The sequence below is a fragment of the Rattus rattus genome, chromosome 5, assembly GCF_011064425.1.
Source record: "Rattus rattus isolate New Zealand chromosome 5, Rrattus_CSIRO_v1, whole genome shotgun sequence".
NCBI classification, from domain to species: Eukaryota; Metazoa; Chordata; class Mammalia; order Rodentia; family Muridae; genus Rattus; species Rattus rattus.
This window is the reverse complement of record NC_046158.1, coordinates 27,757,901-27,829,989: the sequence shown is the minus strand read 5'-3', so window position 1 is coordinate 27,829,989 and position 72,089 is coordinate 27,757,901. Positions and strand designations below refer to the sequence as shown.

The 72,089-nt window shown below is 42.8% G+C and overlaps 1 protein-coding gene across 3 annotated transcripts; it reads right to left on the bottom strand.

Moving 5' to 3' along the window:
- Positions 1 to 23,904: 23,904 nt before the first annotated feature.
- Positions 23,905 to 70,733, bottom strand: Lypd6b (LY6/PLAUR domain containing 6B). 3 transcript variants are annotated; one of them, XR_004387987.1, is made up of 6 exons: positions 70,660 to 70,733; positions 49,663 to 49,846; positions 42,629 to 42,688; positions 35,274 to 35,370; positions 31,776 to 31,927; positions 30,750 to 30,848 (listed from the first exon to the last, which is right to left on the bottom strand). XR_004387987.1 is itself a non-coding variant. In XM_032903268.1 (4 exons), exons 1-4 carry the CDS (start codon positions 31,888 to 31,890, stop codon positions 24,155 to 24,157), a joined length of 519 nt encoding a protein of 172 aa, XP_032759159.1. In that variant the 5' UTR covers positions 31,891 to 31,927; the 3' UTR covers positions 23,905 to 24,154. The 3 variants fall into 3 exon arrangements, 1 of the variants encoding a protein (XP_032759159.1); XR_004387988.1 differs by lacking the exon at positions 49,663 to 49,846; XM_032903268.1 differs by lacking the exons at positions 35,274 to 35,370; positions 42,629 to 42,688; positions 49,663 to 49,846; positions 70,660 to 70,733 and adding exons at positions 23,905 to 24,328; positions 25,872 to 26,002.
- Between the last annotated feature and the right edge of the window lie 1,356 nt (positions 70,734 to 72,089).

Here is a 72,089-nt window from a genome sequence, read left to right as displayed (position 1 = left end):
ACAAAAAGCCTTTCCTGAATCCTAGGGAACTGGGAAGGAGATTCCTGTCCCTGGACACATTGCTTCCTATGAAGGCTTCTGTGAACAAAGAAGTGAGTGAGATGGCGTTTGACTGCTCCCATTATTCCAGCCTCAAGTCCAGTCTGTGCCCTGCTGGCCTCAGAAATTGAAGATGTCTGAGAGAATCCACTATAGCAGAAGGACATATGACTACGAGATGGTGGTGGCCATGCGACCTCCAAATGAAAGTCATACCTGTCCCATCATCAGAGTCCAAACTGGGACTCTCCCCTTTGAGTTAGGATTCTCCGAGTGTGTAGAGCAGAACCCATGAGCAGAGAGAGCTCCAGCAGGCTGTGCAGTCAGGCATACGTTATGTCAGCTGAATTCCCTGGTGAAAAGTGTTTACCTTCTCAAAGCTGGTCCCTCCAGAGCAACGATAAAGACTTCCTGCTAGGTTCATTTTCCAGCTCACGCCAGTGAAGCAGTGCTTTGTACCATCTAAGGGTCTCGTTTTTTACACAGTGGAAAAACACCAAAGTCCTGAGAGGCTACTGCAGGCGGTTGGCAAGCAGTCAGACAGAGGTGCATGAAATAATTTAGATATCATACTCATTTCTGGATAACATCTGAACAGTGTGAGAGCCCGAATTCAACATCTTGTTCCAAGACGTGTTTCCTTTTGCTGGCAACACATGTGCAGTGCACCTTAACCCTGGCTACCGCACAGTGCTAGAGGCTCGCCTCACTTGTGGGAGGCCCTAACCTCCTTCTCCAGCATTCCAGGAAGGGAAAGGAAAAGAAACCACCCTGAATTAATGGGGGCATTCAATCAGTGCGAGTCTGATAAGGTCTTCACCAAAAGGGAAAACGTCAGCATCAATTCTCCCATTTTCTTCACGTCAAGGAAGATCTAAAAACTTGGACTTTAGCACCCAGCCTGAAAAACTATTGTTAGGTCCCTACTATATTTCTATTATTAAATCTTTGCTTCTAAAGGAAATAATTGACAATAGGGGGTAGGAATACACATTTTTGCATGTGTGTGAAGCCTGACATAGCAGGGAAGACAGCATCACAGAGTCCAGTCAGAGCTCCTGACAGACGGCTATGGAGAGAACACGGGAGTAGTGGGAGCCTACACTGGAGGGGGTGGCATGGGTCACTCAAGAAGCACAGTCCCTCACCAGGCCTGTAGGAGCCTCATTTCTAAAATTGTTTAAGAAGGGAAATACCCGACATGCCATAAACTTCTCAGCTTGAGAAACGCTGAAAACACCTTGTGTGGAAGACGGTTGGAATCCAGAAAGATGATCAGTTTTAACATAATTACATTAATTATAATTATTATATTAATTAACACTCTAACTCTGATGACTTCTACTCATTTTCAGTGTCTGTTGGAGAGACATTTTCCCCCCCAGAAACTATGTGCCCAGAAAACAGATCAAACTACACCATAGACTTCAGTGCCTATGGCCATTTTTACTAAGCAAGACTGGTGTGCTTGGAGCCGCTGCCCAACAATAGGCCATTCTCTTCTAAGCAAACTGGCATTGGGATTTCAGTCATGCTGTGTCTACCAGTAACAACTGAAAATGAATTCAAACGCTTTTTCCTTTAAATCTTAGGACTGTCTCTGAGATGATCTCCTACATGTCTCTCCCCCTCTTCCTTCCTCCCCCTTCCCCTTCTCCTTCCTGCCCCCTTCCCCTTCCTTTTTCCCTTCCCCCTCCCCCTCTTTCCCCTTCCCCCTCCTTCTCTATCCCCTTTTCCCTCCTGCTCCCTCCCTCCCTATCCTCCAATGTAAAAACAAAGAAATGGTGTTACCAGGGAGAAACTCCCTTTCTGGGAGAAACAATTTTCCTGACATAAATCATCAATAAGTTATCAAAATAGAACAATAAAAAAGCCAATTCTGTACCAGGCACACAAAAGGCTCTCCCTTCACACACTTCAGGGTGAGTTTCGCAGGCTCCCGGTACAGTCTCTAATCCAACCCCAGTGTTACCACATAAAGCCCACCTTCAGTCTTGTGATTTCTTCGGAGGCCCTCACACAAAGATCTCTCATCAAATGTGTCACCCTAAAAAAAACCCCACAAAGGTACTGTACAGTCTCTGGATCTCATCCAAGTGTCTTAGAGGACTAACCATCAGGGAGATGCGGGCAAATGCTTTCTGCTCAATCGTGGTCTCAAAAAGACGCCACACGTTTGTTTACCCTTACCACACCCGACTTACCTCAAAACCACGCGTATTGTTTGAAAAATGGGTGTGTGGCTTCAGATGCAGACAAATTTCATCAGCAGTGGATGATCCGCCCCAGCCTTCCAAAGCACGGAAGTTCAATAGCGGTTCTCATGAAGGCCCATGTAAGACTGAAAGCCACACAGGAAAAGAATTACAGGACTCAAAGGCCCCAGCCACACCTATTTCATTCCCGGACTGCTCGAAAAAATCTCATTTTTTTAAATCTAAATAAATAAAGCTGTTCTTAATGAACCAATCCATTGTCTTCTTTTCTGGAAATAAGTGCCCTTCCCCAGAAGTAAAGGCCAAACACAGGTAAGACGCCCACAGCTAACAATGCTGACCCTGAATTTTTAACTTCTGGCTCATGGCTATTGAAATAATGCCTTTCTGCTTCCTGGTAACTCTTCTGTTCTGAAAGTGGAATCCACTTCACCTCAGCAGTGCAATGTGACATGAAAGATATTAGAATTGGACATTAAGTGAGGAGATTTAGAGAATCAGCTGCTTGCCACACAGGCCGTGAAGACCCGAGTTCAGAGCTGAGGGCAGTGTGTACTCACAATCCCAGTGCTGAAGACACAGACAGAAGACAATGCTGGGACTTGCTGGCCGGCCAAGTCAGCAAGCTTCCAGGTCAGTCAGGGAGCCCGTCTCAAAGAATAAAGTGGGAAGTGACACGGAAAAATGGCATACATAAACCTCTGGTCTTCACGCATATAAACATACACACACACACACACACACACACACACACACACACACACACACACACAAAGGTTCAGAGGAATAATATTATACAATGATAGTAACTATGTGAAAGTATGAGTAGATCTAATATTTCTATTTTTAAATATTTCTATCGTCCTTCCATAGCCATCTGCACTATTCACAAAAGGAAAACACATAGAAAAAAAAGTCACATTAATTGTTGCTGTATTTTTTTATGGAAAAAAAATAGAAAAAAATCATGTTAATTATATTGTTGCTGTATATTTGTTGTATTTTTTTTTTTCTGAAAAAAAGTACTGGAGTTTTTGCAAGTGCAGATCTGATGCAGTTGTTGTTAGCAAGTTATTTCCAACTTGATGTCTTTCTTCATTCTTGTCCCTATTTCATTGGAATTTCCAGATTTCTTTTTGTTTTTGGTTTTCAGGGCTCTCTCCTTCTTGGACCTCTTTAATGGAACTTGGAGATATTAGTGGAACATAAATAGGTCGTATCTAACGGGCTGTGGCACACCTTCCATGAGTCTGTATATAGATCCTTTGCAGAGAAAAGCCTTAACATAGCAAGACTATGTACCCATGGATGTGCACAGCTGTAACTGCGAGATCTTAAGTCCAAAACATATACATCTTCTATTCTCTTACCTGGAAGAACGTTTTATGCGTTCCAATGCTCCAAAACCTAATCAGCTGAAGCCCTGGAGTTCTACATGCCAGAGATGTCCTTAACACGGAGACATTCTGAAGGTGGGCTTATCAGAGTCCTGCCTCCCGCCAGAATATACTATTCTTCAAGAGACTCCTTAATCTTGGCAGAAGACTGTATAGCAATGGGCTTGATGGGGTAGCAAGCTACAAAATATACTTCCGGGTAAATGACTGAAACACCCCCTCTGGTACACCATGAGCCTGATATGATATAGTGTCCATATTGAGATGAAATTTTGCACAAACACACCTCTACAGTGCTGAACGTGGATCTCCCAGGGGGCAGGGTACTTTCTCTTCCCACCCACTGCCTATGTGAGTGTTCATCGAATAGTTAATGTGTATTAGATATGTGTCTGGTGACTCACTTGACTACAGGGATTGTTTAAACCAATGATAAGCAAAGCCATCACAGAGAGGGGGAAAATATTTTGTTGTTGTTTTGTTCTTTAGGTGGTTTTGTTTTGTTTTTAAAATCTGTGTTATAGACATGGATTAGCCAATATAAAACACCTCTATATCTTCTCCCTGACCCACTTCACCTACTTCCTTTCAGGAGCATTTCTCTGTCATTAACACCCAACACCTCTAAGTCTGTTTCAGCATCTCTTCTGAGTGGACCCAACTCATGACTGCTGGGAACAAAAATAAAGTCAAGGCGAAGCAGATTTCAAAGGAAACCAACTTAATAGTCTCTGATCAAATGTTACATTTTCCAGGAGGTTGAAAATGCAGCCAGCTTCTCTCAAGACGCATCCCTTTCGTCATTCACACACCTGTGTGGTTCTGTACTTCCCCTTCCGCGGCTCTATTTTCCTTCCTAGCCCAGGTGTCTGCATGCTCACTGGCTCCCTGGATTAGAAAACAAACTCCCCAAAGCATAGGCTCTGGCTGTGATTTACTCTGAGGCCCAACACTGGCAAGCACTGTCTAGAATATGGAAAGCATTCAATACATATTCATTGAATGAATAAATCATTATTACCAGATACATTATCTTGGGCACATGGAGGGAACACACAGAAGCCAGGTTCTGTTTATATTGAATGCTAAGAAAAAAAAAACTTAGATGCACCAAATAGTCTCAGATATTAACTGATATTAATGATTCAGTGACTATCATGATGAGCTTTTGTGCAATCATAGAAATAATTACTAACTCATAAACCCAAGCGAATAAAAATTTGAAGCAAACCTAAGGGTCACCTCTTGCCTCTTGCCCCTACTGCATTTTGGTTAGGTTTCCATATAGGTGTTCTTTGTTTGACTTTGGGTTGTTTTTATTTTTAGAGAAGACCTCAAAGTTTGTTTTGAGGGAGATCTCTTTTTCTCTGACACCAGAGAGAGAAGATTTGCATTCGGGACAAGAAAGAGGTGACAGCGGGGCAGCAGGCCCAGCCTGCTCGTTAGAGCATTTCCAAATGTACCAAGACAGAGGGGACTTTGAAACATTGGGAACATCACACCATTGAAGGGCATTTAGAACAGGCCCTTTGCACCCCAGTGCTCATTAGCACTTAGACGCCATCACTTCCCAGTGCACCTCTGGCACCTCAGGCTTCTTCTCCTTTCTCTTTGACGCTTCCAGTCTGGCAGTCACAAAGTGAAACTTTCCAACATGGGATTCTACTGGCCTGCCCGTCCAGCCCGTGCACCCTGTGATCTTAACTTCCACATTCATACACATTGTGCACCACACCTTAAAATGTGACCACCGTTGATTTTAAACAGCCAGATGCCTTTCCAGAACATTTGAAAGAAAAAGTTCCTATATTCCTTGTATATTTACACACCTCCCATGTCCTGTGTAATTCCACTTTCATTTCTCACAGCTTGAAGATTTTATAGTTTTCTTTTTTTTCCTCCCCTTTGGGTGCAGTTTTTCAATTGTCACACATTACACATACATATCTATAAAGTAGTTAGTTATAATATCTTGGGGTTGCTCTATTCATCACCTCAAACACTCATCTCTTTATTCTGTCTGGAATATCCAAAGTCCCTTCCCTTGTAGCAAGCCCCCAGATCTTAACACAAATGATGCTGGTTTTAAAACTCAGCATGTAGGTCCCAACAGCTGCCAAAGTGGAAATAAAAGCCTGACCCATTAAAGCCCATCCATGGGTCCAGGAGAGTCCCTAAATGTACTGGCCTTACATGCTGGCTTCTGTAGTTCTGCTTCTTGCTAACTGAACCATGACAGTTCGAATGTGGGTTTCATGCATAAATGGCAAACGGCTGTAAGGCTCAGGGTTGCATGATTTGGACAAGCTCCCCATGCAGCCACGGGCTGGCAAGAAAGACTTTCTTTTCAGCTCACGAGCATCTGTGTGGTGATCTCTGGTGGGTTTACCTCACAACGTCCCAGTAATTTTAAAATCTGCAATGAAGTTAATTGTGGCCAGCTGTTGTTAGCTTGCTGGACCTTAGGACATTTGAAGTTATTATTCCTTCCCAACTGCAAACCTGGACCCTTTGTTTATCTTCTGTTCCTCTTAATCTTCCAAGTCCTTAGCAACCAACCCACTACTTCATTCTTGATGATATAACCATTTGTAGAATAACTATCCCCAAGTACTGTTGCATTGAAGGCTTGATCTTAGCTAGTGGTGCTAGTCTAATCTGATCAAAGGGTTAACCTGTCTAGTTATTACAGAGTAGACCATCAGGGGAAGGGTCCTACCTAGAGAAAGTAGGTCACCAGGACAGTGCATCTATAGGATTTATTTTATTTCCAATCTCTTCCCCATACTTCTCTCTACCACAGGTAAACTGCTATGCTCATCATATGTTTCCTGCCATAATGTCTGCCTCACTGTGGACCAGAAAAAGCAGAGCTTAGTTATCTGACACCTCTGAAACTGTAAGCCAGAATAAGTCTTTCTTCCTTTAAGTTATTTTGCTTGTGTATTTTATCACAGAGACAAAAAGTTGAAGAACATAACTTCATTTAATTTGTCTTGTGGTACAATTTTGCTATCTACAAGTTTCTCCATCTATAATTTATCAGAAAACATCTATATTCAATATAGTTTTACTTTTATATATTTATTTTAGATAATTACACAGTAGCATTGAAACAATAACTCCTGCTTCATAAACTGCTTTTTTTCTCAGGTTATATAACAACACACAATATGACTACCCTGTATGCAACGCACTGAATATGAAATATTTTGTATGGGCTCAGGTGTTTGAACATTTGACTTGAAGCTAGTGATGTAGTTTTGGGAGCTTATGGACCCTTTGGGACATGGGCCTACAGGGAAGAAGTAGTCTACCAGGAACTAGCTTTTGGAAGTGCAACCTGCCCAGATTCCAGTCCACTCTTCTGTTTCTTGGTCCACCTGGAATTGAACAAACCTTATTGCAAGATTCTGATTCTGTGTCCTGAGCCACCTTGACCTCCATCACATCTTCATCAAGGATGAAATGACACTGAACGTGAGCCAAGACGAGCCTCTGTGCTGCAAGTTCCTCTGTGTTTTCCAGGCAAAGACAGACAGACAGACAGACAGAGACAGAGACAAAGACAGAGAGACAGGCAGAAATAGAGAGACAGGCAGAGATAGATAGAGATAGATAGAGAGAGAGAGAGAGAGAGAGAGAGAGAGAGAGACAGAGAGAGAGAGAGAGAGGTCCTCATGTCACTTCATTGTTTTGGGGTTGTACTTTTTATTGTCATTGTTGGAGTACACTGTCATTACTCTCTGTGCAGTGTGACACTTTTCTCCAGCTACTTTCAAGCTTTTCTCCTCGAGAGCTACATACACAGTCAGGTCAGTGGCTGCTGAGAGAGGGCTCCAGGGATGACCTCCTAATAGAACACATAGTACACGGATGCATACAAGTGATACAAAATGGACTCAGAAGGTTGTATGTTCACATGTGCATATACATGTATATACAGATAACAATAACTAAAAGAGAGATTATGGATTTTGGAGGGGACACAGAAGGAGTTTGATGGGGAGGGAAGAGGTGATGGTGCTCATCCTTGAATTTATCAATAAAAATATTATTTTTTAAAAAGATTTGACTCTCAGGACATGGATGATGACATGCCAAAGTATGGTTTTCTGCTTCGGAAATCACTGCGTTTGCTCAGTGTTTAAACCTTTTCATCAACTTTGAGAATTTTAGCATTACTTCCCCTACTTTATTTTTCTGCTACCTTTGTCCTCAGCTGTTAAATTAGATGACTTGAAATATCCCTTTGGTTGTTTTTCATAAATGATTGTTATTTGAGCTTTACAGATAATATTCTTTATATTTACCTGCCTTCTGTCCCACTGAGCCCTATTCTGTTATTTCCAATCTACTATTAAGTGAACTTTTCACTTCAGTTAATACACTTTTCAGTTAAAGAGTTTGAAATTTTTGTGGTGCTGAAAGAGAGACAGAAAATCCAACAGACTGCTAAGCTGTATCTGGTAAAAACCCCAGAGATTCAGGTTGAATAAATCTGTAACGAAAGGGGAGGATATGAGATGGCAAATACAGATGAAGGCCCACCTTTAGATCCTACATTAGGGACATTTTAGTGTTCTGCTCCATAACATTTGACTCTTCTGTTGAACATGAAGCATGTTCTCAACTGAGACCATATACGGAAACAGAGGTGGTAATGAATTTTAATTTTCAAAGCTGGAAATTTCTGTATTAGGGAAATTATCAGGAGTTGTTTGGTACCCTTCTATCTATTTCATGACTTTCTCATTGTGTTGCGTGACATGAATGGAAGCTTGGTTAGGCTAATTAGAGTAGCAAAGCACATGAGTGGATCTGATACTCACTAAGGGATGCAAAACAGATGAGGGGGAAACAGAAGGCACAAAGGAACCCACCAATGAGAGAGTGTTGAGTCCAGCAAGAGATTGTTGTTTCCATGGAGAGAATGTTGTGTCAACTGAGAGAGTGTTGCACCCAGTGAGAAAAGGCAATGATGAGTTTGTTGCCTTGTAGCAGTGAAAGTGGCCACATCATAGAGCCTGGTGTAGCGTTGGGAGCCATGAAATGGTATGAAGTTAAAAACCAAGACGGTGATGGGATGACTCAGTACTTGCTGCTCTAGGGGAAGACAGCATTCAGTTCCCAGTACCCACATTAAGTGGTTCCCAATTCTTCAGGGGCTCCAACATTCTCTTCTGGACTCCCCAGATACCCATATTCACTGTGCTTTCGCATATACACACATGTCCTTAAAACTTTTTCACAAACTAAGAGTTTCAACTTGGCAAATTGTCAAAGGAAGAACACATTAGGCTAGAAATATAATCAGTATTTGTAGTTGAGCTCATATGACAAAGTAGAATAGGGCCATCAGATAGAGATTACAGGCTTCAAGGAGAGCCTAATGCCCTTGGGCCAACAGACAAATTGGATTCAGAGAAAGGGCTTTAGAAAAAAAGATGATTGTATTAGTTGGGGTTTTGCTGCTGTGAACAGACACCATGACCAAGGCAACTCTTATAAGAACATTTAATTGGGGCTGGTTTACAAGCTCAAAGGTTCAATCCATTATAATCAAGGAGGGAGCATGGCAGCATCCAGGAAGGCACAGTACAGGAGGAGCTGAGAGTTCTACATTCTCATCTGAAGGCTGCTAGGAGAAGACTGGCTTCCAGACAGCTAGGAGGAGGGTCTTCAAGTCCACACTGGCAGTAACACACTTCTCCCAAGGCCACACTTCCTCTGACAGGGTCGTACTGCCTAATAGTTCTACTTGTTGGACCAAGCATATTCAATCCACACCAAAGATGAAACTAAACAAGTTAAAACTTCCAAGAAGTCGACAGCAGAAAGGTAGGTGATTCTGGGTACCTGGAAAGAGAGTGAGAGTTTGGAAAAAATTCTGCAATAAGTAGGAGTAAAATATGGTAGAACAAATCCTGAAGGCCTTTCAGAAGGCGGAGATGGAGCACTAGAGTTATGGTCCTGAATATTTAGTTCCTACCACCTCAAAGCTCTTTTGGCAGAAAAATGATTTGTGAAAACTCTCTGCAATTTTTCTGAAGGATTCTGACACAGACATGGGTAGGTGGATGACAAACTCCACCTCAATGGCAATATCGAATCTGCTGAAATATTTTTGTGCAATTCATATCATATATCTATCCACCTTAGAATTTCACCAATAAACCCTAAACCTGGCTAACACAATACCTTTTAAAATACATAGGTGGGGATATTTGTTCCAACTAAAAATAGGAATTAGTCTTAGACCCTCTTCTTGCCAGTTATGATGAACTGAGTTTGCTCATGAACAAAACAGGAATATATAGACAGAGGCTCCTCTGGGTGGGACTATTGCATGCAAATGAAGCTTACACATAGAGTGGGCAGACTGTATGCTTCACGATTGTACCATGTGGAGTGATCTAGAAAAGGGATGTGATGCTGGACTTGAACTCAATTCACCAACACATCTCAAGAAAGATCCTAAGTCTCCTGCGTGCCTGAAAACTACACAAGAGAAATTATAACATTCCTTGAGAAGAATAAACTCATCCCTTTATTATGAAAATGTGTCATAAGACGGCCAATCCAGACACATTCACCCCAAATGACCATCTGAAGTAGAAGGCAGTCACACTGTAATGGTAGATGCCCGTCATGTGGACCTTTTAACAAGTATGTGTTTTGATGCCTGCATTTGTTTTGGATATGAAGGCCACTGAAACCTTGTTTTGTGCTCTCAATAACAGGTACTCAAAGGGTTTGTATTGAGCGAATTGATGTGGGTAACAAAGGACGGTAGGCAGTCACTGAAGTCTGGCAAGGAAGCTGACACTGTAACTCTTTGGATCTGAGATCCATGACAGAATTATTGTCCATATTTTCCATTCAGTTTCTCATAAAAAGAAGAGTTAATAAAATGCCACAAATAATAAAATGGTTAGGCTCACTCTTAAACTGAGCTTGGAAGAGGACTGTCCTGAAAAAGAGTCAAAAGCTTGCAGGACAGAGAAAATGAAGAGAATCAGTGATTCATCATCATGTGCCAGGGACTCAACTAGATCAGAGAGCTATTCAAGGTTTAGACACTGGGGCATTGCCTGGTGGCCTCTGTGACACCAATCTGAGCATACCATACCCTTGCTTGACACAGACACTCTCTACCGCACCAAGGAAGAAACTCTGCACTTGGCACCAGCCATGCCATTTTGAATGGCTGTAAAAATTCTAGCAGCTTTCCCAGGCACATAAATAGAAAACAATGAAAAAAAAAAAAAAGCAACAGTTCAAGGAGAATGGGGAATTGGTATATAAACATACACTTTTTTAAAACGGTGCATTGTAATATATTCCATTTGCAGAAATCGTTGCAGCAGAAATCTTAAAAGGAAAATATACATACTGTTTTGCTTCTTAAAATGATAGGCTGATGTGCTCGAATACTAGCAGCAGTAGAGTCCTCCCCGTGCCCCATCATACCCTGGTGATCCTCACCTTCCTGAAGTGACTCTGTGCAGTTATAGTAAGTCATAGATTTCCTTTGTGATTGGTGAGATTTTTTTCACATATATGGGTCCTATTTTTCTCATCTTACTAAAAAAAGTACAAAGGATGTGTTTGCTCTCTTTGCTTCCTCTCTCTCTCTCTCTCTCTCTCTCTCTCTCTCTCTCTCTCTCTCTCTCTCTCTCTCGTCATTCCCCCTTCTTCTGTCAGCCTCTCTAGCTTTCTTTGTGATTTCCCTTTGTAATTCTCTCAAGGGCACATCTCCCTTCTTATTTATAACACATTGTCATGCTCACCCTGAGTTCCCTGGCTCTCTCCTAGTCTTAGATCTTTACTCATGAAAGGAGCAAGCATCCCACACAGGTGGAGGAATAAGAATGGTCCTGGAAGTGAGAGGAGCTGACTTCAGCAAACTGCTTTTGCCATCACGTCACTCTGAGAGGCAGAACTCTATAAGGAGAGGTTTGACTTGGAACGATGCCATTTAACCAGAGAAGGAAAGGAATGCCAGACTTGGGGACGGCAAGAGTCAGGGTCACCTCTTCTTTTCAGGGCTGGCACAGAGTGAGGAAAAGAATCTATTCCCCTTAGAATATGAAGCCAAGACTAGAAATTCCTCAGAGTCACAGATCTTCCCCAGCACACAGGGAGGCCTGGAAAATGTATGTGTTTAAAATCTAAAAGTCATGATAAATTCTGGAGTGCAACAGTAGGAACCGTTGGAATAACTTCAAATAAGCATAAGCAAAACAATCAACGATTAAAAGCTTTATGGCTTAAAGGCCCTAGGTTGGTCCCCAGCCCGAAAAAAAAAAAAAAAAAAAAAAAAGCTTATGGCTTGGACTAGTAAGATTGGTTAAAAAAAAAAAAAAAAAAGGGTAAAACAGAGAGAGGTAAAACAGAGAGAGAGAGAAGAGAGAGAAAGGATGCATTCTACACACATCTACCACCTGCTGGCCTGAGTTTGATTTCTAGGAGTCACATGATAGAAAGGGGGACTGACTCCCCTCTGACCTCCCCATGTAGTCTTTCTCTCTGTCTCTGTCTCTCTGTCTCTGTCTCTGTCTCTCTCTCTCTGTCCCTGTGTGTGTGTGTGTGTGTGTTAAACACACATACACCCCACAAGTGAAATAGCCACTATTCTGTTATTTCTAGCCCCAAGCCACTGAAGTGGTCAGTTGAGTGGTCCCGAGTCATCTTTTCCTTATGGGTATGTGAGCCCCCTGCAGGGCTCCCGGGATTCAGTGCTGTGCACCTCCTACCACACTGCGAGCTTCCATCCCGAGCTGACATGGCCTCTACTGGTTGACATCATCCTTTTGACGGCAGCTACCCAAGTTCTGTGACAATAGGTGGACCGAGCCCAGGTTCCTGGATTTCTGTCAATTGAAAATGATCAAGGTAAGCCTGGATCCCAGAATGGAGCAGATATAAGCAGAGTTCTTAGCAAACCTCCAGGAAGAAAACCATCAAGGAAGGAAGAAGGTCTCAATTGGTGGCAGGCTGGGACTGCACGGCATTTAATGTGACCAGTAAAATAATGGCTAGAGAAACCAATGAGGTGGACTGGCAAGAGGGCTCAGCAGGTAAGAGTACTTTCCACGCAAGCTTGGCAGTCCGCGTTTGATCCTGGAATCCACATAAAGATGGAAGGAAAGAACCAACCTCCGAAAGTTGCCACTTGACCTCTACATATGCTGTGTTGTGCATGTCTATACATCACATATGTATGCATGCTCGTGTGTGTGCGCACACACACACACACACACACACACACACACACACACACACACACACACACAAAGACGGTTAAAACATTTTATCTTAATGAGGAGAGGGGAAGATGGAAAGTAAAAAGCCATAGGGAACCAGTTCCCACAGAACCAGCCCTTCAAGAGATGACTGGCAAGTATCTAGGCTCATTGATCCTTGGTGTCCAGAACCTGTCCCTCCAGGAGTATTTCACGGCCATCCTTAGTCTTTACAGTGGAAGCCTGCTCAACAGTACTCAGGCACCATAGTCCCTCCAAGAAGTCACCCCTGTAATGGACTGTCCATAAGTGACTCCCTCTCCTGAGTGCCCAGTGCAAATATTGCCCAGATTCCTCTCATCTGTGATCTACTTATTAGAAAGGAGCAAATATCATGCATTGGTTACAGTTCTGACTTATTGCAGTGATCAAGGTTAATAAATCATGCATCTTAACTAGCACGATGGGTTATTTTAGTCGTTGTAGCTCAGGGGTAGGTTTTAAGGAATTTTAAACTCTTAAAGATGTGTATTATTTTTAGTTCTGTGTATATCTGCATCCTGCTGTGGGTATGTGCATGCATGTGCCAGGACCTGTGGCGGCCAGAAGAAAGCATGAGATTCCATGAAGCTGGAGTTAAGGGTGGTTATGAGCTGCCCAATGTAGGTTCTAGGAGCCAAAATCTGGTCCTCTGCAAGAACAGCATATGCTCCTAACTGCTGAGCCGTCTCTCCAGCCCTGGGTTTGAGTTTTGAAATTCTCCTCAGCCTTGACACATGGAAACCCAACTCTTTTCCAAATTCTTTTCTGCTGATGAAGAAGCAGCACATTGGACAGCCGCATTTGTCCCATAATGTAAACCTGTTCGGCTTAGTCAAAGAGTCACGCTCTGTGCCTTTCTCGGTTTGTTTTTCGAGGGCCCCTGTCTCTACATTAGCCAAAGGAAAGCCTACACTGAGATCACTGAAATATACTGGAAATGACCAATGGAATGCTGTCCTCAAAGGACTCCTGTATACGCCTCGTCTAAATACCTTGGCCTTCAGGGACTAGGAGAGGAAGCCCTGTCATCAGCCCTTGGCCTAATTCAGCTGAGTCCCAGAGCTGACGTTATTTATGGAAACATAAGCAGTTGGTTGGATGAATGCCCAAGGGCCTTGGCATTGTAGGTACTTAAATAAATCAAATGATGCAGAAAACTGGTATGATGTGAGACCTCCATTTGAACTGCCACCTCCCCTAGTCCCACTGGAAAATGTAAAGGACAGGGAGGACCTTCTAAGGGAGAGCAGAGCCCGGGTAGGAAGGTGTCCAGATAGGCAAGCCGTGTGGCCAGTGACATGGGGTTCTTGTAATGTCACGGCACGGGGCAGAAAGAAGCTATCACATCCACAGGATCTGAGGACTGCTGCTTGGGTAATTTGTGGTAAAAAGTGGATAGATAGGTTTCTCAAGTCAAGGCTGCCTCCCAGGACTTTACTCTGAAGATTTCCTAAAGCATACTTGCATTTTTAATCAGATTCTGTTTTTTGCTATTTCTATCATTTTACCAAACAGCTTTACCCCTGTGGCTTTGTTTTAAAAATCTAGCCATCTCGCAGTCTCAGGCATTTCTCAGAAATTTACCCCCCGGGGAAGATAAATCTTACATGCGTGTTAAAAAATGCAACTCCGCCACCTAAAAAAGTCAGGATAAAGGGAAAAAAAAGATATAATTGAATATTGACCAAATAAAAACCGTCCTGTTCATTCCTTATTTTAATATTCTTTCTTCAAGCAAATTCAAGAGGCCTAGCAGTCTAGCCTCTGCTGATGGTTCAGCAAGATCAGCAGGAAATTAGAATTGCAACATTAGGATATTTGGAACATAATTTTTGAAACCAGATTCACATCTGTCTGCTGGTTCAGTGAGAATGCTTGGAGAGACCAATCAATGAATGGTACATCAATTATCACAGCAGCTAAAAGATGCTGGGAGTTACAGCTCAAAGTCACTCAGGGTGGACTTCACTTGCCAGTGACTTAATCAGATGTTATACACATTGAAAAATACCACACATTCTAATCTCTATCCCAACCATGGTAACCTGGGTCTGGAGCCTCCTGCTTTGTTCTGTCTGTAGGTGTGGATTTGAAAACTAAGAACAGTTCATGAAAAGGTTAACCTCTAAAGAAATGCAGATATATGAGATGTCCCCTCTCTCATCTTCCTTATGTCTCTATGGAGTTTCTTCTTTTATAGACAGAATTCTACCATCTAGAACAATGGAACAAAGAGTATCTCCCACCAAACCTTCCCTTCAAGGTTTCAAGACATCATTGATAACTGGCAAGCTATGGTCATACTTATTGAAGTTCAAAAGCTATTGAAAAACTGGTACTGGGGAGCGTTGGGTTTTGGAAGTGAGGGAAGATCACAAGAGCAAGGTATCCTGTTATTGCTACCTTTAACTTTAAAAAGATCTGCAAAGGGATGTTCTCACATACTGTTTAGGGCGCCAACTATTGCAGTAGTCAGCCCACTTATCCATCTGTGGTCACTGCTAAGGCAAATGCCCTGCTTCAAGCACAGGCAAGGGAGAAATATATGTATGGTGGGTTGAATAGGAATGCCCCTCATAGACTCATGTGTTTGAATGCTTGGCCCATAGGGAGTGGCACTATTAGGATGTGTGGCCTTGTTGGAGTACATGTGGCCTACCACTGTGGGGGTGGGCATTGAGGTCTCCAGTCTGTCTCTCCGAGCTGCCTCCACATCAAGGTGTAGAAATCTCAGTTCCTTCTCCAGCACCATGTCTGCCTACACTCTGTCATGTTTCCTGTCATGACAATAATGCACTAAACCTCTGAAACTGGAAGCCAGCTCTAATTATATGTTGGTGGTGGTTTTAATAAGAGTTGCGGTGTTCACGGTGTCTCTTTATAGCAATAAACCCCTAACTAACCCATGTTCACATGCCCGAGAGCCATGCTGCTCTGCTCTATGTGACCAGAATTCCTTGGACCCAAGGAAGCAGCATGGGGACCTGTGTGGAGCTCAAACCTGCAGAAGCTCAAACATCAGAAAGTACTGAGCAAATTGTGCAATCTTCACAAGCACAGAAAGATCGTAAGAGAACGACTTGACTGTCTTCTGAGAGCAACAGTCACCACTGGGTATCCAAAAGCACAGACAACGTCAGGAAGCCAATTCCTAAGAGGGAGAAAATGAGAAGACATCAAAAGAGGTGTAATTGGAGAGTCAAAAATGAAGGTATTTCAGGAGGCTAAGCCCCAAGCTCCCTGCTTTGGAAAGGCCCAGAGTCCCTGTGAGCTGTTAGGTCATCTCCCCAAGACCTAGTTAGACTCACTTCTTCAGAACTGGTACCTATTGGCTGATATTCTTTTTTTTTAAACCATGACCTTAGTTTTCTGTTACTGTGGTAAAACACCTGCCAAAAGTAACTGGGGAATAAAAGGGTATATTTTACCTTAAAGCTCGCGGTTTATCATGAAAAGGAAATTGGGGCAAGAACTCAGGGCAGGAACCTAGAGGCAGGAACTGAAGCAGAAACCATGAAAGAACACCTCATACTGGCTTGCTCTCCAGGCTCACATTCAGCTATCTTTCTTTACCTCCCAGAACCATCTTCCTAGGAGTGACACCACCTACCACAATCTGGGTCCTCCCACATCAATCATCCATCAAGAAAATGATCCCACCAACGTACCGACAGGCAATCTTAGAGACGTATCTTCTCAGTTGAATTTCCATCTCCCTAGATGACTCTAGCTTGTGTCAAATTAACCAAAACCAACCAAGCACATCCATCTATAAATCTAAGATGCTAATAAGCTTGGGCGATGTTTTCTGATAGGTATGTTACAGTCTCACTGTGTGACAAAAACCAACAACAATGTAAGAACACTTGAATACACTTTTAATCGTCAAGTGTGACAGGATTGGTACCCATCAGCATCTCGACATGCAGGCAAAAGGAGGCTAATTAAACGGAGTTGTTCCAATAAGCATCATTGCAAAGGTTACAAAACACTGCAGTGTTGCCAAAGTTGGTGAAATCAATTTCCATTTTTGCTGCAGTGTGTGTCATGCAGAGACTGCTGAAACCAACAAAATGAAAAGCATTAATAATTGGTATTAATAGCGTCTATAAATTAATTTGCTTATTTGCCTAAAAAAATCAGCCAAACAATTCATCAAATGGAAGCTATGTACAGCAGATAATAAAAAGGAGGTACTTTCTATTGCTTTTAAAAAATGAGGCATGGGAAAATGAAGAAATCTAAGCAGATACAAACGAAATGAAAGCCCCTTTGCTAGGAAAAACAAAACCAATTTAGTGGTACGCAGAAGGAGCCTTTTGTGACTGTAGGCGTTTTGTGGTGGATATTAAACAAGGTACAGAAAACTAACGACTTAAAATTGAGGTGATACAAGTTCCTATTTGTTTAGTGTACTTCCTATCACATAATTGAAAACATCAATGATTGATCCTCCTGCAATGCCATAGAAACGGATGAGAAGTAAGCAATGACCGCTGGTAAGAAATCAAGTGGCAGTGGGGCTAAGCACTCTGTGGAGAGAATTTCATGGACTCAACTCGATGGGTATTTATCAAAAAGCCATGGTTCACTGTCCTGTTATGGAGGACAGTCACCACTGTCTTGTGATGTGACAGGAAGTGAGAGGGGCAGAGCATTAAAGAGCATCTCCTTTTTTGTGTATAATTATAGCTTGTGTTTGCCCAAACTGTGCTTAGTTCCTAAAGACCAACTGTAAGACCTGAAGACTGTTAGCATCTCAGTCTCTTCCTCTACTCTTCCTCCATTCTGCCTGGTCATTTTCTGTGTTTCTGCTGAAAGCTGGTATTTCTTTTCCTGTTGTTATGATAAAATGCTTATGAAAACAACCAAGAAGAAACGGGGTTATTTTAGCTCACAGCTCAATAACTGTGAGGTACATCACAGTTCAAGGTCATGGCATCATGACAGGGAAGTCAAGGCAGCAGGAGCTTACAACACCTGGCCATATCACAGTCACAAACAGGGAGCAGAGAACAATAAATGCTGCTGAGTTTGTTCCCTTTCTCTGTTTATATAGTACAGGACCCCGGATAGGGAATGGCGCCACCCTTAGTGGGAGAATCCTCCCACATCTATTAAAATAATCAATACAATCTTGCACAGCTATGCCCAGAGGCCCATCTCCTAGGTGACTTTAGCTTCATTTTCTTCTGGCTAAGATTACAAAGGACATCCTTGAGAGCATGTCCAGACAGCTGACAAAAATGCATTCCTAGTTCATTACAGAAGCCTGGTCTGAATTCGTTAGTTAAATTAAGGTTACATGCGCAACATTCAGAACCTACTCTCTGACTCAGTATTGATTTCATACTAGACTTAGAAATAGTATAAATTATCTTCTTGGCAACACTACCCATCACAGCTAGTTTTTAGCTGCTCCAGATAAAGTTTGAATACACAAAAGGCAATAATTACTCAGTCTTAAAGATTTATCATAATAACACAGGAATTGTGGCTGTGTGGGGACGAAATGGAGGGGGAGTGGAACTTGTTGCTCAACTGGGATGGCACATGAAGCCACTTCCAGGGTCATTTTGTAAGTTATTTCCATTGACTGCACTACACAGAAGCATCCCCTCATCTTCCACTCAAGAGAACTGCAAGTAATAACCAACTGGGACGCTCACTCTGGGCCAGGCGTGTACGATGGCAGGGCAAAGCCATTCAAAGCTCGGCTGCTTGTAAATGCTCGGAACAATGCTGCAACATCTAAAGTTCCTCATTATGTCAGCCTTGTGCCTTATATTTAGAGATTTCCAGACAGCAGACATCAGGGTGCCCTTTGCCTGTGCTGTTTCCCTATTCAGCCATGCCAGTCTCGTTTACCACTTCCCCCCTCAAGGCAAGGCAGCTTTCTCTTAGCTGGAGAAGCAAATGCTTATTAGGATTCTGTACGTGTGTCCTGGGAACTGCATCCCGCATGTGCCCGAACTGTCCTTGCGTTGTTAGCACAAACACTTACCCACAGCTGACAAGAGACATCAAACTACCATAGGTAATTGGATTTCCAGAGCAGTAGATAATGAAACTGGAAAAGACTTGGCCTTGGCCCTTGCCTCACTCAGAAAGCAGATTAGTAGAATTGAGCTTTCCCTCCCCAATAATGAGACAAGAAAGTTTGGTCTTAAACTATCTGACTCTTCCCCCACCCCACCCCACCCCAACCGTGAACTCTTACATTTTAAAACACGCTCCTTTACTTCATGATCTTATTTAAGCTTGAATTATATTTCCACGTAATTAAACTCACTGTTCATTTTGAAATTTTGCATTAAAAAGAACATACAGATTGCCATGTAGAATGATCCCACTGATCTATTACACCAGTCAAACAACTGCAGGCTGCCCCCAGGTGAAGGAGGGACACTTGCAATTATGATCGAGATATTTCTTGACTTTCTTCAAATGGAGTTCTAAAAGTACAGGCTCTAAAACAGCTAAGAAAACATCTTCTCAAAGCAGTGGTGGACATTTAGACTTACATTGAATTGCAAGAAAAGACCCACTGAACCAATATGGATTTACCTAACTTAAGCAAAATCCTGTATTGTTCCTATAATGTACCCCTCCACTTAGCTACAGCTTAATTTCTGTCTGCCGCCTAAGGTCGAAAAGGACATCCTTGGGGGCATGTGTAGACAGCGGACAAAGATGTGTCCCCAGTCCATTAAGAAATCCTGGTCTGAACTCATTAGTTAAACCAAGGTCGCATACATTCAGGACTCACTCTAGGGCTAAGTACTGATTTCAGACTAGATTCGCTTGGAAATCACTGGTTGAAAATCAGCACCTGCTAGTCAACCAAAACGGGAAGAAAAAGAACATATTCGAGGCTTCTGCTTTTAAAAGGTAGCACCCACATTTCACCTTTGCCTCAGCATGACGGATGGGGTCCCTGGTGTTGGAGTCCTCCTGGATGTTTCTGAGTCATTCACTCAGCACACACTCAGTAAGAACTCAGGACAGACTGTATATTCGAGGAATGTTTTCTGCACCTCTGTGCTTTTGCGGGTTTCCCAGTTAGTTGTACTGCTTGGCACATGTGAGACAGTGCGGTCTCCGAAAAGTGTGTGATCCAGACTACTGGGGGAGGGACGGTCCTCTCATGGGATGATTTGGGAAGCGCTGCACACAGTCATTCCCCTTGCAAATTAACAGTGCACACCGATCAGACAGTGCTGAAACTGCAGTCTGCGGGCACAGCCTCTGCTCTCCCTTTGGCTGTGTGCTTAGGCAAGTCTGAACAGTTTGGGTGGGCTCTGCTGTCCATCTCTAGCTTGCCAGCATTGCCTGAGCCATCTTGACAATTGCCTCTGTACACAACAACTTCTGCACATGGGGACCAGCAGATGTTTATGGCTCCCCACTCAGATCTACTGCTTCCTGTTCCCTCTATGGTTTCCTGATTGGTTCAGGTGTCTTTCCTCTACCATGCACAACATATTCTTGAAGGACCGCTAACTGCCTGTTGGCTATACTAACCTAAGGGTCACTAGTTCTTTCCTGCTTGTGTTTCACTAGGACATCAGTGTAAATTTTCATCTTCCCAAAGTGTTTTCGGCAGTTTGCCAGATACTAAGTGGACAGTATGACCTATGTGAGGTATCTACTTACCAAAAGACTTGAAGGACATGATCGATCAAAGGAATTGGACCTACTGGATCAAGGCCATCTTGAAACCCAGTTTTCTCCTGGACTTCCTGATATGTGAAGCAAGAAATTCATTTGTGCCAATTTGAGGTTCTCTTAACCCATCATTGAAGTCATCCAACGGACGCAGCCACTTAAATGCAAAGACCCTAGGCCTGCCTCTGAAACCTTATGGGAATCTGTCTCCAGGAAGTGCTTGCCTCATTTTGCCCAGCCTCCGTGAAAGACATTTGCACTGTATCTGTTTTTTGATCTTCCTTCAGCTTCTGTGCATGAGCTCGCCTTCCCACTTGATTCACAACTTTGTCTCTCCACCTCCATACTACCAGGATCCACAGCTGATGGCTAGAGTCACTGTCATTTACTTGCCTGAAGGTGCAGCACGCTGCCTCTTTAGCGTTATCCCAGCTCTCAGGCCTCTCAGGACCACTTTGAACATGTTAGTCCTGCCCTGTCAGTGTCTGGCAGGTTCTTCCAAGCCTCTTAGCTAGAACTGAATTTCATGAACTAAAAAGGTCCTTTGCAGGGGTCTAAGCAGGATGTGATGTCTTTGTCCTGGAATTCCACAGCCTGTGCAGAGGTCCTGTTTCTCTCAACTTAAACCATGCTTACCTCATACCTGTGTCCTCCTCAAGTCAGTTCAGCTTCCAGCCTTAGCATCTCAAGCCTGACAATGAGGAAGAAGGCTGGAGAGGAGAATCATGGAGATGCAGGGTGAATGGGAAGTGTGCTAATGACAATGAGCTGTTTCATGGACAGTCACAGGACTGAACCTAGGCATCCTCAAATTACAGCAGCCATTTGTTTCCTAGCTTCTTTAACCCTGCACATCATGGTTCCTCCTCTTCTGCCATGGTGTATACTCTGATGTTCAGAACAGTCAACAACAAGTAAGGCAGAAAATGTCCAAGGCCCAAAGATCATAATACATTTCTGCTGGCCGAGAGTCTACCAGTAACAACGTTTGGCTTAAGCATGAACTCATTTCTTACATGTGCCATACATCTCTCCATGATGTACTTACCTCCCAAGGCTAAGTTCCTCAGCAGTTCTCAGTTTATGCTTCGCGCTGTGAGCACTTTCTTTCCTCCCCTTTCTTATGAACTCTGTTTTACCCAGGGAATGAATGCTGGAATGCAGACGTCTTGAACCATAGTCCCTGGAATTTCTGATTTCGAATTTCACTCAGATTTGAATTTAAAGAGAATTTACACAATACTGGGAGTGGAGGGTGATTGCCAAACACCCACCTGTTATTCTTAAGATAAGCAGTTGTATGCAAAGAAAAAAACAATAAGAAATTAGATATCCTGACGGCAAAGGTTAAACTTGCCCCATGGAACTAGACACCCCTAGCCAGCAGGAAGTAGTCTAAAGTTAACATTGCCCCCTTTCCCCTCTATCCCTTTTTCTCTCCTATCTAGTGTAACAGGGTTGAAAGAGTGGAAAAACTGTAGAGAATGGTAGAAGAAAAAAGAACTCACAAAATAGCAAATCACTGGCTACAATGGACCCTGCAAAAACCACAACTTTCTCTTTACTCAGTCTTAACTTCTTATAGGTTAGGGGCCAGAAAGCTTTTCCTGTACAAGATTCTTTATAGACGAAGCCATCTCTTCTGCCCCTAGCTATCCAGGATTGAAGGCAGATAAGTCTATGCAGAAACAAATAGGGGTGACTGTGTTCTAATAAAATTTTATTAACAAAACTAGGTGGTTGAAGGGATTGGATTTATAAGCCATAGTTAGCCAACCTATGTCACAGATGAGCCCAAGCAAGGACACCATCACCAGTGGGTTCTAACAAAGTAGCCATCTTTCCAATGACCCATGCTGGGGACGGAGAGACATTCCTTTTCAACACATAAAAGAGCAGAAGTGGGAGGGAAAGAAATCGAGATTCAAGAAATAGCAGAGATGTTCACTTGACATTCTCAAACTGTGCTATAAATGGGAGAAGACAGCAATTCCAAACATTTCATTGCATATTTAGAGTTCTTCTGGACTTGACATCCAGAGAAGAGTAGGCGATTGGACTGGAGAAAAGAACTCGTTGATTTCTTGTGAGTCTTGGTAGGCTGCTGCTGGGGGTAGACGAGGTACAGTGACATCTAACCCCCTTGGTCAGGGAAGTTTCCTGACTTTCTCAATGCATTCGTTGTATTTAGCCTCCCTGAAGTATCTCTTCCCCCACCTCCACCCCTGCTAAAAGGAAAAACCAAACAAAAACTAAATCACATCAGCATAAAATTTTATTCTTTTAGACAGCATGTATCACCCATGGTTCCTGGAAACACAAATTTAATGACATTGGTAAATGTACTTCATTAGAGGCCTCCACATTGTCAAGAAACACGCAGCATGCATTACACTATATAATTCAAAGGTTTGCACCCCACCCCCAACCATCTCGTAATTGGCAAAGGGAATCATAGAATTTTAACTGGAAATTTCCCTCCTACAGCTTTTTCATCGACTAGGTGGTTAGTGTGTACTATTGTTTGGATCTTGACTGTTACAGGGTTGAAGTTTTGGTCCTCAGCCTACTGACGCCATTAAGGAGGTGGTTGAACCTTTAGGAAATGGGGTCTAGTTGGAGGATTTAGGATGTTGGGAACATGACCTTGAAGGGTATTGGAGAATCTTATGTGCATGCTCTCTTTCCCACCTCTGCTTCTTTCTTTTTTTTCTTCCTTTCCCTTTATTATAAAGAATTATGTATATGGGTGTTTTACCTGCATATATGTTTGCACCCCCTGTCTGCAGTACTCAGAGGCCAGAAGAGAGCATTGGATCTCCTGGCATTGGAATTATCAATTGTGAGCTCCTATGTGAGTGCTGAGAATCAAACTTGGGTCTTCCAGGAGATCAGTCACTGCCCTTAACTGATGAAGCATCTCTCCAGCCCATCCTCTCCCCCTTTTGAGTTTCCATTATGAGTGGCTACTTGCTCTCCAACACAGGCCCCAAACCAGTATATACTGCAATCTCCAAAACCGTGAGCCCAAACAAACCATTTATCTTTATAAACGGATCATCTCAGGTACTTGTTAACAGGAAAAGAACATTAACACAGTAAAGACTGCTTTCCCGTGGGCAGAAGGGTTACATTTCAGAGATGCTCTGAGCTAGTCACAGAAACCCGAGAGTCTGACCCAGCAGCCTCTGAGGGAGTCCATGAGGTCAAAAAGTCCTTCCAGGTGAAGGCCTGGTCAGGCCAGGGCTTACCAAGCTACTGTTGCCGTCAACAATACTGGTAGAATCTCCTGTAGAGCTGACAGAATGCAGCATCCGTAGACCAGGACACTGGAAGTTATGTAGTCCTCTTGGCTCCAAGTCCTCATGCCCAGTGCTGTGACCCCATGCAGGAGCATTTCAGCAAAGCAAACCTTTGCCTTCTACTTTGCAGTCCAAAGTATCTTCTTTATCAAGTGCAAGACGGATCTTGGCTCCAGAGTCCGCTGGTCCACTGTTTCTGTGCTTTACATTGATGGTCTCTGCTTCTCTTGGGGACAGCAATATCACAGCAAGGGAAGCATGAAGAGCCAGGCCAGCACTGGGAGATAGGGTCTGGGGACATTGGAGACACTGCTGCCAGATGTCCTCTGCGCGTGCATCACCGCAAAGACTGCATTTGTATGGTTGGTGGGCAACTCTACATTGCAGATCATTCCTTCACAGCAAGACCTACACTCCTGTGTACAAGGAGGGAAGAGGAATAGGTTTGAAGAGCAGGGAGGAGGAAGAAACAAAAACCAAAAACAAAGACAGGTGCCGGAGTTGGTGGTCCAGACTGTGCGTTGCCCTGTCTTTGGGTACTCTTCCCTGCTGAGCAAAGGCTACTCTGAGAGTCCTCATCCTAACTCTTGAAGCATCTGTGTCAAACCCAAGCAAACACAGGGCAAAGGAGGGAAACTGAGTTAGACTGCCCCACTGCCAGATCTTGACAGATTTATTAGAAAACAATGAAACCAAAGCGAAAGTCAGGAACCTTCTGGTCTTGTTGGGTCTCTTTCTTAGTATCACTTGTTAGCTGATAACGGTGACTTGCCACTGTCTGTGCCCTCACCTGAGTTCCGATATGATTGCAGTGATAATTTGCTAAAATAAAAATAAAAATAAAAGCCCCTTTCTTAAGAGTGCTTTCAAGGGAAGAAACCTGGGACCACACTAGTGATACAAGCCTAGCCAGAAGCCATGATTTCATGAACTGGCCACTCATACAATTTTCCAGGCCAATGAGGCAGCAGAAAGGCAGTAACCCCACGCATAGCAATGAACAGCTGTCCAGCCAGCTGCCCATCAGATTTACCCAGGGGAAAGTTTTTATTCTCCTTTTCAAATCTTGCTATGTAGCCCAAGCTGGCTTCATACTCACAATCCTCCTGCCTCAGCCTCCAGAGTACTGGGATTACAGAAGTGAGTCACTGTGCTCACCCTAGGTACTTTCTAGTGATCTTAATTCCCTAGACCTCTCTATGAAGTTCCATCTCAGTCAGTCTAGGATGCTCCCTTCCAGCCTTGTCAGCTCACCTCACCATTGCTGCCCACATGGCCCTTGCATGACCAGAGCCAACAGCCACTAAGTCAGAGTCAGTGACTTACATGCCACATTGGATTCTAAAACCTCATGAAGTGTATTTTCAAACCGCTTCCCCTCAAACTTTAGAATTTCCGCATGTAAGAGTACATTTTTTGTTTAGGATGATAGAATGAAAATATTAAAGAGACGAATTGATCTAATACATAGCTAAATTTATCTTATTCTCTTAGACTCTTTCTCCTCTAAACAGAGACGCAGAGAGAGACAGTTTCAATTGCAAAAGCTATTCCTGATTTCCCGTTTTTCTACATTCTAGTTACTCCAGGATGAGGTTGTGGTGATTTTTGGCCATGAACAGAGCACACATCCAGATTCCAGTGCTACCTCCTCTCTGAAGGATGGGTTATTCTTGAACTTCCAGCATGGACTTCACACTATTTGTGCGAGTTCTGAAGCCCGGAGTTTAGCTCTAGAGCCTGGAAATTAATATTCATCCTTTAGTCCCATTATTTCTTCTTGAAGACAGAATATCTTCAAATGTCTGCTCTCCTCTTTGGCACTATAGTACAGTCTTTTTGTCAGAGTACACACAAACCTAGCATATTGCTTCTCCTCCTTAGTTTTCCCATGATGCATAGCTTACCACCATCACCATGAAACCTGGGAAAGTAACTCCATGCACACATAATCTTTACCGTGTGTTCCGAATCTCGGCTATGTCGGCAGCCAACAAAATGACATTCATTTTTTGAGGCACACTTTTTAGTGATGGACGTACTTCTTCCATGGCTGGTGAAGTGATGAACTGTCAAACAATACTGTGTGTCTAGAGAAATTCAACAAGAATAAGAACAATTTTATTTTCCATATTGCAAAAAAAGACCCCTTGACCATAATGCCAGAAGAGAGTAAAATCAGAATAATCTTAAGGCTCATCCGTGAGAAACTTAACAGCAGTGAATGCTAGAGTTTGTGAGTGGTATTTCTGCCAAGACATCAGCTTCCAAAGTACACATGTGTTTTGAAAATGAATATAAATGGGTATCCAGTTCCTTTGGCATTAGCTGAAGCTGAGAAAAATGTGCAGAGTTTTCATCAATCCTTGGGTTTGGTAATTGAATATGCAAGTATTTATGTTCCTACCCTGCCCTTTCTTCTTCTGAAGCATGTGTTTGGGAACTCTAAATTAAGACAAAACCTGTGAGCACAGAGATACAACATGGAAACATGGTGTCTCAGTCATCATTTGCTTCTTACAGACTATGTGCAAATGGGTCTCCAGCTACATCCCAGGTCACCCTTCTACCTCATCTTGCTTATTTAGATTCAAAACCTTCTAGCATGTCTGACTATTCCTCAGCAATGCACTCCACTTTTCCTGGCCTCTCCACTTCCTGTCTTCCTGTTTCCCTGCCCTGTATAGTTAGCTCATTTCTACATAGTTATCTGCACTGCTTTAACCATCCATTTTATGACTTAGCATTCTTGTCAGAAAGTGGTCCCTATAGCATCATAGTATGTTCCATTTTAGTCCTCTGTCTCCTTGTTGTTACCAAAGACCATGGAAATGCTTGTTAAGTTTTTCACCATGGATTCCAAATAGCAACTGACTGGCAGAAAATGGACCAAGATTGATAAGACAGAGTTCCTGTCACAAGTAAGTCTTGTTCGATCTTTTAAGAACATTGGGATTTTTTAAATGAAATGTTAATACATGCAGTGGCATTTTGATAACTTTAGTATTATTTACAATGGCAAATACATACAAATTCAAATTTGATATAATATTGTATGTATTGTAGTACTCCATATCTTCTGTGTTCATTCATTCAATCCTCACCATGAACCTTTAGAAGGCCATAGACCATATTAACATTCTTTGTTGTTGTTGTTGTTTTGTTGTTGTTGTTGTTGTTGTTGTTGCTTTATACAACATCTCATTATGTAGTCCTGGCTGTCTGAAGCTCTCCCCATAGACCAGGCTGACCTAGAACTCACACAAAGATCCTCCCTGCCCTGCCTCCCACGTGCCAGGGTCGAAGGTGTGTGCCACCATTTTGCCCACTGTCATACAGGTAGGAAGGTCACATAGGTGTAAGGTAGAACTCTAACCAAGGAAAGGGAGCCATGACATGCTTTGGAGAAGGCATTTAAATGTATACTCCAAATCAGAATAAATGGAAACCAACCGGTGGCTGCTGGTGTTTATCCAAAACACTGTACACACCCCACACATGAAAGTAGCCTCTACCCAGTCAACACAAACGCTGCTGTGAATGAAACCCGAAATATCCAGGTTGTCATGTCGTGCTCCACAGACGGCCTTTTAACAACACTGGCAGACCACAGGTGAGGCTTTATGGAGAAAGGGAAACCTGAGATGACTAAGATCACAGCTCCAGGCTTACTTTCTGAAGATGAACGGTTGACTATCATGTTCCTAAATAACAGCGAAGGGAAAAATAAGAAATGACACCTCAGTTATAATTCCAGATGGTTAATGTCTTCAGAGACTTCACTAATGGGTGAGCAAAAAAGTGAGCTCTCATGCTGTGATGGAGGGTGTGGGGGGGAGCGGGGGCTGCCATTCCACACTGGTTCCTGTTAGGAGTCTGCTTCTCAGGTGGGCTTGGCAGAGTCAGCTAAGCTGCCTTTGCTGTTGCTGATACTGTTTGGGAGTGGGAAGCTACCCTCTCCTCTTTTTGCTTGTCTATGGTTCAAAAGAGATGCTAATTGGGCTGGAAGGATAGCTCAGAGCTTCTTGCTCTTCTAAGGGAGCTGGGTTTAATTCCAAGCACCCACATGGAAGTTAACGAGCATCTATTAACGCCAGTTCCAGGGGACCCATGTGTTCTTTAGTCTCCTGGGACTAGACATGCATGTGGGGCACAGACATACAAAGAAGCAAAAATACACATAAAATACATTAATCTTTAAAATATTTTTAAGTAAACAAAAGAGATGATATTTTAAAAGCCAGAAGCAGATAAAAGGCTTGGGTTAATAAACCACAAATTAGAGCATTATACACAAACATAGTAAGCAGACTTTGAGAGGCCATTCAAAGAATCACATGACCCATAAAGGGAAGGCCAATGAACAGGTAACCTTTAAAGCTCTTCTAACCAGTCTACTTGGTTTTCAGCAGAAACTTAAAGCAAATAGTTAAAGAATTATATTGACCATCTGAAATAAATTAAGAGAGACAGTTATCAACCAACCTTAAAGCTTGAAAACAATTGTAACCACTTTCTTCCTGAGTAGATTTAAGGTCGACACCACAAGATGGAACCCATGCCTGGTTACTATTAACTGAGCTAAAACCCAGTGGCTAGCAAGGTCCTAGGCCCTAGGAGAGAACCTTCTGCTATTTTCTGCTAAATGGACATAGTAATGAATTACCCCTAAGTTCTTACCTTTATATTCATAGATACATCTCTGAACCCTCGTCAAAGAATCTTACTTCTACAGAACAGAGCAATTCCTAGAGAGCCACAGCTGGTCAGTGTGCAGAAGATAAGAATGTGGAACGCTCAGTGCTAAAGGGGACAACTGTATCACAGCTCCTACTCCCAAGGCTCAGGGATCATCATGGAGAAGAAAGGGACAGAAAGATTTTAAGAGCCAAGAGGAGTCGGTATCTGCAGTAAAACAGTATTTGCCGGCCATGACAGGCCCATTTGTACTCATGAACTCACAGATGCTGTCAACTGCACACAGAAGCCGCACAAGCTCAAACCAAACAAAATCCTAGGACAGGCAAGGAAAGGACTCGTGAAACCATACTCCTAGCTGAGGAACTAGCAGCAACCGATGGCTCTTCAGGTTTCTTCAGAATGCGGCCCCTGAGAGGACATCTAGGATCCAACAGATTGTCCTTCATCCCTCCCCACTAACTGGACTCAGTGGGTTTAAAAAACCCGAAACCTTAAAGTTGAGGGAAAACAGAAGTGTGTGTAGGAGAGAGAGATAAGGGAGAAACTGGAGGAGAATGGAAAGGAGAGGATTTTGTTTAAATGACTTATATGCATGTATAAAGTTCTAAATAAAAAAAATCCTTTCAAACGCTAAGAAAAATATTGTGGACACATGAAGGAAGAGGCACATAATCACAATGTACAAGCATGTAACAATGTAAGAGCACTACTCTACTGAAGTGTAAAAGGACCTTAAGGAAAAATGATTCTGTTAATTCCTTCCTCTAGAAAAAAAGATAAAAAAACATTGACCATATGGATGCTATAGGCATGAACATTTTAGCAGTTATTCTCAGTAATACATCCAGTAGGATTTTTTTAGAGGCTTGGGAGAATTCCGTGGGTTTCCTATATCTACAAAAAAAAAAAAAAATCAGGCCATTCTACTACTACAAATACTGCAAAAGAAACTCCCACAGATTCATGCTAATAGACCCAAACCAGCAATTTCTAATTCTGGAAGTCTGTTCTGCTATTTGTTTCCCTTATTCCATCTGACAACCTAAAATCAGATCAGCCCCAGTCTCATTACAGTTCCCTCAGTTCCAAAGTCCTGGCAGCATATTCTCTGTCTCACTTCCAACTTTGTATGAAAACATTCCATTCCTTTCACAACTCTATTTCTACCACCTGCAGGGAGCTGCCATCTTCAAACCAAAAGCTATGACAGTCCCCACTTGATGTATTCTTTGACTCTTGTGTCCAGCTGTCCAGCAGCAACGCTTCAGACCACAGTCCCCGCACTGTGCATTCTGACTTCCATACTCTATCAGAAAAAGAAGTCTCTTCACATCTTTCTTTGCACCTGGGCCTCTCTCGGTTTGTTCCTCAATCTCCCACTATGCCCCGGTGGCCAGTCTCTTTGTGTGCACTGAAAAGTCCACTCACCTATTGCCTCTGGAAGCGTCTACATTTGAGATTTCTTTTTCCTGGCACACTTTTCCCTCAGGCTTCCGTCTCTTGCCCATTCAGGTCTTTGTTTTAATGTCTATGAGAAAAGATTCCCCGTGGTCACCTAGCCAAAGGCATCTATCTATTCATCTTTCACCAAGTATTCACTGAGTACACATTAGGAGCTAGGCACTGGATTTGGGCACTGGAGATGCATCAGTAAACTACCACGGATAATCAGATGTTTGTTAGGGGAGTGAATGAACTTCCTAAGCACCAATGAAACTCTAGAGTAGAGTACTACCCTTTGTTTGCTTTAAGCCAGTAAGTATGACTTTCCTAGGGTATCATCAAGCATCGAGCATTTCTGGAATTGTTTGAATGCCTTAGTCAACACTGTGGTTTCTGTCTTCTTGATAAACACCTTTTAAGAAATCTTTCTTTATGATGCATACAACTGCATGCTGAGTGTGTGTGTGTGTGTGTGTGTGTGTGTGTGTGTGTGTTACCCATCCCCAGGTTCTCTCAGGATACTCTGGCATTTAGACAGTCTTTCACAAGAAATCCGGGACCCCATTAGGATCCAATTGGCTTGTGTTGGCATACTGATCTATAATCTAAGACCTCTCCTTCAGCTAAGGGAAGGATTTAAATAAATAAAGTCACAAAAGAATCTAGAAGAGTCTTCCAAGCTCAGATACTCACCCTGCGGACACCACTTATCTTCTGCCCATCGATTGCAGTTATAATTATCCCCTGCATTTTCACAAGTAAAACACTTGAAACTGTTTGGGAATGGCGTGGCTTTAAAAAAAAATGAAGTAAAGTCACAAGAGGACAAAAATTTCCCAACATCGAAAGCACAAAATTCGCAACTTTATTAGGTGAAACAAAACTCGTAAGACATCCTCCTCTTTGGAATGGTTGTGTCCCAAAATAAAATGGCTCCGCAAGCTAATTTGAAAGATTCGTGGTATGGTTCTATTAGTATTTTATCTTCTGAAGTAAGAGGGGTTGAGACAGTAGGCAAGGGTGGGAGTGGTGTTTGAGATTATACAGCAAATACAGACACATAGACATATATACATAGACATGTGGAGGAGCTAGACAAACACAGATACTTTGGAACATCCTGAAGAATACCGAAAATAAAAAGTGAAGAACAGCAATGACGTACACCTCGAGTGGGGCTAGAATGAAGACAGCCCCCATCCTGGTTGTGCATCGCCAGCACCAGTAAAGCAAGAGGAGAGGAGAAAGGCAAAGAAGAACATGGCCCTCCTCTCATCCTCTGGGTTACTATTTGACTACTACGTTAGTGACAAAACGTGGATGCAGCATTAATTGTGCATAACAGTAAAGAAGACCCAGGTCACACTCTTCCCAATTTCAAACACTCTGATGAGTTTTCAGAGAGTGTTGATGTCCCTTTGGAAGAATGACTCTATCATTTATTCAGGAAATTCCCATAGCCAATCATCTCTGATGAAGAAATCGACAAAAATCCCTGAGCTTCCTCTGCCTTGCCATGATCTGAGACCGTGCTGATAGAAGGCTTGATTGCATTTGTGTTCTTAAAGGAGAAGCCTTGTGAGACGGTAGCAGTAGGCCAATCCATTCCAAAGAAGAGAGAGCCTTTCCATCATAGCACACTCATCCCTGCAGAAAGGGGTGGTAGATGGAAAGGGGACACCAAGGGAATATAGAATGAGGATCGCAGCCCCTACTTACGGTCGAGAGGGGGCCTCACATTGTAGAAGTTGATGTTCTTAGCAAACACCCAGTTTTCTGAGATGACCAAGATCTGAAGGATGGTCACGGCTAGAATGTGGTAGAGGAGCAGCATTCTGAACTCCCTGACTGGGCAGGTCAAAGTCGTGTGTCTGCCATGAGAACACGGACTGGATCAGCTCATTTGGTTTTAGACGTCAATGAGAGGTATGTCCTGCTTCTGCACGGAAAGGTCAGTTATTCCACCTGTCAAAAGGATCAGTACCACACATATCATTCAGATCGAAGTTAGGTTATTACTGCCTTCAACTGGCCTGATAAAATTTCAACAGGACATTCAGTGTTCCTCTCTGTCCAGGAACACAAGCTATACCAGGTTCCTACTGACCTAGCTATAGCAGGTTCCTCCTTTGTCTGGGGATAATATCGAGTCAGTGCTCTCCTAAATGATAGGATTTTCTTCTTCTTCAATCAACCCCGGTTCCTGGTTTATTTGCCTGGAGTCCCTAAACCACTTCTTTCTGAAATCCTTTCTCCGAGTAAACAGAGGTATCTGATCAATCTTGCAACTCCATCAAATCCTGAGAGAAACCATGAAAGTAAAGCTAGGGGAGCAAATACTGACTAAGGCACAAGAAGTCTGGACTAAAGTCTCTGCTGATCCTAGAGTTTATAGATGCAGAGTAGAGAAGGGAACAGCACTTGAGGCGACAGCGCCCCCGCCCCCCATACACACACATGTCACATTGGGTGCAAGGATAAATCACCAGGATGCTTCAGAGGAAGCAATAAACGTGGAGTACTAGAAACAATATAATGATACTCCTGGTCCACAAACATGATTGACTGTCTTCGTAAGGGATTGAAACTCAAAGGAATGACACACGTGCACACCATGCTGAGTAAAGGGCATGACCTTTTGGGACCCCATAGAACCCACAGGCTCTACCCTTTGAAGTCAGCCTCATGGGAGTAGCTAAATCTGCAGACTCATCACCGAAAGCTTGTCTGGACAGAGAAAGGTGAATGTGGGCTGCAGAAAACAACGTACAAACTTGGAGTCCAAAGGTTCAGGTGCTGGGTCTGCTCTTTATTAGCTTCCTGACCTTGGGCAAGCTCTTTAAACTCTATTAACCTCAATTTCCTCATCTGTAAAATGGCTTAATAATACCCACAACCCACACTACCCACACATTTGGATAATTGTGATCATCAAATACAGTTTCAGATAGGATCACATAGCCTTGCGTGAATAAAATACACATAATAAGAGTTCTGCAGAAACGCTAGAGTTCAATAGATTCGGCCAGACTCATTTTCTTCTTGCTGAATCAACTATTTCAGTGGCTTAGGGAAATTTTCAAAGAAAACTGCTTTAATATCCACATACACATACCTCATGGTTCCTCACATTAACTTTTTGAAGCCAAGGTACCAGTGTGTGGATTCCAGAATTCTGCTTCTTCTCTTGTGGTTTTTGCATGTAAGTGACATGTAAACAAGGGTACCATACGGAGAACCAGACAAAACACAGTAGCAACAACCTTCCTTCCCCACAGAGTACCTTTGTCAAGACCAGACGGAGCCACTAAGGATGTAGTCAGTGAAAGAAAACACACTGGTAAAGAATTTCTAAGAACACCATAAGGCTAAACTTTTTCAATTTTGATTTATTTACATCAGCACATAGACCCAGAAATACTAAATAAATTGTTTTGCTAGTTCATTTTAATAGTCAAAATGAAAATTTTAGAAGTTATTCTTACGTAAATATTTCATTATCTGAAGAAATAGCCAACTCCATTATCAAATCAAGTGGTTATATTGGAAAATAATTCTGCCTTTTCTATTCACACATCTAAAGTGGTCCATCCCCCAGCTACAATGAATCAATAGCCAAAGGTTGGAACCCAGTATCCCAAGAGAGACTCTTTATAATGGGGAGATGAGTTCTTTCCCCCTCAAACCTCAGAATGGCTGTGCTCTAACAGAGATCCACAGTGTCTGCGTAGTATGGGAAGCCTCCTAAGATCATGGATTTCAGATGCCCCTGGTCTATACTTAGATTCTCTCTCATCACTGAAGCTGCAGGACCTTAGATGAGTTTCTGAATCTTCCCAAGCTCAACTTCCTTCTCTGTAGTATAGTCATAACACATAGCAGTTCTGAAGTGGGGTATCCAGGACTTTGTGCCTATGAAGACAGAAGCGGAGTGCTGAGCCGAAGTTGAAGCTATGCTCATTGAATGGGTTTCTGTTGGGTGGTAAACAGCATTGGCTCAAATACCTGTTCTAGACCCAACCGTTGTGATGCCTGATTCAAGTTTATTAACCTCTCAGTAACACAGATTTTGAGCTATGAAATGGGAGTAGTAATGTTTCCTTGTAGACGTAGGAATAAAATTGGCTAAAGCACATATGACATTTGAATTATTTAGTTGGTTATGTGCCTGGACTTTTGCTAATTCTTGTAAGCACTTACAGTTTAAAATTTACAGCTCAAAATCCCTGGTTTCCCTAAAGTATTTTCCCTTTGAAACTGAAGCGTATTCATTCATTCTACATGTCATTATTGACATCCTCTGTGGGTCACACATTGTTATTCTTGACTTCTGAGTAATGCCCTTTCTTTCATGAAAACTGCATGTTAGAGGGAAAGAGCAACGCAAGGGCGTGTGTAATTTCAAATTACACAGTTATAAATGCCATGAAGTCAAAGCAATAAGGTGATACCTTAGTAGGAGGGGAGGGGTTGATTATATATGACAGTCTGCACATACCTCTCTGAGTAAGCGACATTTGAGCAGATGGATTAAATGACGGGTAGACAGAAACCAAACCCAAAATATAAAGAAAAGCATCCTAGATCCTATGGAAGTCCGGAAAACAGGTCCGGACACATAGCTCAGTGGGTAAGAGTAACTACTTGCTGCACATGAGGGCATGAGTTCAAATCCATATGAAAAGTCAGGTACCACACATGTGCCAGCTATACCCCTACATGCATGCCTGAAATATGGTGTTGTGTAAATGGAGATAGAAAGACTGACCAGGGTTGCTGACTGTTGGTCTAGCTCCTGGTCTCTTGTGGACAGGAAGTGAAGAGTGGTATAGTAGGACCCCAATTCCCTTATCTGGCTTCTGCATCACATGCAGGCATGAACACCCATGCACACACGGGCATGAACACCCATACTCACACAGGCATGAGCATCCATGCACACACAGGTGTGAACACCCATGGACACACAGGCTCGAACACCCACACACACACAGGCATGAACACCCATGCATACACAGGCATGAACACCCATGCATACACAGGCATGAACATCCGTGCACACAACTTATACACATCCATGTACACACACACACACACACACACACACACACACACACACACTAAAATGGGTAGTAGCAGGTGTGTTTCAAGCACTCAGTGTATTGGTTTGGGAAAATAGACAGCTAGTGGATGAAACCATATTACATAAGCACTTACCATAAAGATCCGGATCCAGGAAAATCAAGTTGAACAAAACCGCAAATGTTTTGTGTCTGTTGAGACATTCCCAAATCCCTCGTCTTGTTTGTTGTTCCTGGAATAAAAGGGATGAAGCAATGGTGAAGGCAGAGGAAAGTGGAGTTCAGATCCACCAAAGGGTTCTCTGAAGGGCTCAAACTACTGAATGGAGCTCAAATGGCCTGGTCGGCAAAGCGCTTGATGAGCATGATCTCTAGCACCCGTGTGAAAAGCCAAGCAGGGCAGAGTGTGCGCATGTGTGCATGTGTGCCTCAGTGTGTGTGCGTGTGTGTGTGTTTACAATTTCATCTTGGGAAGGGGGATCCCTGGAGCTAACTAGTCAGTCACCCTAGCCAATCAGTAACATCCAGGTTCAATGAAAAAGCCTATTATCAGTAAGGCAGAAATGACTGAGAAACTTGCTGTCTGGCCCTCATAAACACAAGCATACTTGTACACATGTATGTACCCCCCCACACACACACACAAATACAAAAGCAAACTAACAGAAACCTAAATGAACAGTCTAAGCCTAAGACTTGCTTTTTGGATTCTCCATGCTCTAAAGCAGGACCGTAGAAACTGGATTATTACCATTGTGCAACTGGGGAAACTGAGGCTCTGAGGCAGGAGACTGCCACTGATCTAGTAAGTTGCCCTTCAAACTTTTCCAGACGGTGCCTTTTGACTATTGGTGATACACAAGACAAAGAGGGTTTGCATTCCAGAGAGCTTCATCTACACGGCCTAAATGTATTTTCATGTTTACTTCAAGAAGAAACAGCAAAGCCTTATTCTAGTCATATTCTCCAGAAACTGAGAAGATTTGCCTGACAAATGAGGAACAAACTAAATAAAAGTGTCTTCTATTTCCTGAGCAGGTTTTACAATGTATTACCACACACTGTCTCCTGAAAAAGCGTCTATATCTTTTTCTGTATACAGACTTCTGTTACCACGACTGTTTTATTTTTCATAAGCAGATGACAGTAGGGTAATGAAGAAGTAAACGGTTAAATAGAGTGCCCTGGAGTTACTGTGCATTGAGAATTGTTGCACAGAGCCTCTAATACGAGATATATCTGTGCAGACACCGCTGGGCAGGTACTCACTGCAGTCCCTGTCACAGGCAAGGTTACAGGGGAGCTTGTACTTTGTTCCCTGAGGGAGTGGCGGCCTATAATGTGTGTTAGAGTAAACCAGGCTATTTTCTCCATGGCCGTTGCACAGACTAATGTTGCTTCTTCATGTAGGATGAGGGGTAACCTGCGAGGTGCCCAAAGTAATTGGTAAAACTGTGTGTGTAGATATATCTTGCTGGGCGGAGGAGCTCAAACTGTTCTGAGACCCACATAATGGTGAAAAATGCAGCGTAGTGCTTCAGAATATAGCTGTAATGATTTTGCTTCCTGCGAGAGTGTCCTTTTACTCTGACACTAAGACAAAAGCTCCACTGTGCACCACAGGATATATGTCTACAAGCCTCACACTCGGTGGACGCTCTAAACGTCTTTCTCCAAGAGAGCTAATACTGTTCTCATCCATGTTTCCCGGAGACAGGCTTGGGCAGAACCCCACGTGTGCGTGCGGGGCCTTCCCTGTGTTTTCAGTCCCTTCTTTAGATGATACACTAACTCGCTCCAGAATGCAAACAGTTTCTCTGCCAGGGGAGGGGAGAGATTTCTTCGAGGCACATTTGTAAAGATACAGGAAGCAACTCTCAAACATTCCAGAGAATGGCAGGTAGCCAGATTTGTAAGCTAAGGAACCCCCTCCTGAGACTGGCCTATACCTGCCCAGAATAAAAGACTTGATTCATAGGAGGGCATGCGGTTCAGAAGCAGGACAACTTCCCAGGCTCTTAATCATGCCGTCTTCTTCTGAAAAGCTGGTGGGGACCTCAAGAAGCAGCATATAGCCGACAGCTTTTGAGGCAGTAAAAAGGCCCATATTAAAAAAATATTCCCTTGATGTATGCTCAGCACACACACTCGGTAAATATGTTTTGGAACAGAACCAACATCATTATCTCTGACCTGGACAGAGCGTCTTTCGTAGTGAGTCAAACAGAGGCATCTGCACTAAGGAGCTGGCCAGGCATCCAAGGCTGTTAAATGACGGACTCCCAAGAGAAACCCATAGACCAAAGTGCAGCGCACTGCATTTTTTATGGGATTCCTAAAACGTAAATCAGCAAGCACAGGAGTACCTTCAGCTGCTAATGAAATAAACGAACAGATAATTGAAGGGAAGCAGCCCATCTAAGTCCAACATCCCAGTCCACACTCACATCCACACCTCCCTGCAAGCACCACTCACACTTAATAAGCCTGGCTTCCCTTGGAAAAAGGACTGAAGGCCAAGTGGAAATTCAAAATGGGTGCTGAAATTTTATTGAGGAGGGTATGGGCTGCTTCTGGCTGGGAAACCAAGGTGATGAAAAGAGACGTTCATGGCCCTATTAAATTTTGGAAGAATGGGGGTTGGGGATTTAGCTCAGTGGTAGAGCGCTTGCCTAGCTAGCGCAAGGCCCTGGGTTCGGTCCCCAGCTCCGAAAAAAAAAAAAAGAAAAAAAAATTTTTGGAAGAATGTCATGGGATGTGCCCTCTACCCACTTCCCCACAGAGGAGCTGAAGGCTGGCTGCCGAGCCTCGACAGGGCTTGGGAGCTAGTTTCCAGGCCTTCAGTTTCTAGCTTCTTGGACCGTTTGCTCTCTATGTGACATAAGATTTGTGGAGGGTTTCTGCTTCTCCACATCTTGAAAGTTCGTAATTTGAAGTCACATCCTTACAGCATGCTGAGTGCTGAGTTTAAAACAGTAAACAAGAGCAAATCCCCAAGTTCCCACATATTCCTAGTAGGAAAAGACAATATGAGCCACTGAAGATGTGGCTGACAACCTTCGAGGGAAAGAAAAACAACAGCCTGAGCTTCAGAAAGACCCAGAATAAAGTTCCGGGTCTATATTTATTAATCAGGCAATCACAGGGCTAAGAAGTATTGTCCCCATTAGTAATAAGGAAAGTAGCCTGAAATTGTGCTGGTAACTTAGGTTGTGGTACAAATTGAGAGTAACTATTAGTATATAAACTACTTTTATTTAACCTTAAGAATCTTAAGCACCAAATAATAATTCTTCTTCTTCTTCTTCTTCTTCTTCTTCTTCTTCTTCTTCTTCTTCTTCTTCTTCTTCTTCTTCTTCTTCTTCTTCTTCTTCTTCTTCTTTTTTCTTCTTCTCCTCCTCCTCCTCCTCCTCCTCTCTCTCTCTCTCTCTCTCTCTCTCTCTCTCTCTCTCTCTCTCTCTCTCTTCCATTCCTGTACATGCCATTACCAGCAGATTAAAGATCAGATCAAGAGATACAGTTGTGCAGACTTACTTGGTATTTGTCTCAAGTGGGACAATGTTGAGGTCCAGGAACTAACATCTTAAGAGGACTCAGAAATCCCTCCTATTACAACCAAGTGAACCATGCCCTCCGCTTCTAATAAAGTATGATACTGACGGAGGTAGATTAATGGTGAATTCCAGTTATGCATTAAGACTCAGAAATGTAGTATGGTATTCATATAGTATTCTAGATTCCCATTACACTGCTTTAAAAATAAATATAACCGAAAAGATTTTCACCAAACTCAGGATCAAAACCTCACAGCAGTGACCTTTCTAAGCATAAAGCTGGAAATTTGGTGAAGCCAAAGATGTAATTCTTGATCTGTGGTATGTAACCAGATTCCTAAAATAGCACTAATGATAGATAAAGTAATTGCATTATGCAAATCAGTTTAAATCTAATTGTGAGTCAATATATGACCAGTAAGTTTGAAACTCAGATACTTTCTAATTTTAAAGTGTGATATCCCAAAGAGACAGAGAGAGAGACAGAGACAGAGACAGAGAGACAGAGAGACAGAGAGACAGAGAGAGAGAGTCAATGTCTACGTGCATTTTATGGGGTCACTTGATTCCCTAAACCAGGCTGTAAACGCATACCTACAACTCTGTTTAAGAGAATGGATTACCAATTAGCCTAGTTTACTTTTCTGCTGCTATGATAAATACCATGAACATAAACAACTTGGGGAGGAAAGGGTTTATTACATCTTAAACTTCCAGGGGACAGCGCATCACTGAGGGAAACCAAGGCAGGAGCTGAAGCAGAGGAATGATACTGACTTGGCCCTCATGGCTTGTTCAGCCTGCTTTTTTATATGACCCAGGACCACCTGCCCAGAGGTGGCACCCACTCGCAGTGGGTTGGGGTCTCCCACATCAATTAATAATCCAGAAAATGTTCCACAGGATTAGCCTACAGGCTAATCTAATGGGGGCATTTTTTTTCCCAGTTGAACCTGGCTTGTGTCAAATTGACAAATGAAGCAACCAGTGCACCAACTGTTTACAGCACCTACAGTTGTTGGTGGGGAGAAGAGTAGGAGGCCAGGAGTACTACACACTGTCCTGGGGCTTTATGTCACTAGCCATTGTTTACAAAGCCCCTATGAGCTCAATTTCATTCTCTAGTCTCCACCTGAAAATATACCATACAAGCAAGGGTCGAGTCTGTAGATCTTCTGAAACGGGAGGACACTTAAAAACCAACAGTAAACTGCATGCTCTGGCAAAAGAATATTGTGCTGACTTTTGCATAGTCACAAAATCCAGAACAGATTATTCAAAGAACTCTCTGGAAGCTGACAAGCTTATAAAAGCCGTCCTAAGGAAAAAAAAAAAAACTCTGTATCTTGCATATATAGCAAAGTTACGGTGTGTCACTTGCACTATAAATCGTCACTATTACTACTCGGAGCAGAAGGGAATGTACATATATAAAGATATATATGAGCATAATTTTGTATTCCCAGAGGAAACTGAAAAATTATGTACATTAAATAGCGTTTTAATTGCAACATGAAAAACGATATTTAATGGCTGGTAACGTGGTTCTCAGTCCCACAAGGGTAAAGTCAAGTGAAGCTGCTGCCTGGTATAATGGGGGAAAATTGGCCTTTGGAGGCACCAGGCCTAGGCAGAAATTCTGACTGTCACCTCTATTGCCTCTCATTCAATTGCTTTGGGTTCTCAGTTTCCTATCAGTAAAATAGAGAGATCACATATGCATTTTTGCAAAGTTTAGGGAATTAAAGAAAAATTAAAATGTTGCCACCCTGTCCATTTTCCAAGTCAATTAGAAGGCTAAATGTGGAGAACTATTGTTCTGTACTGAGTTATCCAACTGGCCAATACCAGTCTTGTTGCTCAGAAGCTGACGAGATAGGACTCGAACTCAATATATATTTTTCAATTTTCAAATTCTATGCTTATCTGAGCATATATGAAAACAGGATTTAAAACCTCTGAAAACTAGACTATGTGGGACAACAATTTCCAGGCATCCTTGGACTGAAACATTCTATCTACTGGGGAAGCTCCTTAAGACAGGAAGTAAACAACTCAAAATAGATTTTCAGAAGTCCCTGAAACTGATCAGATTCACTAGGCCCCTCCCTCCCAAGAGTGAAAAATAAGAACTGCTTGAGAATTACTATCAAACTAGCCAAGCTGTCTTGAAGAAGCAGGACCAGGTGAGGAATCTGAAAGAGGCTTAGGCCATCTGAGTTTTCTAGAAAGGACACTCTCCACATGACAAGCTGCCTTTGCTATGTGTAGTATGTTCCAGGTTCCATGGCACCCTATGCTGCAAAGGCAAGCATGCCTTCCCAATGGTTCAGGTTTGGTTTGACCAACAGCAAGTGCTCATAGATAGCAAGGTGGTGGGAAAGTCAGGCTGGGCATCGGTTTCTGTGACTACCTCCATCACGTCCTGAAGTGCCTATCAGAGGCATGCCACACCTAGCACATCTTAGATGCTGGTAACCATTTTTCCCTTGTCCTTTGGGTCTGAGTTAAGATGGAAAGGACTCTTCTCTGCTGCTAACTCTGGAGTCTGGTATTCTGCTAATGGCTTCCTGGCCCTTGTAAACTGAACCTTGTTAACTTTCTGAAATAATACCAATTGAGTATGCCACCTGGCTCCTTCCAGAACTCCAACTGAATCTTGAACATCAGAAAAGACCCACTCTGGAGTCACTGCTCTTTGGTGTAGCAGAGTGATCATAGGAAAGCTCTAATACATGAAGTCTCATTACCAGCTAAGAGGAGAACTAGTTACATTCTCTGAGTTATGAGGACCCAACAACTGGATAATGCAGCAAATCAATCAGTGAGAAAATGAAAACACCACTGAGTTCTGTACCAGAAGATAAATGTAAATGAATATTTTATAAGCTCATCCAAATATTGCAACATCAACAAAACCTAGTGACTCCTTATCCTACCATCACGAAGTGTATCATGAAAAGGCGGAGAGAGGTGAGCAATGTCAGACAAAAGACCTTAGAAAATGAACATGGGCTGTTACTAATATAGCAGTGAAGCTCATGAAGCTCCATACATTCAAAGATGTTCCCTCTCACTGAACTACAATATACAGATACGTGTATGTAGTTATGCATATCAGCACGAAAACAAGTCTATCTGAATGCAACCAATCCCTGGACTACTGAAACCTCTATTAATTGGACTATGCTCTGCTGTGTAGTTTCTATCCTAAGACATTCTATTTTATAAAAAAAAAAATAACATTGGATTTTCACTTGACATTGAGTTTCTCTCTTAAACGAAGAACTTCTCTCTTTAAATTAATAACCTATCTGTTATTGTTCAGATCCTAAATGTCCACCAAAGGCTCATGTGATGAGGGCCCCCAATATAAGAATGTTCAGTGGTCAGACTTTGAGGAAATAACAGATCCTCAACGACTGGCTTAGTGCACTGATGGACTCATGCCTGGATGGACAGATGGGAGGTGTTGGAATCCGAGGGAATGGGATATACTTGAAGATAGTACACCCTTGAGAGCCATCTTTGGGTTTGTGTCTTGTCCCTGTCCACTTCCTTTCCTCATCTCTGCGCTCTGATTTGCTTTGTTATTGTTGTATTTTTGCCTCTCTTTTTGTCTGTTTTGGCTGTTATAAGGTCAGCACCTCTGCTACTCACCATGATATTCAGCCTCACTACGGTGCAGAAACAGCATATCTACTCAGCCATGGACTAGAACCTCTAAAATCCCCAAACAAAATAAACCCTTTCTCCTCAAAGTTGAAAAGTAGTATTTTGCCCCAACCAGAAGCTGAGGAGTATGCTTTCTCCATCTTCTGATGTCCCCTCACCTTCCACACCCCAAGCCCCCCCCCCAAGACAATGTTCTCAGGAGACTCATTTGCCCAAGTAAAGGGAACTCCTTTACTTCACTTCCTTGTGTGATTGAACTCACCTTCCTTACCCAAGTCTTCCTCCTCTTCTTCTATTCCTTGCTTCTCTCATTCAAGCACACCTAATTAGTAGAAAAAAAAAGTTGGCTAAAATGCACATTGAGATCTTATCCATATTCGATACCAATTTCTGGACCATAAAATTCCTTATTGGCCAACAGGGGGCTCTTTGCTTATGCCTAAAAGAGCCCCTTCCACTTTGTGCTTAAAACGAAGCACAAATGAATGTACTTTTACTAACACTGACATGCAACAGAGACCAAAAAAAGGATTCTTCTTATTTCTTTTGTGTGAATGAGGTGTGATTGGGCACAAACATTGTCCTCATTGAAAATATGTAAAGATAGGACTGCCTGTGGGATGTGCCACAGGAGGAATTCAGAAGGTAAGAGGACTGAGGTCACACACCAGTGACCCATCCTGTTTAGGGTGGTATGACAGAGATGGGGCCCATGCAATCCGTGCTGAACTCATAGCCACCAGTGGATAAAAGTGAGAGTCCTAGTGTGAAGTCACAGCTCCTGGTAGCTGTCTTTCATAATGACTACAGTCTCTCTGGCAGAGAGCACTGACCCTGTACTTCAAAGCTAACCCCTACCCACCTCTGAAGTGGCATGGCTGACCACCGTAGGACAAACAGGGAACATAGTGTCCTTTTGATCACCTTGCACTGTTTTTCCCTTGACTCCAGAGTAGAGTGGTTTCCATTTACCCTTTAGCATGTGGGCTTGGGTAGCAGGAGATTAGCTCAACGCAAAGGCCTTGAAGTCTCGAATTAGCACATTCGCTATACAATATGATTCATCCCCAGAGAACTTTCCCATCTGAAACTAATTAACTCTCCACACATGGGTGTGAGGTAAGCATGATGTGGTCATCGCCAAAGTGTAAGAAGAGATTAGAGTTGGGGAGGTCACAGGTTGTGCCAACGTTCTTAGGGAATTGTGTCATCACACAGGAATCTGACTCCGTCTCTCTGCCCTCTCTAGGATCTGAACCAATTTACCACATTTTGCCCATTTATTCCTTATTTCATTTTGTTAAAGGCGCAGGCAGATAGGAGCCCTTCAACGAAAGACCATGTTCAAAACTTTAGTGTCATTTCCACCCTGACTTGGCAACAGGAGTCGCTATCCCTGATCTTCTTCAGGAAGATGTGTAACTGGACAGAGTTGGTCCTGTCCTTTGGAAATAAGGCAAAGAGTGACATATCTTCACCCAGCTTTCCAGGAAGCACACGGTGGGGCTCGCTCTTCAGAGCCACCCGTGCACAGGCAGCCTTGAGGCCAGGCTCAGTAGGTGCTGGGAGAGCGAACTGCTCAAAATAGGAACACAGCGGCAGAGCCTTTTTGACACACTTGATTAGAGCAGTCCTTTGCAGCACTCTCAGGGCTCCAGATGATCCCCACAGCATGGCATGCTGCAAACATTTGAGCTCGCTCTACTGTCAGCCTTTTGGATTTTGCAGAAGGAGAACCAAGGTGGGCTAGTGTCCAGAGAGAAGCAAGCGTCAACCTCCAAGATCGTGCCTTTTCTCTCTTCTTGATTCCCCATCCTCTTCCACCTGCTCCAAGTCCCCAGCCTTTTACAACCACTGTCTCCTATCCTACTGCTATAGAGCAGAGAAACTTTTCCCACTCGTGATTCCACTTCGCCTGAGAAGTGTTTATGCATTTCAGGTTTACAAAGACCTAACCCTGACTTGCTGCAGGTCAGAACAAATTTTATTTTAAAGCAACTCTTTGGCATACGTTATTATTGTACTATTTAAGATGAGACTATATTCGCATGCTAATAAGAGGAATAAATTGTTTAATTTTACATGGAGAATTAAATTTGGGGCTGCTGAGATAGTCTAGTGACTAAACGTGCTTGCTGCCAAGATTGACGACCTGAGTTCAAACTCCAGGAAAAACCGAGTGGAAGAAAAGTGAGTGCTGTTTTCCAACCTCCATATGGGTGTGTCATGTTGTGTGAGTGCCTCCCTACATAAAATAGATATCAAAGTAAAAATGCTAAAGGATTAAATCCTGGCTGAATATTTGATTCTGCAGGACACAGAGGATCTTCTCCACTTTTCAGAGTTGACTGATATTGATTTGATAGTAGTCAATGCTGAGAATGCCACTTTGCATTAGCGTGCTGCACAAAATGCAGAAATAATGTCTACGGACGTTTTAGAAATTGTTGGAAATTCTGTCCTCCTCCCAGGGTAACATTTATGATTTTATCATAATCTCAACATTTTTATGAGTTTTATGGTTTTATGCCACATCAGCAAACACAATTTGAAAGTTTTAAGATCAAACACTGTAATGCAATAGAACTCAAAGATACACTGATAAGATGCTTATGTGCTGAGAAACAGTGGAAGGAAAATATTAAAATTCCTTGTTTTCCATAATTAAAGAATGCTTTTATAAGAACAAAAAACTTGGTGTTGATGGAAGAAAAAATGAATTAAAATAAAAAACAACAACAAAATCCCATTGCAATTCACAACATAACATAGTCTCAATCTAGCTTGTTTCATTGCAATTCACAACATAACATAATCTCAATCTAGCTTGTTTTCAGGCAGGCGGTACCCATTGACGTCAGAGAGGGTGTAGGCATGCGCAGTACAAGACACGCATGCTGTCCGTTCGGAACTAAGGTAACAGTGAAGCTGCACGGGGTGACACAGACAAGCACTGCAGAGACACCCAGGGATGAATTTACTTTCGATCCTGAGTTAATTTGAGGTTCTTGCACATTCAAAATCTGTCACTCACTCTTGATAAAGTTGTGTGACCCTACTATTGTGATCCACGGTTTAAGAAGCTGTTCATTACAGTTTGCTTTACTGGTCTTTTCCTTGGGGAGCGCACATTCTCACACCCATCAGCCCCCGCTCCTACAATGTCAATTTCTAAATTACCAACCTGAGGAGTCTGCGTTATAAATCTTATTTTCTGCCACCTTTATACAGTGTGGATTGAGTAGAGACTTATCACTCCATTTAAATAGTCCCAATAATCATTAAAATAACCTTAACATTTCAGTAATCTAAAGAGTACAATACTGTAAGTAGACAGCCGAGTAGGAGAGAACAGAAAGTCCAAAAAAACCTCAACTACACTGGCAAGTTTAAACAGACTTTAAAAAGTTAAATTGTGACAGAACAATGAGAGAAAAAAATAAAGCTGGATCTATACCCTGTATGATAGACAGAATCCAATGCTATAAAATTCCAGAAAACTACTTGGCATAGTAATGCTATAAAAAGTATGTTTTAAAAAAAAATCCTTATATATCATTAACATATATTGATGTACTTATCAAGAAAATAATATATCTGGGATTTGTGTATTAATATTCTCAATATGAGGTGGGCAATAGATAAGATTGGGTAATATTCAAATGACTAAAGGTGGACGGTGGGTGCCTGGGAGTTGTTATAGTTCTTCTAATTCATGTATGCCTAAAATTATATTGTTCTTTGGAAAATTTCCTAAAATTATTTCATGATAACTTTTAAGCAGCCCAAGAAAGTAAGAACGATGTACTTGGAATGGGGAAAGGTCCTTCCAATCATGGATAGAACCCAGGAAATGGAAAATTAAAGTTTCAGTAATTCAACCACAGTTTTAAGAAATTCCATATGCAAAAGATATATATCATAAGTAAAGTCAAGAACAAGTGGCAACCTGGGAAAATAATTTTCAACTCAAATCACAGACAAAAACAAAACCAAACACTCAAGCAATTATGCTGGTATAAAAACAGCTACCAGCATAGTTTCCATAAGAAACTTATGAGCAATGAATAGGAAAGCTGTCAAAAGACATAACTGTGTTACAGAACATTAATAAAACGGTCTTTAAACATCATTTAAAAAAAGTTGGGCACATTTCCAAAGAGGAAAAATATAAATCAAAATTATGTTGTCAGTTTTCTAGAATTTGGTCAATCTGATAGGTTAGCCTGCTTGCTGGTTCTCTCTTCTGAGGAACCCACAAACAGTAGGCCTTACATGTGGTACTGATGGGATCCTGGCTGTTAAAGAACAATTCCCAACAGCATTCAACTCTTCAATGCATTGAGCCTGGACCCCAAATCCTAATTCTAGAAATTCCTTCCGGCATCCATGTAAAATGATATTCTCCCATGATACTCAACACACACACACACAGAGACACACAGACACACACACACAGACACACAGACACACACACACACACACACACACACACACACACACACACACACACACGGACATGCACACACTCACCATGTCACCTCTTAGAATTTAGAAGCAATGAGATAAAACCATTGCATGTATCTACATAAGTCCATGCAATAAGCTTATATGGAAAATTAGCAAAGGCGAAGGTTTGTGGCTAGAGTGACAGGTAAAGAACTAAAGAATGAGAGGGCGGAAGTAACAAGAATACTCCTCAAAGTGTACTCCTCGTTGGTCTGGTTTTTCCACCCATGAGTACACGTGGCTTGGTGCCACTGGCCTGACAGTTCCCAGTTACCAACCTGTCATACAGTTAAACATGACGGTTCCTTCTAAGGGGGTGGGAGGGAAGGACCTGAGCTCCATGCCCTGGATCCATATGGCCAGGCATGGTAGTGAAGGCTTATATGCTAGTGCTGAGGAAATGCAGAGGGAAGAGTCCCTGGAGTTCACTAGCCAGGCAGCACCTAGGCCACTCAGAGAGATTCAGGCCACTGAGAGATCTTGTTGCAAAGGAGGTAAATATCCTCCTTGTCCTCTGGCTTCCATATAGCCTTGCATCTGTATACATACATGCATTAAAAATATCCCAGTGGTTAACGCGAAACGGCATCTTTGTTTAGCTTTAGAGTACATCACTTGGTGGTGGATGTAAGGGAAATCGCCCATCGCCATCCTCACTACATTCTGAAAGTCAGTTGGTAACATCCCCTGAATTCAGTGAAAGCCATTCACAGATCTGTGGAATAAAAGTATTTGGTACGCCCATAAGGATGAGAAACCGCTAGAAGGTACCACCTTCTTTCAGAATAGGAGGGTGACACCATGCCAGCTCATTTATACATTCATTGGCCCACATTGTTTCAATATTCCTAAAAGTGTAGGGAGCAGAGGTAGCCCCAAGTGAATGTGTAAAGTAGATGAAGTCTTGAGTTGAATGTGAACTCCTGACAAGGACCAATAATCCCTCAGACCTCTGGGAGTTGAAAAAGCCTTCCATGTGGTCCAACCACAAGTGTTCCATTGACCAATGAATGCAAAAATTATCACGTGCAGAGCCCAAAATGCTGAGAGGCAATGGAGGTAATGGGAGCAGATTTAGCTTGTTAACGAAGACCTCCCACCAAGGCCAACTGATCTGCCCTTCTGCCATGCACACCAAATGTCTGAGGTTTGGGTGGATACGGTTGGTGCCCTCGTTCAGAGTGAGCATGGCCCTCTTTCCCTGCTTTCTTGGATGTGTGTCTGTCCTTCCCTCATTCTTTCATCACCTCAGCCAGGCCTTCCAGGTCTGAGCCACGTGGGCTATGACACAGAAGAGTGATTTGTCTTTGGTTCGTTGAAATATTGGAAATAGTGCAACATCTCCTCTGACTATAATTGAGGTTCTGAGGTCCCCTTCTGCAGGCAAGAAGAGGAGGCCTGGAATCCCTCACCTGAACCCTCAGCAAACAGACTCTACATCCAAAACCTTCCCTAAGGGGAAAAGATGCCGAGGTCCTTTGGATGGACACGGTAGGGGTGAAAAGACGTCTTCTCAGCTCAGTGAACAAGTTAGATAGGTTTCCATTACTTCAGCTCCTCCACAGCCTGAGTGTACAACATTGGCCAAGTTACTGTGTCTCAGTCTACTCCTTGCAAGAATATCTCAATAATAAAAAACAGTGATCTCAAGGGAGGAAATCAATTTTTTTTCCAAGCACGTAGAATCATGTCTAGGAGACGAGAAGAACTCACTAAAAGCTAGCTTCTCGCTTGCAGCATCTTGGAAGTGACTCTGGAAGACTGTCTGGAGCCATCCATCCAGGATTACATCCTGAAAAGTTTGGGAATGTATTCTCTGTCACCATCCTCCTTAGGCTAATTAGCTGTGGTACGAAATGGAAATTACGGAATTTCATAACTTTAACTTTACCAGTGTTGAGTGATTTACACAATCCTGCAGCTAGGAGGTCCCAGAACTGCATTCCTTTCTTTGGCAATGGGTCTTCCCGTGTGAATTGCTCACCACATCTTGTCTGAGTACTGACTTCAGACTGGGACTAGGTGGAGACTGTCCGCTCCTTTCCCTGCCTCCGTACAAAGGTTTGGAGGAAGGAGAGAAGAAGGTAAGGCACACAGAGGGTCGATCCAATCTGCCCACAGAGGCACAAGAGGCCTTAGAGGAGAGACAGGTAGGGTCTGCTTGCAGATCCACGGGGAGCTGATAGTTCTAGGCAACAGTCAGACTCCAGAACCAGCCTCTATTCTCTACTGTGTGTGGGGTATGAAAGTCACGGCCCAGAAGGGAGTAGGAAAAAGCAGTGTCCACAGGCAGTGATTTCAGTGTGGGCCTACTGCCCTCCTCCTGGATCTTTGCTTCAGACAGGAACTGGAATGCTGTCACCAAGAAAACACAGCCCCTAGATCATCTGCTCTTAGGGAAGGAAGTGGAACCAATGCTCACACCCCAGTGAGAAAGAGACAGCAATGCTTTCCGGGTTAGAGGTCTGAAAGTTCTACCTCTGCCTGCTTCAGACACGTCTCTCCTGTTTCCTCCTTTGAAATGCACATTTTAGTTCATTTCATAGAACAGTATAATTCGTGCCTGTAGCTGCTCTACACATATTTATTCGGGTATTAAATTGTATCGCTAATATTACAATTACCAAAATTATAATGTAATATACATATTAATGAAGTAATATTTAGCAGACAGCTGCTATGTACTGGACAGCACTGTAGCCACAGCTGCAGTAACTCCTAAAACCAAGTGCCTGCCTTCCTCAGATCTTACTTCGTGATATTTTGCTAGTGATTAGTTCTACTCACCTCATGCAGAGTAACTTCCATTTTAAGTTAGCATTCATTGAGGCTTTGTAAGAGTCAGGCGCCCGACGCAATGAATCATGTAATCGTCACCGCACAGCCAGGTGGGAGCTATTATTATCCCCAATTCACACAGGAGGAGTCTGAAGTTCAGAGAGAGGATAGCAACTTGCCCAAGGTTACACAGCTAGTGAGTCAAGAGAGAGAGAATTTCGATTCAGGTCTAGGCCCACACCCCTCCACTCTAACTCACTCATAAGCATGGCCTCAAAACCCTCTACTCTAGATTGCTGTGAAGAGCAGTGTGCTCTGTAATGATCCGGTCTGTGTTTTCTTTCTTTGTTTAACACGATTCCGTGTCTTTCGTACAATACCTTCTAGCATCCAGACAATGGGAATTTAAAAACAATTGTGTCAAGTTATGGGGCTGTGTGGCACAGCAGGCTAAAAAATGAGCCATGTGTACATAAATATTTAAATACATGCAATACACTCCATTTAGTGCATTATTCAAATCCTGGGCTTATATAAAAAGGTTTCCAGAACTTACCAGCTGCTTCCTTTTTGTGATCTCAATGATTCTCACCCAAACAGGCCTCGAAGGAACCATTTTCCAAACCAGCCGCTTTATACTGACACCTGGCCACTGATGTCATTCGCCTTTTTCTCTGTCAACCTCACACTGACAGAGGGAGAGCGTCAGTTTGAAGTCCCACTCCCCAATGACGGCCCTCCCCTCAAGCTTGGTACTGTAATTCCCTCTAAACTCTAGGCAAAGCCATTCATGGCTCAGTGAAGTGAGAAGGAGTAAGCAAAGTCTAAAGGGGATCCGGAAGTCACTGAAATCGGAGATGCGCCCCAGGCCCCAGGAGGTCAGGCTGGCCAGAAGCTCTCAGCTCTGTGGTGAGTCAGCAGATGGCAGTCATTTCTGCTGTTTGCCAAGCTGCAGAGAGAGTTAGGAGATGTTCCTGCACGGGGCTTTAGAACCTTGTTATTCCCCTTGATGGCTTCACTCGATGGCTTCACTTGATGGCTTCACTTGATGGCTTCACTTGATGGCTTCGCTTGATGTTTGGTTTCAACCCACTGCTGGGATTGAGGGTGGGAAGAATGTGTGTGGTGAGGGAGGGTACTTGCAGTTAACTCCAGAATACCGCAGGAGCCCAAACAGTGCCCCTAGGGCACCTCACCAGTCCCTTCAGTGGAAAGAGGAAAAGGTGTGGGAGGAGACATTCAGCCTGCCACAGTGAGGTCTCTTTACACCCCTTTCATCCCAGCAATGGGCCTGGCCTGGAACCAAGGTCGGAATGCTTGTGGAATGAAGAAATGAGGTGTAAAAGGAAAGTCACATTCTCTCTTAAGGAGGCCTTTACAGAACAAATGGATGCATCAGGACACGGGTTGCATGCACCGTGCTCCAATGAGGCCTGACAAGGACCAAGGAATACACAATCAAAGCCACGCGACCAGTGCTCCACATAGATTCCGAGGTAACGATTATCTCGTTTCTTATCATTAACTCAAAACAGTAAAAGTTTGCAAAGAAATTGAGGTCGAAGGTGCACAAGTACCAAGCTGATGTCTAAGCAGGAACACAGCAGTCACTACAGCCACTGTCAACCAATGATCGTACTAGTTATGAAATCCGTCAAGAGGAATCCCAGAGGCTCGGGAATTTAATCCCTTAATGAGGCATGAAATGTGTGGTAGACAGCAGGATATAAACCAATGCAACAGTTATTGCTAGGATTCTGCACCTCTGAGCAAGAGACTGCATGGAGAAAGGCCAGGGACTGTTTCAAAGCTCCGCGTGGGGTCTAGGCTCTCCTGGCCCCTTGGGGGAGAGGGACTCGTGAAGCATGCCCCATTGAGACCCTAGGTTCTATCCTTGGTACTGAAAAGAAAACGGACATATCTAAGACAGCAAGTCAGGATTTGCAGATTCTTGGGGGTGACACATTGATGGCACCATATGTGGTAGATGGCATTTCTACTGCTGTGAAGAGATGCTATGACCACAGTAACTCTTCTAAAAGGAAACATAATTGGGGCTTGTTTAAATTCAGAAGTTTAGTTCATTATCATCACCCTAGGAAGCATGGCGGCACACAGGCATACATGGTGCTGAGGAAGAGTTCAACAACTGGATCAGCAGGCAGCATAGAGAGAAGGGGGGGGGGAGAGACAGAGACAGACAGAGAGACAGAGAGAGACAGAGAGAGACAGAAAGACAGAGACAGACAGAGAGACTGGTTCTCCTTTGAACATTTGAAACCCCAAAGCTCACCCCCAGTGACAGTCTTTCTTCACTAAGGCCACACTTCCTATTAGTACCACTCCCTGGTGACCAAGCACTCAAATCTATAAGTCTATGGCAGGAATTCTTATTCAAACCACCACACCATAACTGCTGTTGGCTTCCTCTCTTGTGGGTAACTATACTCTATACTGGATTTGAAATGTTGTGTTTTGACACCATCCATCCAAGTTTACTTTTAGGGTTTCTATTGGTGGAAACAGCATTAACTGAATACAACTTTTAAAAGTAAAACACACAAGCGCAATATTTATGTGTATATATAATGCATGCTTATATAGACATATATTGCTTTCTCTTTTATGCATTTATTCTTTTTTCATTCTCTTTATACATTATGCATTTATTCTTTTAATTTTTTAAAAATTTATTTATTTATTTATTTATTTATTCAGTGTGTGTGTGTGTGTGTGTGTGTGTGTGTGCATGTGCAACACATGTGTGGCTTGAGGCAGGCATCTTTACCTGCTAAGATATGTATCTCTTTTAGTCTTTTAATAAACATTCATAAATGTCTATTATATATTATATAACATGTACTATATACTATTTACTATATACTATATATACTATGATATATACTATAATGTATACTATACTATATATAGTATAGACATACTATATATTAACATAATATATAGTATTATAATAATATAATACTAATTATAATAATATATTTTATTATACAAATATATACTATATACTATATACTATACTATATACAATATACACTACCTGTAACAATGTATATATATTATATTGTAATATAATGTATATTATATATTATATGTACTGTATATTGTATATAGTATATATAATATCCTAGATGCTATATAATTTATATACACTATATAATGTAGTATATTTATACTATATAATATAGTATTATAGTACATAAAATGGCATAAGATATAATATATCATATATACTGTGTAATATATAGTATATGTAGATAATATAAAATATATAGTGTATATATAATATATAATAATATAGTGTATATAAAATATAATAGTACACTATATAATATGCTATGTATACCACATATAGTATATAGTATGTAATATATGTAGTATGTGTACATATAATATATAATATGCATATATGTAATATGTGTACATATATAGTATGTAATATATAGTATATACTATATACACTATATATAGTATATAATAGTATATGTATAATTTATATATTATATAGTATTTATAGAAGGAGCTAGAAACTGTAGTTAAGATATGTTTATGCCCTTAAGTGATTTGAATTCAGTGATGAAGGTCGTGTACGAATGACAAACACACGAAAGTCTGCTGCTGGGTCAATGGAGAATTGCCACCCCAGTCTAGGCTCTTCTGTAGTAGGCAGCCAATCACTTCCCAATGCTGTACTAGGGCTGAAACAGTCCCCCACATGAGAGAATCCTCAACAAACCTTCACCTGTTACAGATTGAAAAATAAAATCCTGTTATTTGGGGCAACGTGGGTGAACTTAGAGAACAGTAAGGCAGGCACAGGAAGACAAATATCCACCCTCTCGTTAAATATGTAGGAGCTAAAATGGTTGACGACTAGAAAGGGGCAAAGAAAGACTACCAATGGCGATCAGTCAGAATGAGATGGGAGAAATGACAGTGCTGCTCTATTTCAAGGAGAGCGACTACTGATGTCAATAATACACCGCACATTTCAGAAAGGCTACAAGAAAGGACTTTGAGTGTTTTACCCACAATATATAAATGTTTGAGTAGACAAACGTTTAATTGGATTTGAACATTAACCAATGGGTTCATGTATTAAAATATAACATGGCTCCCAGTAAATGTATACACTGTTTAAATGATACCTTTTGAAAAAAATGAGAATATATTATTCTCATAGACGTGAGTGAGAGTAGATCAGTGGTTACCAGAGCTAGGCAGGCCTGGAAAAGGGAGGGAGGGGAAACAGGAAATGGGAACAGGATGGAGCTAGGGAGGAGGAAGACCTAAAGCTACGTCAAATGGCATCGTCATTATAGTTGACACCAATTAGTTACATCCTTGAAAATAGCTAATAGGGAGGTAGGATTTACAGTGACTGAAGATTACTTGATTCACTCTGTACAAATACACAAGTAGCACACTGTGCCCCATAAATGATGTAATTATGCAACGAGTAAGCATTCATTCAGATGTGTCTGTCTCTGCTCTCTCTGTCTCTCTGTCTCTCTGTCTCTCTCTTTCTCTCTCTTTCTGTGTGTGTGTGTGTGTGTGTCTCTGTGTGTGTGTGTGTGTGTCTGTGTGTCTGTGTGACTGTGTCTGTGTGTGTGATGTGTGAGTGTTCATGTACTAAGGGAAGAAAGGTTTGGAGATAGAGCATGCCCACAAACTTGATAGCAGAGAACAGGGGAAAAAATGTCAATGAAATCAGGCCGTGTGCTACCCAGGTGGAAGAAGGGTTTGACAAGAACCTTAAATTACCACAGAAAGCTGGGGATTAAGATTTGCTTTTAAGCAATAAAGAAGACTGCCATGAACAGAACTGACCCAAAGAAAGGCATCATGGCGCTCACAGGGCAGTGGGTAAGGACTAGAGGCGAGGAGATGGGAACAGACAGACAGCAATCAGGAGGCTACAAGTGGCACTGCACAGCACCGACAGCACAGCGTCTGAGGTCACAGAGCGACTATGGCACTAAGAGTCTGTTTGCTTAGACGGGGATTACAGGAGGGGAAGGCTATTTGGTGCTTCACAGCCACTTGAGGCTGGCTGACCTAAAACTGCTTAGGAACGCTGTCTCCAGGACTCTACATGAACTGGGGTGAAATTTTGCATTCATGAGCCTCAGCTGAGGACAGCTTCCTGCTCCCAACTCAAACTGACAGTGGCCGGAGGGAGGGGCCTCCACAGATCTCTCCAGATGAAGGCTTCCGAGGAAGGCCTTTACTGGTGGCTCTTTAATTCCACTGGGGTAAGAGTGGAATGGCTTTTTCCCCCTACAGTATTTCACTTAGGTCAAGTTTTTCATATCTTAAATCACTTGCAGACGATGGATTTAATCCTGTCTCAGCCGAATACAGTTAAAGACCCTTTGAGCCACAATAGTTGGGCAACTCTTCCATCCAGTTTGAAGCCCCAGGGAAAGTTTCCTTCCCCCAAGTCCCAATTCTGCATTTCTGTCAGAAACGGTTTCCAGAGATACAAGTAGATCTGAAGATAGCAGCCAGCTCCTGAGGAGGGCAAGGAGCTTCAAGCTAAGCAAATAAACTAAAGTTGCTTTTAGCAAGAGAGTCATCCACGTTTCAACTCTTGGGTGTTGTTGTTGTTGTTGTTGTTGTTGTTGTTGTTGTGTTTTGGGTTTTGGTTTTGGTTTGGTTTGGTTTTTTTTTCCCTTAGAGTTCTCTGGTACACTAAGACTAAGATGGAAATATAAGGAACCCACAACCAACAACGACAACCACCACCTTGAGGAAAGGCTGAACTGAGGCATGCCTGGACTCCTACTGTTACCAAAGAATTGCTACCTAGAAGCACCTAAGCGTGAGGAATTATTCAGCTTGGCTGGTTTTCCATGAATAACAGCATAGTTGACTATTGCAGCCACAGCACCGTCTGCTGAATCAGGAAGTTGGGTGGGGGTTGCACAAAACCCCTGGTAAATCTGTCTTTGTGCATTCCAGTCATAAACAAGAGTCCCCTCACTTTGCATGCGGGCCTGCTGTCACCTTCACTGTGTTTATCATTTCAGACAAAGCGTCTTCAGGAAGCAAGAGCATCCTTCTTTCTTGACGGTTCACACTGATTAAATCTTCTGGAGAGAAGTTAGGCAAAGCAGAAGCTGCCTCCTCTCCAGTCAGCCAGAAGCAGATTTCCCAGCATACAAATCTCCTTCCCTTTTCTCATTGTCAGGGAAAATAAATAAAGGTGATAAAATTTTGTGGCAAGTTTCTACTGAAGATGTAGCAGTTTATGTCTAAACTCAATGCTGAATTTTTTTTCCTACCAGCTTGGTGAATTATCTAGCAACACAAAGGATTGTGAAGTAGCTGGGGTATTTTCTCTTAATTCAGAAACGCTGGAGAAAGCAAGCGATGTTGGAGTTGACGGTCCGGAAGAGCTGCACCCCCAAGATAGTTCATCCCCCTTCAAGAGAGAAGACGCAGAGAAGCAAGGCTTGGTTGGAGATTTTGCTGGTGGCAAGAGACTGGAAGATAGGAATTGGCAGCTCTCTGCAAACTGATTAATGTCTGAATCTCTAGAATGTGTGGTTTCAAAAAAAATAACAAACCGGGAACTGGTCTACCCTGCTAACAGAAATACACCCCAGTTAAAAATCTGGAGAAACAATTACATCAGTGGCATATGTGCTGATCGGAGCAGTAGAGCTTGTCTCTTTAATCTCCCCTGTTAGAAATATAAAATCTACTTAATAAATCACACAGCTCTGTAGACTTCACAAGCAATTCACATGAAAAAATATCCAGATTTTACAACAGTTATCTGCACTGCCAACTAGCTGCTAAGTGCTACTGGAATGAAAGAACTTGGTCCGAGAGGTAAAATATCTTGTGTGGTTGCTAAAACCCATCTGCATCACTTCGGAGATTTCTGATTTCTGTCAAAGGCCTGTAATTGTGGGGGAGACTATAAGCCTCTTGGATCACCACCCTGGCAACTCAATTCCCAGACTGCCCTTTTCCATTCTTCCCAAACAACTGGCGCTTAAACATCACTACAGGCAGGAAAGTGGGACTCCCAGAATGCACTTCTGTCCCCTGCTTGCCACAGGTCAATGATTCTTACATCACCATGTGGACCCTGAGCTTTTCTTCCCCACTCCCAAACTTGGAAAACTACTAATTAGCTCACGAAGAAACAATATGTAATCTCCCTACCACAGCAGTAGCCATACGTGAATGGAACGCACAGATGTATACTTTCATGCTTCACCTAATAAAGAGAAGTAATTTCCATCCAGGCAAGCTCTAAAGACTGCACTTCAATCCTCCCAGGAAGGTGGGAGGCGTGCTTTGTGCAGACTGGCCCAGCCTTTGATGGATTTATTGAGAAGACCTACTGACGAGAATAAGCACAGGAACGTACCATGGTTGAGAAAGAAGAGCAACAGGCTTCCAGGAGCCCATAAAACAGTCATCGGGCTGAGAAGATCGTGTTGACAATGTGTTAGGACCAGAAAGGAAGGCATTTCTGATGTTTAACGGAAAATCAAATTTCAAACGCAAGGTGAGCTTGCGGCCAGTGTCTGTCTAGAACTGCTGGGGAAAGCATTCTCGGAGACTCTGACCCACTTGCTGTGCATAGGACTGCATTGCAGAGCCAGTGCCAGTGCCAGAGCCAGGGCCAATCAGGGCCAGGGCCAGGGCCAGGGCCAGGGCCAGGGCCAGGGCCAGGGCCAGGGCCAGGGCCAGGGCCAGGGCTGGGATCACTGCTTAGCCTCCCAACAGGGGAAGCCAGAGTAAAGAGAAAGAAACTCACTTTTACTTAAATTGACACTGACCTCCAGTGCTCAGGTAATGAGGTACTGTCCTTGAAATGTAGGGTTGTTTTTTTTTTTTTTCCGAAAAATCAAAAATTAATATTAAGGCCCTGACATTAATGGAGGAAGGAAAGAAGGAAAGGGAAGGAAGACCAAGGATTAAATATACAGCCTTACTGAACATGGCAATCTACTTATGAGGATAAATGCGTTCTGGATTTAGCCAGAGTCTGGAATATCTTGTTCAGATCCTGAATTTAGGGCTGATGTTCATTTAGAAACTGCTAGCTTCTTGACATCTCAAATTCCCCTCTAGCCTCAGTACGATGGTCTAAGTCATACTTCAGGTCTCTGGTGAGAAGCAAATTCAAGGAATGAAGAGAGAAGATGACGGTGTTTTGCACAATGCCTGGTAACTACTAAGCCCTTGGCCAATGAGACCTGTCCTCCAGGGTTCTCACTGCCCATTGTAGGACAGTCTGGCAGCAAGGAGACAGTCCAGGCTGTGTAAGAAGACCCTGTCCGAGTTCTTTGTTAGGTGTGGCCCATTCAGCTGAGCCAACCTCAACCCTAGGAACAGGCTCTGCACAGGCCCTGCGGAAGTTCTCTGAAGAATGAAGTGCTGGCAGGCATTCCCAGAGGGTGTACCGTCCCATCCCATCCCAGTAGATCTCCAGGCAAAGCATCCAGTGTCTCACCGCCCCTGATAATTTACATTCATTCATTTTCTTTACAAAAGGGAAGACACCTAGCTCCATACGAAGTGAGTGGGGAATAGACAGCAGGAACCTGCTAGATGGATGAAGACCGTGAGCACCCGAATACAATAACCCTCTCTCATTACTGCCAGGACACCGGAAGCAGAATCCCAAAGCATCTTTGTGAGTGAGCAAGTTAGCCAACTGCCTTCCCAGCTGGTAGAAACAGACAGCCAACCACGAAAACAGGACGTGTTCCCTGCCACGAAAGAGAAGCAGAGGGGATTGTGGTTGAAGACAGTGGCAACTGGGTATCCAGGTTTGCTCTCCTGTTGTAGCATTGGGCAGACCCACTCAGCTCAAGGCTTTGAGGATATTTCTCTTCAGACCACTGCTGAGAATCCTACCAGCAACTACAAAACACACTGTGCCTCTGGGAGTGACTGAAACACCATCTTTTATCTGTAGAACTAGCATGCTGCTGGCACGGTCTACTTCAAATATGCAAACGACTCACCCAGGATGAGACCACCCAAGACATTCAAGGTAAAGATGGCTGGATGTCAACTGTTAGGGGCACGTGGTGGGAAGACATTTTCTACATGTTCTTACCAAAGATTTGAATCCTAAGTGTTGGTCTAATTTCACATGTGTTGCACACTGCTTATTGTCTCAGATGTAGACTTATTAGGCATTATATTTACTATATTATTTATAAGACTCCATCTTCATTGTGTAAGTCACACAAATAAATGCTTGTGTATATTTACCAACAGAGTGTTATAATTATATATATATATTTTTTCCTTTCTCTTAACTGTAACACTTTGAAGGCAAGCAACATGTCTTACACTGAGTACTTATATATTTTGGATACTAGTCATGATACTGAAGATTCTCAAACCGACATTTTTCTGGATTAATAAAGAGAGGTGCGTGTTAAGAAGCAGTTGGTTTGGGATTGGGGATTTAGCTCAGTGGTAGAGCACTTGCCTAGCAAGCGCAAGGCCCTGGGTTCGGTCCCCAGCTCTGAAAAAAAAAGAAAAAAGAAAGAAAGAAAGAAAAAGAAGCAGTTGGTTTGTGAACAAACACAAAAGGAAGAAGAGATTGATGAGAAGTAAGACAGTAAATTAAAATATTGCCTGACAATCTGCCTTCCCATTACATGGTTCCAAGCTATCACATCAGTGCAGTTTGACACAGAACCCTGTTAAAACAGGGCACTATATGACATTTGTATCTGTAGGGAAGAAATGGCAAATTTTGAGCTGCCAAATAACATTTTTAACAGACAAGCTTCAACACTGCCCAGCACAAGACGTAGAACCTTGTCTTTATTCATTCTCTTTGACATTTTTATCGACTACTTGAGTAATGATAAGAAGACTTCTTATCGGCCTAAGGATGGCATCAAGCCAGGAAGGGCAGCCAGCATGCTACACCCAGGAGTCAAGATCTACAAAATAAAATTTAAATAACAGGCTTGGCATCAAGCTGAATCCAACACCAGGTTAAATTTATAGTTATACACTTTGGTTCAAAGAATAAACAAGTAAACTCAGAATGGCCAAGGCTTCACCAGACAGATTAGTTTGGACAAATGTTAATTGGCAAACACCATGTCTTCTTAACATCCAGCAAAGCACAAATGAGTCTCATCTTGAGATTAGAATATCTCGACCAGGCACAATTGTTCTTATGAATATCTTAGTCAGGGTCTCTAGAAAAATAGAACCAACCACACACATATAAATCAGCTATCTTCAAGATGGAGGCCTGAGAATCTGATCGTGTAGTTCAAAGACCTGATGGCCCCAGGCTGGTGGTGTAAATCTCAGTCTGAGTCCAAAGTCTCTTAACACAGGGTCACCAAGGCCAGACAATGTTACCTCACGGTAGCCAAGCAGAGGGAGGAGAAATCCAACCTTCCATTATCTTCTGTTTTATTTGGACCTCCACTGGATGGAATGGTGCTCATCTTGGGGAGGGACAGGTACTAAATTACAAACACCCTCAGAGTCAGCTTGAGAGGTAATGTCTGGCCGCTGGTCTGACTATAAACCCTCTTGACATAGGAGGCAAACGGAACATGAGGCAGAGGTGAGCCACAGGCAGAAAGAAGGAGCTGGGGAGTTGCCACCATGCTGCAGGCACCCACAATCTTTGGCTTCCATTTTAGATCCCAGAAAGGAACCCACCCAGAGAATCCCAGTAGTGGGCCATTCTCTCCTTCAACCAACATGACGTCAGCACCGATCACCCTAAACTTACAGAAATGGACTTCTCATACCTCTAAAGAGTGGAGAATCAAACTGGAAATGAGTTTTCTTACCCAAGGCCTTTTTCTGCCGTCCTTGTTGCAGTACTGCGAACATGGGACGTTTTATAAATCTCTTTTTCCATCTTCCCCAGCTCTCAACCACCACGTTCACACATAAAAGCAAAATAAAACCAAAAAAAGGCTGGGGCTATAGAACCAAGAAGAAAAAAAAATCATGTTAAAGAAAACAACAACAAGTAGCAACAACACATAAGGAATGAGGTAAACAGAATTCCTACCCGAGAGTTATAAAAACGGAAAGGTAAGCAGAGTTTTATAGACCCAGAGAATGATGAAATGAAGAGAAAGACATCAAGTCCACCCAAAAGGTGATAAAATATTTTATTTGTCTTCTGGTTGTGAAAAAGAAAATAAATCATTAAAATGCCTGTCAGGGTGCCCCAAGGAAAAGGGCATCGAATGGGACTTGGCTATAAATGTTGCAGGAGTAATAAAAGAGTTGGTTTTGTTTCCTTAGCATTTTTCTGGGCTGAGCCTTCCTATTTCAACACGGGAATAGAACAGCGGTAAAAATGAACCCGCTGCAGGGCACACATTATTGTCTCCCGGGCTGGCCTGACTCACGATCTCCAGGGTGGCTCTTTCTGCAGAGAGCAGATTCCTATTTCACTGACCCTGCAGGACAAGCCGCCAAACACCAGGCCTTCTGGATTACAGCTTCTTTTCTTTTCACAGCTACTAATGACTCCATCATACCTTCTATAAAACATTTATTTATTTTTTTTCCTAGTCTTTGGAATTGAAGATGGAGACAGGCTCCTGCCCCCAAGGCACTCATTCTCCTGTCTAAAGGGCCTTGGATTAATTCTATTGTTGTTTAGTGATGTATTTCAAGTGCCTGGAGGTAAGGAAGGGTGTCAGGGTAGCTGTTATAATAGCAACTGTGGGTTTTATTTAAACCTGAGAAGGATTAGGTAAGAATTTGCAGAAGAGGTAGGATTTCCATTAACCCGCAAGCTCACAGCCAGCATCCTCTTTGAATATAGTCTTTATGCTTGAAACATCAAGCTGTCCTTCCTGCAGACACATAATGTCTCAACTAAGCCTCAGATACAGCTTCTGCTCAAAACTACATTTCTCTAGTCTATGATGACCATAAGTATTAAGAATTAAGAATTTACAAAGGGACCGAGCTTCCAAATAAACCGGACACACCTACCAACCAATATTGCTTTCTACAACTACACAGACATCTGAACTAGATCTAGAAGAGTTTAGTCTCAATTTTTCCATTGGAGGCCTATACAGAAGGACTTAAGGATAGCACACAGCTGGGACATGACAGAAGAGGTGACATATATAAAATGGAAATTCCTTTGGTGGCCTTTCAGTAGAACTCCACTATGATGGCACAAGACAGTCAACATTGTCACAAGCTTTAAAAGAGTTTCCTAAGATTGCCACTGATTTACTGTATCAGTGCATAACAATACTCAGAAGCTCAGATTTTATGCTAAGGGCTACACCTATGTTCATGGGAGCAGCCCCAGGAAGGCTAGAGAGGCCATTTGCCCCTTGTTGTTGTACACTGGTCATTCACAGGGCTACTTCTGACAATACTGGCCAATGCCACTTCTCAAATGGAAACATGGCATGATATTCTCTGGAATATCTCTCCAGAATGAGCCATGACTCCATATTCCAGACGCACATGCAACTTACAATATTCAATAGGAACTTTGGTTCTCCATGCCCATTGTCTGAATATTCCTATTCAGTGGAAACCCATACTGCATCCTGGATGACTCAGGGCAACAATAATGAGGAGATGTGTAATGTTCTCTTGAAGTCACTAGTTAGGATAAGAGCAGTTGTTCATTGCCTGACAGGACAGGTTTCTCAGGCCAGCCAAGAACTGAACAAATAAATCAATGTCACTTTACTGTCTAACATCTTAAACCCACGTATTCAAGATTTGTAGCTCAGCTCTCAATTCAAAGAAAGCTTTTACCGAACTATCCTTGGGGCCTTAGGTGATAACAGAGATGGACAGGACATCAGTGAGGCACAGCAGAGGGCACATTTGTCGCACTGCTGGAGAGAAAGCCCGAGAGAGCACACTGGTTTTCTGAACTCTGTCACTGACTCCGTTATTTCAGGAATCCTTTGTATAAAGCTAACACAAAGTCTTATTGACACCGAGTAAACAAGTATGTTGACAAGGGAAAATAAAAGCTTCAAACCTGGCAGGACGGTTTTACAACTTGGCAACTGCTAAGGAACCTTGCCCCTTTCAGAGTCAGAACCAGAGCAGGCCAGAGAATGCCCTGGAGATTTCCCTATGCCTTGTGTCCCCCCATGCCCACAATTTTCTAACTATTCTAATTTCTTATGAGGCATTCTTTTTAGAACTAGAAATTATTCTTTGTGGAGGAGAAATATATTAAACTGCTATTTAACTGCAAATAAAGGATCCATAAAATATAGAAAATCCACTGCCTTAGGAGCTATAAAGTTACATGTTACTACATGTTTCTTCACATTACAGTAGAGTGGGCATTAACCAACAGACTCAGTGGGTTATGTTGGTGACCCTCCATGTATATGTCTAAGGCTCCAACGTAAATCTAAGGAATGGTTTGACTGTCAGTTGATGCCAGGCCCTGCTCCGTGCACGGCTGAAGGTCACCTGTCATCCAAACAAACCCACTATTTGCTTTGCGGGGAGATCCTGAAGATCTGCACTTGAGGAGTAACAGCCTCTCTCCTTTTCAGAGAATGGAGCGAGATGGGAGCAGAGCTAATAATTAGACAAAGTTCAGTACTGAGGAGTTAAATATGGAGCACGGTCCTAATGAGGACAGGCAGCTCAAGCATGGGCTTGTCTCGCTTACATGAGAAACTTCTGTCTCTACTTCAGACTCCCTGAGGATGGACATCCAGAGCAGCTTAAGGTTACCATGAGAGTGCCTCACTTTGGTTGGACCCTTGGTGACCACCTTTGACAACAGAGTCTGTGAGGATGGTAAACAGATGGCAAAAGTGGCCATGACTGTAGGCCCAAACCAATAGGTGGATGATGTGCTGGTGTTTGCATTCTAACTACACAAAGCCCTCCCCAGCTCAGTGATCCCTGCCAAGCCTCAGCCTTGAACAAGTTCTCTGCTCTTTTCTTCTCTAATGCCCTGTCTGTTTATTATTGTGCAATGACTTTGACTTGTGGGGGAACCTCCAAAAACTCCAAAGTCTTCTCTTCCTACAACCTCGGTCATAAAATCAAGAAAGGGGACTAATTAAACACAGCAACCCTAGAGTGAGTCACGCTGCAGTGACATTAAGGCAAGCCGTGCCTGAAGCATCCTCCATGGGGATTAGCCTAGTAAAGCCCCTTCAGAAGACAAGGGGACTTTTTCATGTATCCAATGGGTACGCTGAGGTGAACCACAATTTTCTAAGCCTACTAAATCATGCCTGTTCACTTGCTGGCCCAGAAGGCTGGGAGGTGTCTCACCTACCTTCCCTCCATACGCATACCCACAAACCACATACATGCCTATTCACATCCATCTCCTCAGCTCCAGGTCTTAGATACATTTATGTCACTCATAGTACTCAACAAGAACCATGTACCCCCACCCCCACCCCCATCAGTGTTAGCAAACTCCAAAGGCAAACACATGAATCAACGGGCGTGTGTGTCCTGAAGCAGAGACTCAGGGACTGATGCTTAGCCAAACAGGAGGAAGCTAATGCGGTCCAGGAAGCAGTTAAGTTTATAGCAGGGATCGAACAGCCCCAAAGGCTCTAAAGAAGACGACGCTTTCCGGCCTGTGGTGTGGTCCAGAGCCATTCTGTCTTCCAGGCAGGCTGAGTAGCTCAGCTGTAACAGCAACCTCAAAGCACTGTTTGGATATAGCAGCTTAAGTCCTGCTGTGGAGACTTGCCTGGCCACTTTCAATTTCTCTGCTGGGGACACACGGTTCCAGTTGGTTTGTGAAGGGGAGGAAAAAAGAAGCCAGTGTCCACAGGAAGTACTTAATGCAGGAGAGGATTATATACGCTGAAGATTAGCTGAAGGAAAAGATGATGATGAGGGCGGCAGCGTTTCCACTGGTGTGAGAAAACTGTCTTTTGGATTTCATGTCTGACGACCAACAGATCTATCCTCTGCAGCGGTTCCTCAGGAAAGGGAGAGGTAGTGGAAGGGATCAGCTGTTAGCATCATAGCCCTCCCGAGATCCTGCCCGTGTTATCTTGGAGTTGGGAGTTGTGCATATCGATTTGCCTGTCTTCTGGTATATTCTAGCTTGAGGGGCTATGTGTAGAAACATGCAGGTTCTGACTTATGCAGGGGTTATATGGCAAGTCCCTTGCAGCCACAGGGATCTGACACTAGCCCGAGTCAACATGACCAGGATAATAGCAGGAGGCTAAGTAGTCAGAACACCACAGAAGGATTTGAGGGAGACAGAAACCAGGCTGGTAAAGTGACTTCCACTGAGTCTTACACTGGTGATAAGGAAGCAAAATGAGAAATCCAGAAAGAGACCATCCAGAGCCACAGGCCTGATCCTGGCTGCTAAGAATATGCTAAACTCCTCCATGTGAGCATCAGTTACTAAGAATATGTGCTATGGGCTGCTTTAAGGGGGCAAAAATGACCTCAGAATGGGGACTAAGACACTTTCCTCAGTTACACCACCTATTCTATCTAGAGAATTATTTCCACGAATAATGTATTTAAAGGGGCTATCAGTACCCTTCTCTTTCCCCAGGATAGTCCTTAAACAAAATGCTAAACAAATACAACATTCTTTGGGGCTGAGTCTGATGAGTGTAAACCAAAATTAAGAGTCTACTTGAGAGCCTGTGGGGGTTGTCCTTAAACAGTTTTATTCTTCAAATGCCTCTCTAGCAACACAAGAATGAGAGCACTCCAAGCAGCCACACTCTGGGAGACACTGGTGGGCCCGGGAGAATGTGTTCTGTTCAATTCAGGTCACAAACACCTTTATGATTTCTATTCAGTTTCTCTTACCATGTGACCTATCTCAGGTCACAAGGGTGTGCCCAGAAATATTTAGCTATCTCACCAAACAGCTAATTCCAACATCTCTGGGAAAACAAAGCAGAGCAAAACAAAACAAAACAAATCACGATCCAAGAGAGCTTTACTAGAACTCGGAGATTTACTTTCCATTAACTGGAGAGGCAGCTAGGGCTCAAGTTCATTCCCCAGAGTCTGGCACCTCTGGGTAGCCTCCAGTCTCTGGCACTTAGTAGATGTACGGCCAAGGGTGGCTACTTAACCTCTCTTGCTTTTCTCACCCTAAAAAAAAATGTTTTTCAAAATACTTTATAATGATTAAATGAATTTGATATGCAAAAGACCTCAACTCCTGTTGGCATACAGTAGGAGCAATATTATTGCTACCATCATCCCCGAAGGAATGAGGGCATTCCAAGAACTTTGGGTTTCTCCTTCAGCTATCTGGACTGCTGGACTAGTAAAACAGGGTGCCCCTGTGAACTAGAAATGCCCTTAAGAATCTAATGGTGAGAAAAGGAGAGGGTTGAACGGGGATGGGGCTGATGCCAGAAACAGGAAAGGGATTTTACATAGTGCTGACAACTTAGAATATGTTAGAAGAAAGTCTAGAGCTGAGATCATGATAGATCAATCATGGGCAGAACCACATCTTTCTGGGACTGTTTAATACATAAAATAGATAGATAGATAGATAGATAGATAGATAGATAGATAGATAGATAGATAGATAGATAGATAGATAGATAGAGGCATCCTTTACCTTCTATTTTACCCTCGTTTTAAGAACCCAAGAGATGGATTTCAAGTGTCTCTGGATTGGCTTGTCCCTCTTGCCAATATGACCGTACTAAATAAATCTCCTTTCCTGCTTTTTACTATTTACTTGCCTCTTTTAATTATGGAGGGAGTGTGGCCAATCCTGGCTCGTTAGTTCTGCTGGGAAACAGGCTGTGCCTTGGTAATGTTACTATTGGTGATGTGAGTAGAATTTTTACTACCGTATGCATAGGTACGCTGCTGAAGACCTCTGTTTTCTACATCTTCATCCTTACTCAAAGACTGTGCAAAAATTAATGCTTTAAGCCACTTTATGTCAAAGCTTTTATATTAAAGCTACGCTTCTATATCAAAGCTTTTATATTTATATCTTAGCTTTTATATCAAAGCTAAGAGTCTCTTGATGTGTTCTAAATGGCAATTAATACTTTGTAGCTAGCACCAAGAAGAGTTAGGGTCTATTTCCAGCCCCCATCCCCTTGAATCTGGCCTTACACTAATACTCTCTGACCAGTGAGGCAGAAGTGAGTCTGAATACACAGTGAACATGGTAGCAGTGCTAGCCCAGGTTGTATCTTCCAATCTCATTGTGGCTTTGCCTCTGAACATGCATCATGGGCACTGTGCACTGAGCGTGTTGTCATACCACAAACCACCAATGAATCATGAGACACACTGGCTCAGATTTGACTACTGAATGTCGTGAATAACGGTGTTTTTAGTGTACATACAAAGTTTTCTACTCTGATCGGAACATAATGAGAGAAATGTGAGACAGGCTGGTCCAAAGGTAGTGAGTTATCTCAATTGATTGGTCACAGTCAGTTACAGATTGAACTTCTGTTCTATACTTTCCCCGCTTCTCACTACTCCACTTGACTAGAGATAGAGTAAGACAAAGCCCACCTACCCCAGAGCTCCCCTAAAGGTCTTTAAGTTGGGCTTGTGAGCTCACTTCAGGGTCTCTCTAACTTGGTAATGGGAGACCCCAGCGTGCTGGACTTCTGCAGAATAAAACACTCATTGCGTTTACCTACTATTTGAGTCCGGGTATCATTCTTTGGTGAATCATGGACCCTTACGTTAATGGTTTAAGTTGGGCATGGTAGAACAAGCCTGTAATCACATCACTTAGGAAACAGAAGCAGGATCGGGGCTCAAGATGATCCTCAACTACATAAGCTTGATACATACCTTCACTCAGAACAAACCAACAAAGAAACACTAACAGTTTAATTACAGAAAAGAAAAACTCTTAATATTTTCCTGCTGTCGTTCCTTAGCATGTAAATAGTAAAAATTAGTATGGCTTTGGATTTTATTGTGCTTGACAAATGAAAACATCTATCTCACCGGTATGCAAATATGCATTCGTTTTTAATAAATGGCAAAATTATATGTACTTGAAAGAATTGTTTTGAAATTAATTTCTTCCCAACTTATTGTTAGTAACTTTGATTTCTATACCTATTTCATATGCTTATATGATTGAGTCATGTAAAAACTTCTCCCGAAAACTTGGTCATGAGTAGAGGGAGTTTACAAAGGTCTGTCCTAAATCCCATCTCCCAGGTCCTGGTTTAGCGCCATGGAAGAATGGCCCACCTGATACGAGCTGAAGGAGCACCTAGCTGAGCCTAGCCCCAGTTATAAACCCACAGAACCACAAGCAAATAAAACAGTTGTTGTTTTAAGCACAACTACAGGGCGCTGTGTTAAGCAACACATAACTGATGATAGGCCTGCACAAACGAGGCTTTATCATCGGTAGCATTTCTAGCACAGGTCCACACACATGAAACCAGGACACCTGTCTATCTGCCAGCACATTTACCAGTCACCATGTGGAGCTTCCCAGGTCTCATCCCACCTGCCTGAGGTCATCGAGGTCACTGCAGTCAGCACAGTAACTCGAGAAAAGCTACGGCCAGTTAATAACCAGATGTGGGGCAAAGGAGGTAAACTTTCCAATGTAGGTCTTTAAAGGAAGACATGGTGGTAGTACGGGGCTTTCCTCCTGTGAGCCATGATAGAGTGTAGGGCCAGGCAGACCTATGTCTAGGGTCAATCGTAGTTGTTTTATTCCATGGGTCTTTGAAAGGTGGGCAGATGTGTTCAGGATATGTGCAAACCAATGCAAAGTAAAGGTCACCAGGTGAGAATCTAGGGGCCAGGTTACAAGAAGCCATCTAACTGTTGTGCTGCAGATGCATGGTACCAAGAGAGCAAGCCGTCCCAGAGAGCTTCTGTTCTCTGCTAATCAAAATGACTGAAACTTTCTTACATAGACATAATTAAAGCTTTGGGGTGTTTCCCAGTGAAGAAGAGATAAAGTGCCAGCAGTTGCCACCAATGTTAGGGTTTAAATCTTGGCTCACGCCGGGACAAAGCACACCAAACCATTATGGTTCCATGTGGAGAGGTTTAATGAGAGAAGAGTAGAAGAAGAGAGGAAAGTCTGGCCATGAGCATGTGGGGGGAAAAAGGGAGATGGGCAGAGAAGAGACAAGGGGAAGAGCAGGGAAGAGAAGAGAACAGAGAGCAAGAGAGAGCAAGAAGGAGAGGAGGGGGCAAGCAGCCCCCTTTATAGTCAGGCACAAATGGTGTTGCCAAGCAACTATGGGGCAGAGCATACCTGACTGTTGCCAGGTAGCTGTGGGGGTGGGGCTTAGACAAACTACTGACAGTGGTAGTCAGGGACACATGGCCAGGCACAAGGTAAGAGTGGAATCCAGTGATCCATCCTCAAATGTCTAGGCTGGCCCTGTCCTAGGATGCTCTGCCAGCCACATCCCATTTCTGACATTTTGAGGCTTGGCTACCTTTGGGTGACTCTGTGTTCTCATCTATGAAACATGGATGTTAATAGAATCTACCTTCCAGGAACGCCATGATGATTACAAGAGAACCACAAGTATAAAACTTTAGTCTGATACCCAAGGAAGGCAGGGTCAAAATGTTAGCTGTGGTGATGTGGATGATGGTCAGCAGTCGAATTACAGATTTATTTACCACCTTATCATTTTTAATTTTTATTTATTTAATATTTATGTTCTTTACATTTGATTATTTATTTGTTTATTTATGTTTATTGTTACCATTGTGTTTATGATTATCCAGAACTATGGTTAACACTGTGACAAGAGATTTTTCTTTGCCTTAGAAGATGGCCTCCACCCCCATGTCTCATAGCTGGACCTTCAACTCTCTGAACTGCACATGTGGAGGACAACTAGTAGCACCCTCATAAACTGGAGTAACAGTTGAGGCCCCACCCTCCCTCTTCCCCTAGGGAAAACTGATGATAGCACACAGATATTCTCTTGTCTTCCTGAGCCTAATTAGAGCAGCATAATGTCATTTATTCACAAAGGCAAAGAGAAAGGCATCCTACCAGACATTTTACAGAATCCTGCTTTGTACTTGAAACGTGTAATTACCATTAACAAACACTGATGCTAATAGTTCAATCTGCTCTCTGGACAAGAAAAGAAATGTAAACATGGCCCAGGCCCAATCACCTCAGGATCCCAGACAACTTCCTCTAGGTGCTTGCCTTCCTCCTTCAAACACAAGGTAGGAGGTCTGTTTGCCAGTCAGAGCCCTCGGGGTTAGGGGTTGGCATTCCTAACAGCCGGGGAGGGACCACTAGGCAGAATAGAAGTAGCCTGCATAGCCACAAAAGGCATTGCATGGCAGTTGCAGCCTGACCTCAGGCTCTGCTTTGCAAACCAGTCTCTGCTTTGATCTCTTCACCTGGCAAAATGGAGGTCGGGGCTAGCAACCTAATCTGGGCAGCCTCTGTGTTAAACACCACACTGAAGACCAAAATCAAGTGAAAGACATTATGAATAAATGCAGAGCTTTAAATGTGCTCGCATTTATGCTCATCGATTCTTCGTTGGAACAACACTTTGGTCCTGTTTTGGGTCATTCCTAAACCTTACCATTTAAAAATCTGAGAATTCTGAGCATTCAATAATTAGTATTCATACACACTGAGTTTATTCAGAGTCTATTTCCCTTGATAGGACCATTGCAAGCACCACTCCTCACCCCACATAGATCCCATGATCTACGAAGGACACCTTAGGTTAGTTCTCTTTTAATTAATCAAAAACGTGACTTCTGCAATACCAGAGATGTCTTTAATCCACCAAGCAGTCCCTGGACTTGCAGACTTCCTCCTGTTCTGAACAAAAATATAGCAAGCCCAAACTAGTATTCCAAGTCCCAGAACCACAGAACAGTAAACAGAAGCAAGTTAGAATCGGGCAGAAAACTGGCAAACCGGAGAACACAGAGTTCCAAGACATGCAGGAGTTTGTATGGATGCCCAGCAGGCTAAGCCAGAGCTTCTAACTGAAGCCCCGGGGGTGTCTGTAATAGCAAAGTTCTTACCTTAAGAAAGACAGCCTGGTAGTCAGTCTCTACGCCGCAGGGAACAGGTCTGCATCGAACGAAGTAGCCAGTCTACTAGAGAGAAAAGGACTAAGTCAGAGCTGCCACTGCTTAGTGCCATCGTTGAGCTGCTGAGATGTTTTCTAACAACAAAGGTCGTCTCCAGATGTCTGAAGACATTTCAGAATAGAGCAGCAACCACATAATGAATCCAACAATATCAAATGCACAAAACCCCTGGAATCAAGTCAAGGTGGGGTCGTTGGTGTAACAGAGAGTGAGCTAACCTTTATTAACACACACCTGGGCCCCGGCTAATTGGGGATGCAATAACAGTGAAATCATGCACCCCATCAAATCCCTCCACAAAATGGCTGATTCCCAAAAGGCTGACTGGCAGAACTCACCGTAGAACGGATTTACACCAGCCCGTTTGGCAGGCTGCTGCAGTCACACCTCCAACCCATCCACAATGGAGACTCTATACCACTTAACCCACCTCGGTTTGGAAGACAGCCCTACCCAGCTGATGAAATAATGACAACATGAGACTTGAACCCAGATGAGAGGGTGGGAGGGAACTAGAATATCCCTCTTCGAGCACTCAAAGGAGCAAATAGAACAGACAGGTTATATGCACGGTTAAAGATGATTCTGTCATTGACACATCCCTATCTAGGATAGTTCTGTGGTCAGTTTGGCTAAGGATATTGGTGCCCATTGTTAAACATCAGTCCAGATGTGGAGGGAATATCCTTTTCTTTCTTTCTTTTTTTTTTTTAACAATGATGTGAACGTTTGAGTCAGTGAATCACCTTTCTATTCAATCAAGGAGAATCTAAGAGGAAAAGCTAAGCCCCTCAAGAAGGAACTCTGCGTCTAAATTACTATGAAACTCTGCATGTCAACAACAGCTTTTCTGCAGAACCTCAGCTCACTGGCCCATTCTCCGAACTTCATATTTGCCAGACCCTATCATCATACAGTCCTTAAAATAAATCCCTCTTTTATATCGTCACCAACAGGATTCTCTGAAGGGACCCTAACTAATATGTCATCTAACTTTTTTTAAAGGAAGAGCTAGCTTTATATGCTTGCTTCATGGGGGACGGGGGACAGCACAAGCATGATTTAGCAAGGGGTACAAACAGGAAAACAAATCCCACCCAAGCAGAAAGCATTCAGCAACCTGATCATCTGGCTTGTTCCAGGGATAAAATTACTACTTCTAGAAGGATTAAGGGATTCCAGATTCTTGAAATATTTTCCATAAATAGCATGATTTCTCCAAAGTTTGGTGGGAATTAGACCTCAGATGTCTGAGGCTGTCATCCTGACCAGAGAATGACATGAAAGATCTCTCTGTACAACCAGGAGCAAATCCACAGATAAACTGTCACAAGCAGGTCTGGAAATTCAGGTAATAAACA

Excerpts from the sequence above, each read along its gene's own strand:
- Lypd6b (XM_032903268.1), bottom strand. The coding sequence starts at position 31,890 with ATGCTGCTCCTCTACCACATTCTAGCCGTGACCATCCTTCAGATCTTG. Across the intron at positions 30,849-31,775 it reads TGTGAGGCCCCCTCTCGACC|CCACGCCATTCCCAAACAGT; the intron begins GTAAGTAGGGGC and ends TTTTTTTTAAAG. Across the intron at positions 26,003-30,749 it reads AGATAAGTGGTGTCCGCAGG|ACACACAGTATTGTTTGACA; the intron begins GTGAGTATCTGA and ends GAATTTCTCTAG.